This window comes from Triticum dicoccoides, chromosome 7B (genome assembly GCF_002162155.2).
Source record: "Triticum dicoccoides isolate Atlit2015 ecotype Zavitan chromosome 7B, WEW_v2.0, whole genome shotgun sequence".
Lineage (NCBI taxonomy): Eukaryota > Viridiplantae > Streptophyta > Magnoliopsida > Poales > Poaceae > Triticum > Triticum dicoccoides.
Window position 1 is genome coordinate 556,179,124 of NC_041393.1, and position 72,089 is coordinate 556,251,212.

Here is a 72,089-nt window from a genome sequence, read left to right on the forward strand (position 1 = left end):
GCCACTTATCGCCCTGTACACGTCATGTACCTCGGCAACCTTCAAGCGGAAGCCGGGCGAGGGAGTCGGCCACGACCTGACTAACCGAACAAGTCTCTAGTCCAGGTTTATCGCCTATTCGGGTTCCATCCGCAAGGAGATCCGGCCGGGGTGTCGCTTACGGCCCCAAACGATGTGTGCACGGTTCCCAAGCCCACCAACCGGGTGCCACTTGGTACACCGGGCCACTGTGCCTAGTCTGTCCCAAGCCCACCTGTACCGGGTGCCACTTGGTAGACTACTAACACTGCCTACAAACACCAGAAACTAGTTGCAACTCCTGGACAGAGATCAAGTTGATTAATAAGTCGAGAGGGCTTGGAGCGCCCGGAGCCCAATGTGTGGTAGTAACTGATCATGGATCACAAACACAGAACTCAGTTCCTGAGGACGGCTGCAATGAGACAACCCACCATGTACTCCTACATGGCCTCTCACCGCTACCTTTACCAAATCGTGTTCACACACTTAGCTCACACACAGTAGGACATGTTCACACGCCTCTGATTCATCCCCGATGAATCAGACCTGACTCAACTCTAAGCAGTAGCAGGCATGACAAACAAGCATGAATGGGTAGGCACAACAGGGCTCAAACAACTCCTACTCATGCTAGTGGGTTTCATCTATTTACTGTGGCAATGACAGGTCATGCAAAGGATAAAGGGTTCAGCTACCGCAGCAAGTATCAAATATGTCGTTGTTGTCCTAATGCAGTAAAAGAGAGCAGGAGCGAGAGAGTGGGATTTTATCGGAATGAACAAGGGGTTTTTGCTTGCCTGGCACTTCTGAAGATAACATTGAGTCTTCATCAGTGTCAACGATCACATCATCGGTATCACGTCTATCGAGAGGGGACAAATACCGGCAGCACAGAAGGGAACACAATCAATGCAATGCACAATATGATGCATGATCATGACATGGCAAAATGAATGTGTTTTGAGCCAATGCAACTAGCAACAGATTAAATGAAGTTGGTTTGAATACAAGATTCAAATTCAAACTCCATATGTGATTATTTAAATGCCCTTTATTTGTTTTGTGCTAAACAGCATCTATAAGTTGTTCTAACATGCATGGAAATGGTACAGATGGATTCCTTGAATTTTTCTGATAATTTTTCATATACAAATTATTTAATTTGGAGTTACGGTTGAATTTCTATGATTTATTGAAGTTTTAGCTATTTTCTGGAATTTCCTGAATATAATAAAATAAACTAAATTCCAGAAAATGAATATTGCGTCAGCATGACGTTGGCATGACGTCACCAGGTCAACGGGCGCCGTCCAGGTCAAACCTGACGTGTGGGGTCCACACGTCAGTGACACAGGAGCTAATCCCGGTCAAACCCAGCGCTGACTGGGGTTTGACCAGGGGTGGGGCCCACTGTCAGTGGCTGTGGGGGTGTTTAGTGTGGTCATTAGTGCTAATTAGGCGTGCCACATCGGCAGTCGCCGGAGTTTCGCCGGCGGCGACCATTCCGCACGGCGGGGGAACGCCGGACTTGCGCTAGGGGCATCGGATCGACGCGCCAAGGGCACCAGGAGGTAGCCCGCGCCCGTGCGCATCTAGGGGGACCAACGGGAGGTGCGGGGGTGGCCGGGGTTCGCCGGAATGGAGCCCGAGGCGGCGGCCGGAGCTCGGGGTTTCGCGGGACCGGCGCTGCAGTGCACGGGAGGACGAATGGTTAAGTGCTTTGGGTTCCTGAGGTTGCGATGAGCACGCGGGTGGGCTCAGGAGCGAGCTGCGGTGGCTGTGGCCACGGCCACGCCATGGCCGGCGGCGAGGAGCAATCGGCTCCGGTGAAAAGGCGGCTAGGGTACGGGAACGAGTGCGAGGAGGAGGGGGAATGGAAGAGTAGCTCACAGGGGTTGCGACGGTGGCCTCGGGGAGCTCGGGGAGGCACCGGAGCCGACGAATTTGACGAAGATGGCCGGCGGTCCCGAGGTTGAAGAAGACGGCGGTGGCGACGTTGCAGGGGCTCCCGCGGTGCGCTTCTCGGCGAGGAGGAAGAGGTGGTCGAGGCGGATCTCCTGGGTACTTCGGGTGGCAGTGAGGAGCACGGTGGCTACGGCGAACGACGTCGGCGACGACGAGCTCCGCTCGGGCGCGTGCAGGGAGGAAAGCAGAGGAGGGAACGGGGTCCAGGGGAAGAGAGGGGAGGTGCAGGGGGCGAGGGGAAGTGCGTGGCGTGAGGGGGAGGCTCGGGAACGCCTCGGTGGAAGCAGGAGGTGGCCGAGGCGGCATCGGCGCTCGCCACCGAGCTGCTTCGGTGCGAGGGGAGGAAGATGACAAGGGGGAGGAGGTGGGCTGGGCCGCCAGGTGGGGGGAGCTGGGCCGGCTACAGGTAAGTGGCCCAGGTACGGGTCTTTCTCTCTCTCTTTTATAATTCTGTTCTGTTTTATCTTTTCTATTTTCTGCAATTTGTTTTTGATTTGATTTAAAATATCCAATCATTTTATAAAATCCTGGAAACAGTTATGGGTGTTTTCTGAATTATTTCAGTGACCCCTAACAATTTTCCAACATTTATTTGAACATTTAAATTATTTATAGTATTTAAATGCCCAAAGTCAAATACAATATGGTTTAATTCAGTGACCAAATATGCCCTGCAAAAATATAAACCATTTTTGGTAGATGCTTCCACCTCAAACCAGAAATGTTGAACATTTTTAGAGGACATTTTGAGTTCAATGAAAAAGGTTTTATTTTGACCCTAGTTGAATTCATTTGGTGTTAGGGCTTAGTCAATCCCCATCTCAGGTTTAAATGAAATTTAAACATGATGTAACACTCTAATGCATGCACTAGGCATTGTCAGAACTAGGGATGTGACAACTCACCCCCACTAAACAAGAATCTCGTCTCGAGATTCAAGCGTAGGGTAAGGTGAAAGGTAAACGCAACTAGTATAATCTTCACGATCCAGGGTGCACTTCAGTTGAACGTTGATTCATTCACCATTATTATCTTGAAGTCTTGCTCTGAGAAATCCTGCCAACATGACCTGGAGAGAAGAAGGAGACTCTAGAAGGGTCGATCTTCTCGAAGATCGAACAACTCACGGAATAAGACATAGGATCATCTCTCGGGCTGAGAGACGAAGCATACCTCTAGAGGGATGGAGTGGAGCAAGTGACGAGGTTCACTAGGTAGACAATAATTCCACACCTAAGAAGGTGGTAAACGGTTGTCAACGTAGCGAGGAGTTGAATTGCTATGAAACCACGACGAAACATCCTGGAGGAGGGTGATTCATAGATTATTAGCTTAAGTGGCAAAAAGAATTACCTTTGATATAGAGATCATTGAGACTCTCTATATCAGCCTAAGGCAAATCACAGCAATCGATTGGCGGGGTCGGTAGAATGGCATACTCGGACTTGGATGATGTGGATTACCTTGTTGGAGACAACGTAATGGATGAGTTTCCTTATCACCGGAGATGGAAGAGACCCATGGTAGAAAGGCACATTGGCGGTGCAAGCTGGGAACAAAATGCAAATGCTGGGAAAGATTCTAGTAACTGGGGAAGAACCCAACAATAGAGAGTGAATTCACTGTTTGAAAAGGTCATAGCATTGACGAGGGAACTGAGAGCAGACCTAGCTAGTGCCGATGATAACACGTAGCGCTTGTGCGTGCTCTCAAGAACTTGAGCATTTCCACAATCATCAAGATTCCACCAATATCCGTGTCAAGGATTCTGGCAACACAACTTGCTACCATGATGAATGGTGATGGAGGATGCAGATGCAAAGGAAGATAACACCTTCTCAGATTTCACCCTTGACGGGGCCAAGGAAATAAAATCTGGATGATCGACCGAGAGACATTTAGCACTCCGCTTCTAATGTTCTCCTTGATGTGCTAGCGTATCCCATTCATTGAAATGGTTTGGTATCTAGAACATCAAGTAAAGGTCGGACTTCGGGAACACAAAAATCCATAGGGGCAACTAGGGAGTAAATCCTACGAAATCCCTATGGGGAGGTGGCCAACTTCATCAATCAAGATATTATAATAACAGGTCTTCCGGCTGGGTGTGTCGGCCACGACATCCACTTTACCGGTTATCGCGCGACCAATATTATAATTCTTGGGAAATATTCCAACCATCATATCTGCCTGAGATTCAGATCTGGTTGGTGTCAGGATATTCCAGACTCATCGAGTCTAGGAAGAAAAACGGAAGTTTGCAACACAAATCGACGAGATGACGTTGCGGGATTCTCGGGAGATGAACTACGATAGCAAGCTCCAAAACATGAGCTGGTTCTGCTACAAACATGTGAACACGTTGTCCTAGACAAGCATGCCCACATGGTAGTCTTACAATAAAACACTACCGAGTTCTGGTTGGGAACCATCAGCGAGGATATCGAAGTTCTTTCATAAGTCCGGATTAGCTCTTATGAAGATACTCCTTCTCCTTGAACAAATCAGTCAGTGGCTTGGTGTGCTAGGATATACATATGGAATGAAGATGATCAGTCTAACAGACCACAGAATTCTTCGCACGTGCATAACTGACTTGGGATGGTTCCAGAGGAGGTAAAAACATGCTTTCTCGAATTCACGGCGGCAACTTACATCAAATGCACGTGAATCAAAGGAAGTCACTTCTTTCATCCAAACATATACCTCAGAGACGGAACTCGAAGGCATTGTTTACAAAGTTTCCAACACTAGCTTAATGTCCAACAGAATCATGGAGAAGATAAGGATGTTGTCGACGAGCTCAACAACAACTCATCGGAATTCCCATATCACTGGACTTCCACCATCGTGTGAACACGGTGATAGCATTGGTCAGATCCATAAGAATATAATGGTGTATGCTCGAGGAAAACCACGAGTAAGACAACATTACGAATATCGTTGGTTCTGATTTGATTTGACGATAGCCCATACTCAAATCAAAGGATTGATAAGACGATAGGTCCAGCAACTGATCACAGGGACCAATCGATGAAGATATCATCTTTCTTCAACACACACTACACAAGAATATCCCTTTGGAACGAACTAAGTCAGGCAAGCTTTTATCTTCCAACTCTCCAAGTTGTTGTCTAGCTTAACCAACTAGCTCCGGGATATCCAACACAGATTCTTGGAGAAAGGGTGGTTCACAAGAAACCAACTTGATCACGAGCTCAACATAGCGGTCAGGTGACAACCTGGTAATACTTCCGAGAAGATCTTCGGAAATCACGAACCACCGATATGTTACTAAGCTCGAGAACAATCTTGCTTTTCAGGGCAAGATGATATGATCAAATGAGCGAGGACTTGACAAAATCCTAACTCATCAATCAAAGAGTGCACCAGGAAATAAGGACTAGGTAGCACGATCAATCTTAGAATGGTGATTCAATAACCAACATACTGAGAATAGGATTATTGTCCATTAACTACCAAGCAATGGGGTTTCTAGGAGTATTGAGTTCACACATCATGATTCACTTGTCGGTACTCCGGCTGCAACAACACGGAACCGAGGAATGGAAAAGGATGGCGAGAAGTATCACTATGTCAAGAATTCACAAAAGGTGGTGCAATTCTCATGAAATTCCTGTCATAAAGAAGGTAATACTTCAGGGTAGAGCAGACCAGAAGCTAGATTGGCATTTTGATCTGCGGAGCACAACTTCTTTGACCCAATCCTGGATATGGAAGAGGTACTGGAGTTTGTTTCTCCTAGTCATTCTGCGATAGAATGGCTTGACGGACCACAAGAGTAATAGGCATTGATAGACGAACGCACGCATACTCTTGACAATCAATTGATAGACGAGGGTCAGAATGCAACTAAAGAGAGACAACTCAAAAGAACATATAACTTTCTGGGTTGTGGATACATGGGTTGGTATGCCGAACAAAGTTCAACATAATTCTTCCGGATAACCCATGCAGAAAGGTTGAGCTGGCAGAGTCACAATATAGCATGGAGAACTCATAGAGGGCCTGTTGTGATCTTTTGATCCAACAAACTTCTGCCATAATGGTTCATGGTATTTGGAAGAACGATATACCACGGACCTCGAGGACTATCGCAAAGGTTACTGATATACTAAAGGAACTAGCAACACTATCAACATGATGTAAGTAGGGTGAATATCGGGTTTAAGAACCCAGGAATAGAATACCTACTACTAAGTAGCATCACGGGATGCTTTCGAGAATGATGGCCAGAATCATCACACTGGGAACACAAATCATGGCTAAATTACTAGATGATCCCCTAAGACACCTAGGGTCATAATAATATCTCCAACATATATGTCAAGGCAACGGAGTACCTCAACTCACTGATTAGTGTGGTTAATCTGGCCCATGGGTACATTGAAACGGGAAGAAAGGATTTGCAATTGCATCAGACTACTTAGAAACCTGGGATGACTCGGACAGCATAACGGCTGTAAATGCTCAGAAAGATTTGAGACATTCACAAAAATGGTGGCATAACCACTCAGAAGCACAATGTCAAGGTTTCGAGATTAACAATTAACGTACGGAAGTAGTAGAAACTGAACTCAAGCTTAAATCCAACAATCTATAAGTCTACGGATTAGTAACACGTGATCCTGATAGAAAGAAGAGAAAGCCTAGTTCTTAATCCCCGTAGAAGAGAAGATGATGACTCAGATCAGAAGGCCATGAGGTATAAGGAGTAAAAATAGCCTTACGTTCCATCCCACAATCAATTCCCTTATATAACTAAAGAATTTCTAGACTCAACTTCGACCAGTTTGGCTTGGTAATCCTACAGGCAGTCAAGCTCTGATACCAACGCTGTCAGGACCCCGACTCGATGTCACATCGATCTAGCCGGTAACACCTCATATCACTTTGCGGCCTCACGCACGGTATCCCCACGGGTGTCGCCTTACCTTTGCCCGGGACCGTTTGCGCCTTTTGGCTCACGTATATGATAGTGTCGCTAGCATCCATATGATAAGGAGCCCGGGCTGACATGACTAGTCGTAAACCCAAAGTGGCACAGACTTACAGGGACAGGCATTCATGACCCAGCTTCGAACGTGCTGGTCATCAGCAAGTGGGTCCGGGCTGTAGCACTGGGCTAGCAGGACTCCGGTAAACCGGGCTGTAGCGGGCTAACAGGACTCCGGTACTCAAAGCGTGACATTTCCCCGAAGGGACAGACACAGGAACGAAGAAGGACACATGCCGGCCAGCCTAAGTGTTCCAGAGCAGTAGCAAGCTACCATGGCTCAGCGGTAACACTAGGAGACATTTCCCGGTAAGAGAGGCTACTAAAGATAAACAACTAGATAGTCAGATCCCACACATACCAAGCATTTCAATAACATACACACAATATGCTCGATATGTGCAATACAACATGGCATCACAAAATGACTCTACGACTCAAGTAGTTTATCCAATAGGCTCCGAGGAGCGAGACATTACAAACATGGGTCTCATGACCCAACAATCAGAGCATACAAGTCAAGGCACAAGCGGAAGCTATCATGTCTGAGTACAGACATCTATAAATGAAAAGGGCTGAGAAGCCTGACTATCTACCAGATCCTGCCGAGGGCACAAGATCGTAGCTGAGGTATCAAGCTAAACGTCGAAGTCCAAGCGGAACTACTAGTGAGACTGAAGTCTCTCTGCAAAAACATAAAATAGGCAAACGTGAGTACAAATGTACCCAGCAAGACTTACATCAGATCTATCTACACATGCATCATTATCAACAAGGGGGGGGTGGTGGAGTTTAACTGCAGCAAGCCAGCTTTGACTCGGTGGCTATCCTGAACTACGACTGCAAGTAACTCTTTTGAGGTGGCGCACACGAGTCCACATATTCACCATATCAATACACCACTATGGATCCGCTCCCGTCTCCCTACGAGAACGCCATCCATAGCACTCACGCTTATCTTGCGTATTTTAGAGTATCCACTTTCACTTGTCTATGAACTATGCAATGGGGTCCAAGTTTCCATATCCGAGGAATCCGGCTATTCGAATAGATGATGTTAACCCTGCAGGGGTGTACTTCTTCACACACGCTTTCGCCACTTATCGCCCTGTACACGTCATGTACCTCGGCAACCTTCAAGCGGAAGCCGGGCGAGGGAGTCGGCCACGACCTGACTAACCGAACAAGTCTCTAGTCCAGGTTTATCGCCTATTCGGGTTCCATCCGCAAGGAGATCCGGCTGGGGTGTCGCTTACGGCCCCAAACGATGTGTGCAGGGTTCCCAAGCCCACCAACCGGGTGCCACTTGGTACACCGGGCCACTGTGCCTAGTCTGTCCCAAGCCCACCTGTACCGGGTGCCACTTGGTAGACTACTAACACTGCCTACAAACACCAGAAACTAGTTGCAACTCCTGGACAGAGATCAAGTTGATTAATAAGTCGAGAGGGCTTGGAGCGCCCGGAGCCCAATGTGTGGTAGTAACTGATCATGGATCACAAACACAGAACTCGGTTCCTGAGGACGGCTGCAATGAGACAACCCACCATGTACTCCTACATGGCCTCTCACCGCTACCTTTACCAAATCGTGTTCACACACTTAGCTCACACACAGTAGGACATGTTCACACGCCTCTGATTCATCCCCGATGAATCAGACCTGACTCAACTCTAAGCAGTAGCAGGCATGACAAACAAGCATGAATGAGTAGGCACAACAGGGCTCAAACAACTCCTACTCATGCTAGTGGGTTTCATCTATTTACTGTGGCAATGACAGGTCATGCAAAGGATAAAGGGTTCAGCTACCGCAGCAAGTATCAAATATGTCGTTGTTGTCCTAATGCAGTAAAAGAGAGCAGGAGCGAGAGAGTGGGATTTTATCGGAATGAACAAGGGGGTTTTGCTTGCCTGGCACTTCTGAAGATAACATTGAGTCTTCATCAGTGTCAACGATCACATCATCGGTATCACGTCTATCGAGAGGGGACAAATACCGGCAAATACAGAAAACACGATCAATGCAATGCCCAATATGATGCATGCTATGACATGGCAATATGAATGTGTTTTGGGCTAATGCACCTAAAACCAGATTAAATGAAGTTGGTTTGAATCTAAAATTCAAATTCAAACTCCATATGTGATTAATTAAATGCCCTTTATATGATTTGTGCTAAACAGTAGTGATAAGTTGTTCTAACATGCATGAAAATGGTACAGATGGATTCCTTGAATTTTTCTGATAATTTTTCATATATAAATTATTTAATTTGGAGTTACGGTTAATTTTTTATGAATTTTAGAAGTTTTAGCTATTTTCTGGAATTTCCTGAATATAATAAAATAAACTAAATTCCAGAAAATGAATATTGCGTCAGCATGACGTTGGCATGACGTCAGCAGGTCAACGGGCGCCGTCCAGGTCAAACCTGACGTGTGGGGTCCACACGTCAGTGACACAGGAGCTAATCCCGGTCAAACCCAGCGCTGACTGGGGTTTGACCAGGGGTGGGGCCCACTGTCAGTGGCTGTGGGGGTGTTTAGTGTGGTCATTAGTGCTAATTAGGCGTGCCACATCGGCAGTCGCCGGAGTTTCGCCGGCGGCGACCATTCCGCACGGCGGGGGAACGCCGGACTTGCGCTAGGGGCATCGGATCGACGCGCCAAGGGCACCAGGAGGTAGCCCGCGCCCGTGCGCATCTAGGGGGACCAACGGGAGGTGCGGGGGTGGCCGGGGTTCGCCGGAATGGAGCCCGAGGCGGCGGCCGGAGCTCGGGGTTTCGCGGGACTGGCGCTGCAGTGCACGGGAGGACGAATGGTTAAGTGCTTTGGGTTCCTGAGGTTGCGGTGAGCACGCGGGTGGGCTCAGGAGCGAGCTGCGGTGGCTGTGGCCACGGCCACGCCATGGCCGGCGGTGAGGAGCAATCGGCTCCGGTGAAAAGGTGGCTAGGGTACGGGAATGAGCGCGAGGAGGAGGGGGAATGGAAGAGTAGCTCACGGGCGTTGCGACGGTGGCCTCGGGGAGCTCGGGGAGGCACCGGAGCCGACGAATTTGACGAAGATGGCCGGCGGTCCCGAGGTTGAAGAAGACGGCGGTGGCGACGTTGCAGGGGCTCCCGCGGTGCGCTTCTCGGCGAGGAGGAAGAGGTGGTCGAGGCGGATCTCCTGGGTACTTCGGGTGGCAGTGAGGAGCACGGTGGCTACGGCGAACGACGTCGGCGACGACGAGCTCCGCTCGGGCGCGTGCAGGGAGGAAAGCAGAGGAGGGAACGGGGTCCAGGGGAAGAGAGGGGAGGTGCAGGGGGCGAGGGGAAGTGCGTGGCGTGAGGGGGAGGCTCGGGAACGCCTCGGTGGAAGCAGGAGGTGGCCGAGGCGGCATCGGCGCTCGCCACCGAGCTGCTTCGGTGCGAGGGGAGGAAGATGACAAGGGGGAGGAGGTGGGCTGGGCCGCCAGGTGGGGGAGCTGGGCCGGCTACAGGTAAGTGGCCCAGGTACGGTCTTTCTCTCTCTCTTTTATAATTCTGTTCTGTTTTATCTTTTCTATTTTCTGCAATTTGTTTTTGATTTGATTTAAAATATCAAATCATTTTATAAAATCCTGGAAACAGTTATGGGTGTTTTCTGAATTATTTCAGTGACCCCTAACAATTTTCCAACATTTATTTGAACATTTAAATTATTTATAGTATTTAAATGCCCAAAGTCAAATACAATATGGTTTAATTCAGTGACCAAATATGCCCTGCAAAAATATAAACCATTTTTGGTAGATGCTTCCACCTCAAACCAGAAATGTTGAACATTTTTAGAGGACATTTTGAGTTCAATGAAAAAGGTTTTATTTTGACCCTAGTTGAATTCATTTGGTGTTAGGGCTTAGTCAATCCCCATCTCAGGTTTAAATGAAATTTAAACATGATGTAACACTCTAATGCATGCACTAGGCATTGTCAGAACTAGGGATGTGACAAGAGTGAACTGCAGGAGCTGCACGCAAGGGTACGGAAGCTAAAGGAACGAGATGCAGTTCAAAGCAAGCGACCTGCCGAAGCTACCCAGCCATCTCAGTGGAAAAGCAGCATGGCTTCCACCGAGCTACTTCAGCTGGAGCCTGTCTTCACGGCTCCTGCTAGCTACCCCGTGGATGCTATCACGGAGTCTCAACATTGCCACCTTATGACGCAATGGCAGAATTACAAAGTCAAGGCGGCTGTCGGCTCTATTTGACCTCCTGAACCCGGCGCAACTTTTCACTGCCGTCCAATTCCAGAAGGATATGCTAGGGTGACGGTGGATGAAATAATAGAGGGATTTGAGGAGCTTGTGCTTGACCACCCTACTGTTGAAGGGGAGACTCGGCTGGGTTCTGCTCTGAAGACTCCATGCCTATGGCGGAAGGACCTCATCAACCTTCCGAACTGGACGCCTCCGCCTCCTCCTCCTGCTCCTCCGGTGAGTCAGGGAACTCCGCCTCCTGCTCCGCCTGCTCCTCCGGCGAGTGATCAGGGCACTCCACCTCCTTCTCGGCGCGTGGCGGCACTCCGCCTCCTTCTCCGCCTGCACCGGCGTGCCCGACCAGCCAGCCTCCTCCTTCTCCACCTCCTCAGCAAGGGCAGAAGAGACCCGCTGCCGCTCTGGCTGCTCCGACGCATTGTAGTCCTTCTCCTCCGCCTCGTAAGCAACGAAAGAAGACAGCCGCAACCGCTCGGCCTGCTCCCGCGTCTAGCAGTACAGCTAGAGGCGGGAGGCAATACAGATTCGGACCATCTCTCAAGACTCCAGAGAAGTTACCATACGAGATGACCGAACAGGAAAATGAGGAGATCTGTCAAGCCCAAGTGAAGGACTACTTCGAAACGCAAAGAGCTAAGAGACATCCATGGAGTGTGAAAGAATGGTGGAAAAAAGAATAAACTTTATTTTCTGTTTGGGAACTACCTATGATATATCCAGCATTGAAAGTGTTGGGAATTACTTAGTCATTTTCGTTGATGGGAAAAGTATGCCTCTTAGAAAAAATTATCTCTCAATTTAAGCTTTGAGCTTTGGCACCTCTACAAATCTCTACTTCCCTCTACGAAGGGCCTATCTATTTACTTTATGCAAGTTTTTATTTCAGACATCTATTTACTTTGGCACCTCTACAACCGATCGTACTTGAGCATTGGATGTAGCAAATATGCGAGTGTGTTTCATGAATGGATCAATGATTGAGCATGATGGGCTAGGGATAACTTTCTTTAGTGTTGATATTTTTAAAGACATGGTTGCTTGTTAATATGCTTGAGTATTGAAATCTTCATGTCAAAACTAGACTATTGCTTTGAACCATATAAAAGTCCAAATTTCCATGCTACAAAAGAAAAGAATATGTGATGAACATGTTAGGCAGCATTCCACATCAAAAATTCTGTTTTTATCATTTACCTACTCGAGGACGAGTAGGAATTAAGCTTGGGGATGCCGATACGTCTCCAATGTATCTATAATTTTTGATGTTCCATGCTGTTATATTATCAATATTGGATGTTTTACAATCATTTTATAACAACTTTATATCTTTTTGGGGGACTAACCTATTGACATAGTTCCCAGTGCCCGTTGTTGTTTTTTGCTTGTTTTTTACTTCGCAGAAAATCAATACCAAAAGGAGTCCAAATGCAGCAAAACTTTTTGCAGATTTTTTTGGACCAGAAGACATCCAGTGGGCCAAAGAAGTACCAGAGGGGGGCTTCGAGGGGAGCACAACCCACCAGGGCATCCTAGGAGCCCAGGCGCGCCCAGGTGGGTTGTGCCCACCTCAGTAGCCTCCCGCACCGCCTCTTCGCCCTATAAATTCCCAAATATTCGAAAAACCTTAGGGGAGTCGATAGGTCAGAAGTTCTGCCGCCGCAAGCCTCTGTAGCCATGAAAAACCAATCTAGACCCCGTTCCAGCACCCTGCTGGAGAGGGAAATCATCACCGGTGGCCATCTTCATCATCCCAGCGACCACCCTGATGAGGAGGGAGTAGTCCACCCTCGAGGCTGAGGGCTGTAACAGTAGCTATGTGTTTAATCTTTCTCTCTCTCGTGTTCTTGATATGGCACGATCTTGATGTATCGTGGGTTTTGTTAATATAGTTGGATCATATGGTGTTTTCCCCTCTCTATGTATTTGTGATTAATTGAGTTTTCCCTTTGAGATTTCGTTCTTATCGGATTGAATACTTTTATGGATTTGAGAACACTTGATGTATGTCTTGCTATGAATACCCGTGTGACAATGGGGTATCATTTGATTCACTTGATATGTGTTTTGGCACTCAACTCACGGATTCCTGAGGTGACATTAGGGTAATCTATGCATAGCACTTGATGCACGTTCTCGTCTTTGTTTCTCCGGTAGAAATCTTGGGGCACTCTTTGAGGTTCTTTGTGTTGGATTGAGTATTATGCATCTGAAATTGTTTGATGTGTATCGTATAATTAACTCATGGATATTTGTGGTGACATTGGAGTATCTAGGTGACATTAGAGTTGGTTGATGCGTATGATATGGTGTTATTTTAGTATAAACTCTTGGATAGATCGAACAGAAAGAATAACTTTGCATTATTTTAGTATAAACTCTTGAATAGATCAAACGGAAAGAACAACTTTAAGGTGGTTTCGTACCCTGCAAATAATTTCTTCTTATGTTCTCCGCTAGATAAGAACTTTGGAGTGATTCTTCATCGCACGTTGAGGAATGGTTATATGATCCAATTAGATTAGCATTGTTGATATATTAGACTAGCAAAAGTACGACCCTAGGCCTCATGTTCAAGCATTGCAATAACGTTTGTGCTCAATTTTGTTACTTGCTACCTTGCTAATTTTTTATTGTTCCTATTACAAAAATCAATATCTACTATCATTACTACACTTGTATCACCATCTCTTCGCCAAACTAGTGCACCTATACAATTTACCATTGTATTTGTTGTGTTGGGGACACAAGAGACTCTTTGTTATTTGGTTGCAGGATTGTTTGAGAGAGACCATCTTCATCCTACGCCTCTCACGGATTGATAAACCTTAGGCCATCCACTTGAGGGCAAATTGCTATTGTCCTACAAAACTCTGCGCTTGGAGGCCCAACACGAGTCTACAAGAATAAAGTTGCATAGTAGACGTCAACATCTTCAAGCATCTTGTAGCATTTAGAAAAGTACAAAATAGCATTTATAATTATCAAGAAGGTTGTAGCATTAATGCCCAGAGATCCTTTCTCGACTCCCTGCAAGAAAGCAATCCCGGAGCCATCATATCCAATCCACATCTCAGTATCCAGTTCTAATTGTAAAGGTTGGGATACAACTCCAAGTCATCCTGTTACCATGGACACGACTATTCGAATAGATAAACTTCCCTGCAGGGGTGCACCACATTACCCAACATGCTCGATCACTCTGGTCGAACACATTTTCCTGGGTCATGCCCGGCCTCGGAAGATCAACACGTCATAGCCCTACCTAGTCTCAATAGAGAGGCCAGCACGCAGGTCTACATCCTAAGCGCACAGGGTTCTTGGGCACATCGCCCTTTGCACTCCTATATGTTGCGAGGGCAGCCGGTGTCAGTCCTAGCAACCTTCTTATACAAGGAAGATGCTTACACGGGCCACCCAGGCGCGCGCCACTCAGTCGCTGGCGTTTGGAGAGCTTCGTCCGATACATACGACGCTGAGTGCCCATATTTGTTCCCGCGTGGTGGTTAGTGCGTATAGGCTAGTGGCCAACTCAGAACAAATACCCAATCTGTTAGTGTCTTGGGAGCGTGCGGTAACAAGCAGAGACTCACGATCATGTAACCCCGTCTCCTCGTCTTGTGGACTTACGGCAAGGGCCCGGAATACCCGGCCGTGCCACGTAGAAATGTCGCGGGTACCCTCCATGTCAACTCGGCTACACATCAACTCGTGGGTACCTCTCAGGGTCGACCCGACTTCAACATGGTTCTGTGGGTAAAGTCAAAGTAACCGTGTGTCCAGAACAGCAAGGGGAAACCCAAGGAATCACCCTCAATGGATTCCCACTGGATGTAACCGTCAAGGTGGACTTGGAGGAATCACCATCGATAATCCACACTTGAGGGTTGCACGACAGAGTCGTTATCGGGAGTGGTGAAGGAGGAATCGCCCTTGAAGACCGTGACCAATTAGCTACACTACAGAGTTAACATCAGAAGGGTTATACGAGGTATCACCCTCGGCACTCGATAGTAGATCTGTAGAGTCGTACAACTAAGCGGGGTGTGATGTGATGTGTCAGGCCGTGGACGGTGATCATGTTGATCGAGTCATCGAACATAAAGTGGGGGAAAATAGGGACAAGGTGAGGGGCAACTGATGGAACACTAACCAACCTATACTAAACAGTTTAGGATAAGCAGGTAAGGTACAAGAGCAGGTTACAACAGTAGGCTATGCATCAGAAAAGGAGCAATCAAGTACAGTAGCAAAATCTAATGCAAGCATGAGAGAGAATGGAATGGGCAATATCGGAATGATCAAGGGGGTTTTGCCTGCCTGGAAGCTCTGCTGAAAAGCATGAAGGGTCATCGGTGACGTAGTCAATCCCAGGGGCATCGGCAGCAGTCGCAGGGTCTATCGAAGAGGAAAGAGGAGGGAGAAACAAATAAATAACAGGCAAACAAATGTACACAAAGCATTACACGGCAATACGCGGTGCTAGAGGTGACCTAACGCAATGCTACACGTTGTAGGCGAAGCGGGCAAATATCCGGGAATATTTTCCGCGCTCCGGGCATTTACCGGTCCGACGATCCGGAGGGGAAGGTTCCATGTTTGCGCTGCTGGAGGCATGTAACAGGTAAGTGGGTGGCGCAATCGGATTCGTCATATTTTTCTGATCAATTTTCATATATAAATTATTTTCATCTGAGTTAAGGTTTATTTTATATGATTTTCCGAAGTTTAAACAATATTCTGAAATTTCTGGAATTAAATTAAATTCAAAATAAAAACAGAATACTTATGTCACCTAGTAATACATTAGCCATAATCTATTACATGTGGGGCCAGAGGGATGCTGACTCATCAGTCAACAGTCAAAGTGTTGACTGTTGACTAGTCAAAACTGGGCAGTGGGCCCAGGTGTCATAGTGACATAATTTTATGAGAGTTTTCCTAGTTTAAATATTTAGGGGGGGTCCACCAGTCATTGTCAGGGGTAATGACTTAGTCTAATTGCACTAGGCCTAATGTCCTTATGCCCACGGGTCAATGTGGGTTAGTGGGGGTTAGTGGGGAGGGTTATGGCCCTGATCTAACAGGGTCGGCCTCTCTGGCGGAGAGCCAGCTAGCAGGGCACGCCCGCGTGCGTGCGCTCGGCGCGCAGAGGCTACGGCCAGGCAGCACGGGCGGCCGGCGAGGAGGGGCTGTTGGGCACGGCAGTCGGTAGAGGCAGCAGCTAGCGGCGAACGGAGCAGCAGGCTGGGCGAGCAGCCGGGCGGAGCGGAGCAACCGAGTGAAGGCGGCGATGGACAGCGGCGCAAGCGGGCGCTGGGAGCGGAGCTCCGGCGGGCGTTGTGGGAAGCGTCGATGAGTTCGGCGGACTTGGCGTGCGTGACTTGCACCTCACCGGGATATCCCTGCGCTGCCGCTAGCTTTGGCTCAAAGCCACCGACCCCTCACGACCCTGTCATCATCTCCAGCTCCCAATGCACAATGTGACGTCTCACTTCTTCCGCACCTCCACATCCTGGCACCTTGGAGACGGGATAACCTGCCTCTTTTGGAGCGACCACTAGCTTGACGGCCAAGCCGTCTCCGAGCTCGCCCCCGCCTTTTCTCTCTCGTGCCGAATCGGCGCAGGCGGCGCACCTTGGTATGTGAGGGCCTCGAGCAGCATGCATGGATTTGCGACATCCACGGCGCGCTTGGGATCCCGGAGGTCCTCGAGTACATCAACCTTTGGCGCAAGCTCCAAGGCGTGACCCTAACCCCCACGCCTGACAAGATATCCTGGCGTTGGACGACAAACGGCATTTACTCGGCTAAGTCTTGCTATCACGCTCTCTTTCACGGATCAACTACACCGCCCTCCTAGAAGCTTCTTTAGAAGAGCTGGGCCCCTCTTAACAACAAGATTTTCCTCTGGCTTGCCTCTCTGGACCGGTGCTGGACGGCCGAGCGCCGCGCACGCCACGGCCTCACGCACGACACCGTTTGCATCCTCTACCATCAGGAGATGGAATCCATAGACCACCTCTTAGCTGGATGCGTTTTCGCCCGGGTCACCTGGCATGAAATCCTGGCCTGGTGTCGGCTCATCACTCCGCCCATGGATGGCGCGATGACCTTCTTCGCTTGGTGGGCGCTCGCGTCCGACATCTCGCCGAGCGGCCTGTGCAAAGGGCTCAACTCCATCGTCACTCTCACCGCTTGGGCCATTTGGAAGCATCGCAGCGCCATCATCTTCGACGGCCTGCACCCCTCCACCGATGATCTTGTGCTTTCCATCCAGGATGACGCTCGCCTATGGGCTAAGGCCGCGCCAAGGGACTAGCCGTTGTTATTCCTGTAATCTGATCACTTGTAGCGAGGCTGAGCATCCTCCTTCCCCTACTTGTTGCATCCCTCCAAATGCCTTCTAGTGTACGTCTGCATGGATGCCACTTGTACTTGTACCAACTTCTTTCCCCCTCTATCAATGAAATGATACGCTGCTAAGCGTATTCACCAAAAAAAAGCGTCGGCGAGCGACGGGGAGGTGCGGCGAGGCAGGGAGCGGGCTGGGTGGTAGGCAGCGGGGCAGCGAGGACGGCGCGTACAGGGGCGAGCGCGGAGGCACAGGCGAGCAGCGGCGAGGGGGAGCAGGTGCGGGGGACGACTGACGCGATGCAGACGCAAGGGCACGGGCGCAGTCAGGGACATGCGGAGCACGCGGTCACGGGCAAGGGGCACGCGAGGGCGCGGCCATAGCGCGAGGAGCCAGGCACGGCAGTAGGCAGTCGAGCTCGTGGGGCTACGGCAGACAGGCGCGGAAGGGCGTCTGCCACGACGGTTCTTGACCAGAGGAAGAGCGGGGTGCGGAGCTCATCGGGAAAGCCGGAGAAGAGGTCGGGGAAGCCAGAGATTGCGGGGATGGGGCAGATCAACGGCGGTGTTCGTGGTCGGAGCATGATAAGGCAACGGCGATGTCGATCTGCAGGGACGGTCCGGCTCATCACAGTGCTCGGAGAGGACAACAGCAAGTGCGGCGATCCTCCAGGACGTCCCTTGGCAGTGCGGGAGGGCTCCTGGGCACGCTATCGACGGCGGCGAGCTTGAGGAGGAAGAAATGAAGGGGGAGAGGGGAATCCGGCGCGCGCTAGGGTTTCGTCAAGTGGGCTCGGGACATCTCATCTACGTCGTGGCACAGCCGAGTGGTCGACGCGTGGCCAGGCGTGGCCATGGTGCCCACAGATGCCTGCCACGACCCATGTGTGTTGTAGGCTTGTAGCAGGAGGTGGATGAAGGTGGGGGTGGGCTGGCAAGGTGTAGTGGGCCAAAGCCCAGTGGGACAGGGGGTGGGTTGTTTCCCTTTTCTTTTCTCTTATTTTTGTTTTCTTTTTATTTCAACTTCTGTTTAGTTTCGAAGTCATTTTAATTCCATTAAGTACAAAACTTGCTCCAAAATTAGTATAGTATTTTAGACTACTGCCACAAAAGTTTGGGGGCAAATAAAATAGTTCGGATATTTCTACAATTTTGAAAAGGCATTTTAATAAATATTTGGCCCCCGATTAATTATTTTAGGTCACTTAAATACTTTATAAAAAGTTGATCTCACCATGGCAATTACTCTTTGATTATCTGTAGTACAATGTTTTTATTTTGGTGTCTGAATAAATATTATTTTTACTTTATTTTAAATTTGAGTTTGATTTGAGTTTTGATCAAGTGAAAAATGGATTAGTGAAAAGGTGATGACATGGCACCATTAGAGGGAGATTACTGCAGCATCACACTGGGGTATTACATGAACGATGATGATGTGTAGGGGAACAATGAGCCAACAACGGTGTCTCGAGAAGAAGAGTGTGTCCGGCGGATTTCGCATGTTCGTGGAACGTCCTTTGCGGCTCCGCTAGGTTCTATGCCTGCAGGTTCAGCTGCGGGTTGTTACGATGAGATGATGCATCATTCAATGATGGAGGGATGAGAATGGGGAAGTTTGGGTTGGAGGATGTACACAGTTACGGAAGGCGGGTTACTTGTCGCATACTTGTCTGGCTGATCTAGAGGGTGGGCAATGGTGATGTGCGTGGGAAGAGTGCCAAAAGGAGGAGTGGTGGTAACGGAGGTAAGGCAGTAGGGTGCGTGGCATGGGACATTGACCCTCTATCCGTGGAAGGGCAATGTTCCACTAGAGTTTTGGTGCAGAACCTTTCATCCGCCTACTGCATGGTCCGCCTTATTTTAAGCGTGCCTTAGACTAATCTTAGGAGTTATGTTTTAACAGGGCCTGATCGTGTACGTTAAATGGGGTGTATCTAAGAATGAAAATGTTTGCTCTTTTATAAGTATTCTCTTTTATGAGTACTCTCTCCGTCATAGTGTCAAAAACGCTCTTATATTATGGGAGGTACTAGAGATAATTCAGCATCCCCATGTTGTCCCCTTGGAGACTAGGGTGGCTTCGCTGCCACCGCCGCTCCAGGCCCCCCACCTCGCCTCCTGCCAGTTTTAAATCCGGCGTATCTCGTAGTAGGGGTCCTAAGCTAGGCTTCTTGGAGCGATGGTAACATGGACATAGGATTTTACCCAGGTTCGGGTCCTCTTGATGGAGGTAAAACCCTACATTCTGTTTTTGATTATATTGATATGGGTGTAGTAAAGGGTACATGTATCTACCACGAGATTGTTCTAATGAATATGAGATGATCTATTGACTAGCCTGGCCTTGGTTTATATAACACATCGGAGGCCTAGGGTTTAGGAGAGTCCTTGGCTTGGGCGCCAAGTCTTGTGGAAACCTCCTTGTATGCGGCATGGGCTACCCGAAGTGGCCCATGAGTGAACCACCATGGGGGTCCTCGGCCCGATCCAGTTGGTCGGGAGACGACATGGTGAGTACTCCCTAGTCCAGGACACCATCAGTAGCCCCCTGAACTGGTCTTGGGATGCTCCTCGATTCCTCTGAACCGTTCTTCATCTTCGGTCGTCGGTCTTGAAAACCGGTTCAACAAATAATCCCATCTTTGATCTTGAAAATTGCCAAGCTAAATCCGAAGAGTTCACACGTCAGGTATCTGAGGAGCCCTTTAAGTCTTCGGCCTTCATGAATGCCTTTTTTACGCCACACTTCGTGTTCGAAGTGTTTCCCGTGCGGCGGTGTCCTCTTGCATCCAAGCTCCAACGCCGGACTGCATCCAAGGTGTATTTTTGCAGCCGAGCTCCAACGCCGGGCTGCATCCAAGCTCCAACGGCGGACTGTATCCGAGCTCCAACGCTGGACTATATCTGAGGTGTCATAGATCACCTTGGCTCAAAAATTTGAAGGAGTTTACCGAGCTTAATACCAGAAATGCCCTCTATGGTGACAACCATTTGTATCCGAGCTTTATGCCGGACTACTTCCGAGGTGATATGCCATCTCGGTTTTGGGCTGATTTTTTGTGGATATATTTTCTCCATTGGTGCAATTTATTCTCTGCTGAGATATATAGCCCTTTGAGAGAGGGTTTTGAGAAGTCGCCGTAATATATTAGCTTGATGCCGGATAAGTCCCAGATGGTACCTATTGTTGTTCGAAGACGCGTTCGTCCATAGCTCGGTCAAGCCAAACACTAAGCACTTTGAATTTTCTGCATTGAATAGGCAAAGCAGTAGCCCCTGGTCGGATGGCAACACCAGATCAGGGGATCAATGTGCCCCTTTAATATTTGTAAATGATAAACCCAAAGCATAGTAGCTCCCGAGCCTTAATGTGGGCATGGGTGGCCGAATTAAGGATCGATATCCGGAGAAAAATCACAAATTATGTGTAATGATTCTATGTATCCAAGTACTCTACATCATTAATGCTCGGATCCCCATTGTACAAAACTTTGTTGGCCGATCATCGGCTTCAACCTCCTAAGCCAGTAGCCGAGGAGTGTTTGTCCTACTTTATAAAGCCTTCATAAGGGCAAAGATTTACGGCAAACAAGACAATCCGGACATATGGTTTTATAAACAAAGGTACACAGAGAGATATGTTATATTACTATTAACATAAGAAACCTCTTCCAAAGAAAATAGTCCTGCTATCGGTTCCTTTCTTTGGGTTCTCATGCTGACCATAATCATAAAACCTCACCTCCGATCAATGTGGGAGGAAAATATTGAGGATTTAGTTTGGGGAAAGTTCCCGAACTATGTGCTCTTTAGTGAATCTAAATTTTCACTTCCGTCGTTGCCGACCAATTATATTCTTTAAGATGACTAGCTTTCGGCTTCACCCAGTCTGAGGTACTAGCTCGGATGACCCGATAGTAACAATCATAGAGGTGCTCCCTTTACCGCCTAGCCGAATGATCGGGAATGTAGGGGTAAGCACAGGAGCCAAGCAATCCAGCTTAGCCAAAATCTTAAGTCAAATTGATGCATATTTATGGCTTTATAACGGTAAAAACGGAAGGCGGCGTTCGTATATTGAATACAAACACTGATGAAACATGTTTATTTTGACTCCGTTGCGACCGTTTATCATTTGAAAGTGGCCCATCGTCGGCTTCTACCCCTTTGTAGATGCTACGCGGGGTGTTTCCGCAATAACAAGACAATCCTTAGCCGACGTATCAGAACCTGGAGGCGGTTGTGTTAGCGGAAACAAGGCAATCAAATATGCGGGCTTTATGACTTTCACTTAGTCATAGGAGCTTAAAGTTGGGGGCAATCACTAGCCCCCGGTTAGTGTTCAGCGTCAGTCGGGGACAAGCCAGTAACACTTCGGCCAATGTTATGAAAGGCCCGTCGTTCAATACGGGGTGACCTCCATTGATCTATAGTTTAACACAGTCATCGTATCATCAGCCAGTTTACGCTTATTGTGACAATCAATTTTCGGCTTTCTCCACTAAGGCACTTGACCAGTTGAATCCGGAATCACAATCGCAGTGGTTCTCCTTTTACCCTTAGCCGAAGAATCAGGAATGTAAGGGTAAGCATGGGAGCCGGGCAACCCAACTATTGACCAAACACACAATTCAAAACCGATGCATATAAAAGCAATATCCGAGAACATGTTGCCGAGGACTCCATGGAGTACCTCAAATTTTAATGATCGGGCTCTAGTCGCAGCCCCCTGATAATATTGTCGATGCTTTAAAGGCGTTCAACATTGCGCTTCTCGGGAACTAGTCCATATATGGTTTGTGTTTTGACAATGCCGAGCTGCGGGTCGGAAAGGATTTCCCGTGCTGAATTATTATGCCGGGCACCTTGGTCATGAGGATGTCACGCCTCCTAAAAGAAAAACACATAGATAGCTTGAAAGTTCCAGAAGCTTGAAAAGCCAAAAAAAAAACTTATGTAAAAACTAGATGTCCGAACTACATCAGGTTTTTGGTGCCAATCCTAAAAATTGGTCTTAAAATAAACTTTTCCTTCCGTCGTGCTTTATCATGACACCTCGGATCTCTAAACTGCAAGTATGTCAGCCTTCGGCTTCAACCTCCATATCCCGAAGGCGGAGTGCTCCTCATAGGCCAATTTAGAGAACTAAATCGAGCGGCTTTGGAGAGAAACTAGGTTATCCGTCTATTGACTGTACACACGAGTCAAAAAAGGAGTAGTAGAAAAAGACTGTGCAACGGCTTAGGAGAAAACAATTAATATAGAACGGCTCCTATAAATCTAAGAGCCCCCAGTTAACTTGGGCAAGAGAAGTGTTTTTAACAAATAACATTTTTAACAAACTAAATTTTTTGTTTAACACAAATATAAAGTTTGGTCAAACCGAACAAGAATAAAAAAAACTAAGCACGGAAGCGACTTAGCTGGTTAATGTGCTCGATGTCGATGTGCGGCCTTAGCTTACGGCTGGACGAGGTCCCAGCCTCAAAGCCGGTCTCAAGGTGGCGGAGCGAAGAGCTCGGCACTCCAAAGTGGCGACATAGCACGGCCGATGTGGCGAGGTGAAACCCCCCAGTCCGACCAAGGCGACGGAGTAGACCGGCAGTGTGACGCCGAAGTCCCCGGCGTGGGCTAATGAAGTGATGATGAAGCCCCTGGTCCAGCCGAGGTGCCATGGTAGGTCGGTAAGGTGACGGCAGAACCCCCACGTCAGCACATTGGTACGCCGAGGTGATAGCGCTGCCCAACCCGAATCATTTACCTGTGCACAGAAAATAGTGCAATCCGAAGATAATAATAATAATAAATTTAAAAAATCGTTGCATAATTAATAATTTATGCAAAGTTAATAATAAAATAAATATGGCCCGTGTGCCGGACACCCGACGAGGTAGAGCTCTCTCGGCGATGCCGAAAACCCTGAGGCAACCGAAAATGTTGGTATGGCAATTCAACCAACAAGGTGATCACACCAGCGGATTTACGCCGATTGGGACGCCGACGTGACGCAGACGAAGTAGATTTCCTGCTCACATGGAAATAGTGCAAACTAAAAATAATAACAATTAAAAATCTGTATAATTTATTTATGTGAAGTTGATCATTCAAGGAATATAGCCTGGGCGTTGAGGTCGAATCAGCAATGCGGTGACGCCGATGTAGGTCGGAGCTTGAGGGACGACGGTTTCGAGGCATTGTGCCGATGCAGTGACGAAGTTTCAACATACGACGTAGACCGTGTCGCGCCGGCAGTGTCCGTCTATCTGCTGATAAGAATCCAGGCTCCAAATTGTGAACTAATTAGCACACTTTTGATCATACCCATGCTAGTAGGTGAGGGGTGTAGACCATTAATTGTGATACATGAAAAGTAGATGGAAAAGCAAACCACTAGTCCAAAGCGCAGACTATTTCCATGTATAATTAAATAATGAATAAAGCAAAGAAAAAGGATCGGATCTCCCTGTGTGCTGCCATAGATCCGAATTCTGGTTGGCCCCTGTGCATTGTTCAGCATGGGCAGTACTAGCGCTGCGCAGTCTCCTTGCTGGATTACCACGGGTCGAATTTCCTTTTCTGGCAGGTGAGTTCCTATCCAGCCAGCGTATGAGTCTGGCCCTAATCGGGTAGGCTCGACACATGTCCCCAACTTTGGGACAGAGCTCGGTCGCCAGGCCTCTTGCCGCCTTGATAGCTTGCATGGGTCACCAGTGTCTGGCGCCGAAGTCGATGTTGACGCTGGGCGCCGGCGTCACGCGGTGAAGGCGTGAAAAAGCCCGAATTCACAGGGAGATTCGACTTTTCGATGTTGCTTTCATCGGATCGCGGATAGGACTGCACCATTATATAGGCCATACTGCAATATGGTGCAACAATAGCGGATGTTGTAGCAATTAGTCATTAGGTTAAAATCAATACGGCGCAGGAAATCTTAGCATCTCATGCGGAGGTTAGCAAGTAGTGGTAGTATAGTACTACTCCTCACGCGGGGGTCAAGCCAATCCCCGTATGTGAAATATGCATGGGACAAACCACTAGCGCAAATACGTCATTAAATAATATAAAAAGAAAAGGAAGGAGGGAATCTCCCTGTGTGTTTCCGCATAGATGAGTTCACGCCGGCCTGGTGTATTGCCACACGCCAGAAGTACTGTGTGTGTGACCAGCGCCGCTGACCGAATCGCCTCCGCAGCACGGGGCATAGATCGCCTTTGGGTGTGCTGCCAGTAGCATCACACCCCGGATCTGACGTACTGGCAGGTAGTGGACAAGACCGTCGCCGCTAGAAAATTTCTTGATCTCGTTCTGCAAATAAAGTAGCATGACGCGGAACCAACGATTTTGCAAAAAAAGATAATTTACATGGAATAGATCTAACTGAAAAAATATCACCTGATCATCACATCGATCCGTGTCAATCACCTGGCAGACTCTCAATGAAAACATCAATGTCAGTTCTAAATCCGGCGTATCCTGTAGTAGGGGTCCTAAGCTAGGCGTCTTGGAGCGATGGTAACAAGGACACATGATTTAACCCAGGTTCGGGCCCTCTTGATGGAGGTAAAACCATACATCCTGCTTTTGATTATATTGATATGGGTGTAGTACAGGGTACATGTATCTATCACGAGATTGTTCTAATGAATATGAGATGATCTATTGACTAGTCTGGCATCGGTTTATATAACACACCGGAGGCCTAGGGTTTAGGAGAGTCCTTGGCTTGGGCGCCTAGTTTTGTGGAAACCTCCTTGTATGCGGCATGGGCTGCCCGAAGTGGCCCATGAGTGAACCGCCATGGGGGTCCTTGGCCCGATCCAGTTGGTCGGGATTCAACGTGGTGAGTATCCCCTAGTCCAGGACACTGTCACCTCCCTTCCCTTGCCGCCGCCAGCCGGTGCCACCCGGCAAATCCCTGATCAATCGTTGGCGGCGGCGTGATATTCTGCATGCCCTCCCATGCTCCTGCTTAGCCCTGCCCCTAGGATGATCTCACCTCGCCGCACTCGACATGAGTTGCCTGCCGGCTCGGGTTGCGGGACTCCTCACCATGGGATGTTAGGCGCCTCGGCTTGCGCCCTAGGTGTTGTTGCCGACGGAAGTATGTGTCTCCGCTGCAACCTCGGTCCATCGCTGGTGTGCACCCTCCTGGCGGCACTTCCGTTTGTGGTATGACTAGATCTGGTTCCCCGGCGTGGATCTTGGTCCGCCGTAGTTCGAATGCACTCGGGCGTGAATCCACCCTCCGTTGTAAATCCGCCCATCCATGTTATGGTCTACTGGGCCAACGTGATTGGGCAGGGCTTTATTCGGTGACGTGGTGATGGTGTGCTCTATCATTAGTGTTGGTACCACTCTGGCCTGTGGAGGCAACTTCACCGCGGATTGTAGTGACCATTGAAAAGTCTTCGTGAGGATTTTCCCTCTTCAGATCTGGTGGTTGCCTTCGGTGGTGAGATGCCATCTATGGATGACGACTTGACGCATGGAAATGGTTGCGCAGCGGCGGTGGTCACACATCGCATGTAGTTGTTCGGATCGTGGAAAAGTGGTGGAGACAATGCATGAGTGACTTCAATGATGGTGCTATTCGAGCACCCGGTCTCAGGCTCTAGGGGTGAAAACCTAGGCGTGACCTGAGTTGGTTATACCTGGCAATGACAATGTTGTTGCATCGTTACCTTGTTGAAGACATTTTTCGGATATGCTTAAAATGGTTCTTCAAGGTAAAAACCTAAAATCTGGCCATTGGTGGTTCGATTCGGTGACTGCGACGCTTGAGAGTCGCTTTCTTCCTGAAGGTGTTGCTGTTGAAGAATCTCGTCGTCCGTGTGATGTGATGAGAAAGTTGATGCGGATAAGGTCATTGTTGTAGTTGTCGTTTGATCGCTTTAGGTATTTTTTTTTTCTCACATAGGAATAGCTTTGGTCTTAAATGATTTTGCTATCTGCCAGCTTATTTTTTTTTTTGTGAACGTTAGTGTTGGCTTTGTGCGTTCTAACAACTTCTTGTGTTTGTATAGCATCAATCCATCTTTTGTTGAACGTCCTTGGATCTCTTTGTTACGGTTCATACAAACTGCAAACCATTGTAGTTTTTTGTTTTGTTTGTGTCGTGTAATGGCTAAACGGGCTGCGTGCATGTTTTCCTCTTCTCTTTTGGGGCCACTTCTCTCTGGGCTTTCTAATACTCTTATCCCTTTTTATTTTTCACGTATTTGAGTCGGATATATGAGCTTATTTTCGGGTTTTCCTATTTGACGCATTCTGCGTCAAAGCGACGGGGCGCCGACACGGGCGATCAAAGCGATGGACAAGGATGGGGCGGCCCTTTTAGAAGCGAGGTGTGCGTTCCACCTACCTTCCGAAAGGTTCAAGCTGGGTTTCCCGGTTTTGGATACCTTCTAGAAGGTTCCCGAACTGGTTTTTCTGTCTCTTCTACGTTTTCTTCTTTCCTTTTTTGTTTTCTCTCCTGTTTTCTTTTTTCGTTTTTCATTCTCTTTTCTTTTTCTGTTTCTCCCTTTCTTTTCTTTCCTTTTTATTTTCCTTCTCAATTTTATTTTTATTTTTCAAAAAAAATCCATAATTTTTAAAAATGCTTGCATATAAAGTATTTGTTCACAAATTCTTAGATTTTTTGGGAATTTTAAAAATTGTTACCATTTTCAAAATTTTGTTCACCAATTTTAAAATTGTTAATGTTTTGAAAATTTGATCATAAATTGGAAAAAAATATTTAGAAACTTCAAAAAATGTTCCCAATTTCTCAAAAAATTCATGAATTTGAAAACTGTTCATGTTTGGAATATGAAATTCGAAAAAAAATTAATAAGTTCTTTGGTTGTCTCCCCATCAACCATTGTAAAGACTATGTTACTCTCTGTTTGTTATGAAATTTGAAAACTGTTCATGTTTGGAATATTTGTACTTTAATAAGTTCTTTGGTTGTCCGCAATTTTATTTTTTTTAAATGACACACAGAAAGGCAATTGCCTTACTGTTTTATGGTAAAGAAAATTCTAAAAAAATTCCGGGGATTTAAAAAATGTTCGCAATTTTATTTTTTGTTCACAAATTTAAAAAATGTTTTGGTATTTCAAATAATGTTCTAGCTGTTCAAATTTGTTCAAAAATTCAAAAAGCGTCCTTGTTTTCAAATTTTGTTCGCAAATTTAATAAATGTTCAGGGAATTGTGAAGAATGTTCGAGTTTTGAAATTTTTGTTCATTAATTTGAGAAATGTCCTAATTTTTAAATTTTTGTTTCTAGTTTTTCATAAAATGTTTGCGCTTTTTAGAAAATTGTTCGTAATTTCGAAAAAAATCTCGTTTGCAATTTCATTCCTTTTTTACAAGAAAATGGCTTAGAATCGCAAATAATATTCATGTTTTAATGAAATGTTAGTGGTTTGAAAATTATGTTCACAATTTAAAAAAATTCTCATTACACAAAATAATTACTTTATGAAAAAATCATGTTCGAAATTTCAAAAAACAAAAAAATTGGTTGCATCTCATAGTTCATATAAATCGGGCTGCAATTTTAGAGACAAATTCCCAGGAAGTATAGTGGCTAGCGACCTGTTTCCCTAGCAGGAGGTGCTTGTTTCGATCCCGCAGTGGGACTTTAGCTTTAATTTTTGGTAAATTTTAGCAAACGTTAAGTTTATCGCTGTCCTTTGGTTATTTAGTGTTCCGATGCACAGACCCCGCAAAAAAAGGTGTTCCGATGCACATGAGCACGATAGCTAGTTCGTCACAACGGATGGCACATCGTGTGTAACACTGTAACTCCACATATAAGATTTGTTTTAAGTCAAACTTCTAATGTTTGACCAACTTTATACAAAAATATATTAACATTCATAATACAAAATTAATATCACAAAAAATATGTGTTGTGAATTTAATTTTCATATTGTATGACTTTAGTATTGTAGATGGTAATGATCAAACTTTATAAAATTTGATCTCGGACAAATCTTATATGCAGAGTAAAAAGGATCGAAGGGAGTATTACAATCCAAACAAAATCAAGGTATTCAACACCATTTTTGGCGCTGTTGCCAGGGAAATTTTACGGTACCATTGGTAAGGTCACTTGAGTTCCTATTTTTTTAATCATTTTTTGTAAGTCACGGGTTCGAAACCCAGCGCTAGCAAGTTCGTTTTTCACGCCTTTTAATCTCGCGAAAGCCAAATGAGCCGGCCCAGGTGTGCCACCCCTATGTGAAACATCGACTCTTCGATGCAACGAGCGTCCCATAGGAGCTCTCCTTATTTTCCCAGGAAATCTTTGGACAGGGCATTACTAGCGGCAGCTCTCCTTTTCCTTCACATTTCTCTTTTATTCTCATTTACATTACTCTATTTTTGGAACATTTTTTCATTTATTCTTTGTATGTCTTTGATTTTCCTTCGCTTCTGTATCTTTCTTATTTATTGTGCATGTACCATGTATCTTTTAGTTTGATTTCTTATTATATTATATTTTCAGTTTCTCCAACGCACTATTTGGGATGAATTTTGATCTTATAACACACACACACACACACACACACACACACACACACACACACACACACACACATGATACCCCGCGCGTTGTTGCGGGATAATATAGTTCATTTGATATGTGAAAAAAGAAGCTTCAATGCAACATTATTAAATAAAACTAACGAATTCCCAATGGGAAGAAATAAGGTAGTATAATTTTAAATGAGGCCATAAGGAAGAAACCAAAGATCCAACTTTCTTGTATTGATGTGTAACAAAGGAAGGATGGAAGCAATGTATGTAAGCATCATCAGTTTTATTCGTAACATTTCGGTAAACAATACACACCTTGAAGGTTCGCAAATAAAACGATTTCGCTTTGAAGACATGCCAACACTGGACATAAATGATAAAACATAAGCTCCATTGTTTTTCCAAACACGCAAACACAAAAGAGGTGTGTGAAAGCACAATCTTTTTATTACTGGAAAATATTAGAAAAAAACTTGATCATCCGGAAGGACCGAAATGCCGGCTTCATTGTCCACGGTGGCGCAATTGCAAAGTTAGTGAGGGACCCTTTGTGTGAGAACCAAGGTTGTAGCCTTACACCTAGAGGACTTACCGCCATGCTAGAAGCACGTCCTTCAAAATACTGAAAAGAGTATAAGATTCGAAAGGAAGTGAAGCTCCTACTTCAAAATTTAACAAACGAATATAATCAATTCATCCCTGGGGAATCAAAGGCATATTTTACAGTTAACAGAGGGGAAGATAGCTTGTCAGACAACTAAAGAAAATGCAGTGGTTGTCAATCCCGTAAGTGACACACAATTAAATTTCCGCAAAGCAAACTAAGAAAATGACTCTGTACAATAAAGTGTTAGGTTCAAACCAAACATGGAAACCGTACCTGCTTCATTGTTTAATTATTTGGTAACACTTGTGGTCTTCATCATTGTACAATTTTCAGCGGTTCCCAGTAGTGTTGAAGGAACATGACCTGAAAATTACCTTTGAACAAATAATTACTTCATGAAAAGTAAGTACAGGCATTAGAAGTAATGTAAGAATACACATATGATATCCATACATTTCGATAGAGCTCCCATTAGATAGGCATTTGAAAGTTTTTTTTTGTGCATATTCAGAAAGCACCAATTACTTGAAACAAAAGCAACCGAATCATAATAGAACTTCATTGTTCGTGTGTTTACAACTTTTGCGTGATTTAACTATTGGTTACAAAATAAAATATTCTCATACAAATAATGTCAAACAAAGAATTGAGGGTTGAATATTCAGTTATTATTCAGCAAGGCGGGATCGCAATATGATCGATCTGGAAGGTTTAACAATAGTTCACCTTGGTGCCCATGTAAATCATAATGATACACGAAAAAACATAAAATTAAGAGAGAGAAAAACGCTATGCTTTTGTAGCACGACGAATATGAGCAATGCATGAACCATCACTGTAAAAGGGGATTGCAAAATAATTGTAGCTTCCGCAAGACTTAAATTGATTTAATAAATATAATCAGTTTTAAATGTAGGGAAATAATGAATATCCATGCTAGTTTTTTTTCATCTGATCCTTTTTCCTTTTCTTTTCATCTGATTTTTTTTCTCTGGTCAAATGAATGAACGGCTGGCATTTTTCTCAAAAATCTAAGAAATAACTGAATGTTTATATCCGTCGTATGGACCGATGCAAAAATCTCCTGCATCAAAAGGGTGAGATCGAAAACATGGAAGAATAGCGTTACTCCCGTCCATTGCCCGTCAGGCCGCTGGTAAACATGCCGCGGCCACATCGCACGTGTCGCCGTTATATATAGCTGCAACGCAGGAATACATGCATATAGATCGGCTTGCCGATGGATCAAAGTTGGATGAAACTAATAGTACTGTAAGAACAATATATACCTGTAGATTAAGGTCGAGTTTGCCTGTTGGACCGGACAGGCGAGATTGATCGATCGAGAAGACGTTGTCTTATCGATTAGCCTACTTTGATCCCCGTTGGTGCGACCTCCTTCCAAATCGATTGTCTTGCGATCCTAAATACTCCCAAGCAGTGGGAGGGTCAGTGCTAGATACCGTTGCTTGTGGCGTACAACATCAAAAGCTGCAGTCTGAATCTGAATTTAATAATGAAACATACATACTTTCTCTAACTTGGGAACTGCTAATCCCAGACTTAATCAACAACATCAATTTACATGCGTGGGACAGGATGAGATCATGGAGCATAACCTTTGGTGAGAAGAATAATTTCATGATGCGGGGACAGGGCCACCATGATCTAAGACAATAACGCCATGGGACTTTCGTTGCTGGCCAATCACTCAGAATCCAAGGTAGCCCTGGATGGCATCGGTAGGTGAAGAAGACACGCCGACCTTGAGAGGAACCCAAGGTGAGGAAGAGGATGCCCAAGGCGAGGAGTAAAAGCGAGGGAGGGTTGGGGATGCGGGGCGGATGTTACTGATGGAGGGAGGGGGAGAGGCGGGGGTGGAGAGGCGGAAGGAGTTATTGTTTCTGGATATCACAAAGGGAGGAGCCAGACTGACGATTCGTTGGAAAAAATAAGAAAAATAATTACTTAGTTGGCAGATGTTATGACGTGGAGTCTGCATGTTAGATGTGATAGGTTGCTGATGTGGATAGCTTAAATGTTAAGAGAAATAGGATAGTGGGGATGAACTATTTAGGTATTATAGATAATAAAATACTGGCTAATTTTTTGCTATGCAATGAATATTTCTTTTTGTAAATACAAGACTACCATTTTTAGGTATACAACGAACATTTTCTAAATTACCCGCCAAACTTTTTTTGGAAATATATGATAAATATTTCATAAAAACACGATGAATTATTTTATATAGATGTTGAACATTGTTACACAATGAACATATTTAAATGTATGGCGAATATTGCTTGAAGTATCAGAACATATTTTAGATACACAATGGACATTGTTAGAAAATACACACTAAACTTCTTTTGTTATGTGATGATTTTTTAGCAGAGATTGAATATTTTTTTAAACACATGGTGAACAATTATAAATACATGAGATAAAATATTTTTAACGCATGATTTACATTTTGTAATACATGATGGATATTATTTAAATACACGATGAGTATTATTTAAATACATGATGGATATTTTTCAGACAGATGTTGAACATTTTGCAATAAATGTGAATATTGTTTAAATACCCAATTACCTTTTCTGTATGCACGATATTAAAAATAAGCGATGAACCTTTTAAAAAACACAACAACAAAAAAGAATAGAAGAAAAAAAGAACAAAAATGGAAAATATGAAAGATGAAAAAATGTAAAATAAAAAAAGTATAGGCCCCCTAGAAGTACCGAAACCATCAGATTACTATTACGAGTATGTAAAACCATGTAAAAACGGGCGGGCGAAACAGAAGGCATAAAACAACTACCCTTGCCCTTCGTACTAGTTGGCTGGCCCAGACTGGGTGCTTTGTAGGCAGGGGCGTAGTCAGGCCCAGGGCTGCCCAGGCCATGGTCCGGGGCATGGAGGATAAACACTACGTGTACTATCCTCAAAAAAAAAAAAACACTACGTGTACTGTAGCTATTGTAGAGTACTATAGCTACAGTACGTACTATACTACCAAGGCTAGCTCGGGGCATACCCATATCCTGGCTACGATACTATCTATAGACTCTGCGGTAGCATATGAGCTTCATTTCCTAAGAAACTTTTGGGCAGGGTGTTACTTGAGACCCTGCGTAGTACATGAGCTTCATTTCCCAAGATAGATAGTTACCATCGATTGGTACTTTTATCTTACAAAGATACAATATGTGGATAGACTTTTCTTTTGGAATAGGTTAGTGATAACTTCCTTTTAGTATTCATTTGACCTGAGGTGAGGTTGGAACAAGAATTTCATAAAAAGCCACCCTAAAACTGACCCACGACACGGTGCGCGGTCATTTCGCGCGGGGAAGGCAACATAGTCCATTTTGAACAAAAATTAACATGGCTTTCTTAAGAACAAAACCATCCAAGATTGTTCGGCTTGGTGTTTCGGATATATTCATGAATGCCATAAACCTAAAAAGAAATTCATTACATTCAAGGTTGATTTTTGAAAGGAATTTGATAAAATGGAAGATAGTGATATACTTTTCATGTTATCACATATGATTTGGTGAAAATGGATTAGATGGATCAAGATGGTTTTATCCATTGCTTCCACATCATTTGTTGATAATGGCATTGTTATACAAAGGTGATCCTAAAAAGGGTGTTATACAAGGTGACACCCACATTACTTTTTGACATGGCTACTGAATTACTCCAACTAGTAATCAATGATGCATGGAATAATAGACATATCTACCTCCCTATTTGGAAATCCTTTGGATTGATTTATCGTGTAATCCAATATGTCAATTACACTTCAATTGTCCTGCCTGCTAACCCCCAACAATTTATGAATTTAAAAAGCATACTACAGAAACTCAGTGATTCCACTTGGCCATAGGTTAACTATATAAATAATCTCGAGTACCCATTAACATTATCAATGATAGATCTAACGAACATGCCAATATTTCGAATTAGAAGGAAAGTATGCCCTTCACATATCTTGGATTACCAAGGCTTGAGAGCGATACCAACTTGTAAGGTTAGTGTTTGTAAACTCTATTAGTACTTCGGCCCAAAGATCACGATCTGCTTAGTCATTTATCTTATTGTGGCAAACTTTGGTAATATTATATGGTTTTCTTTTGTATGATCTCTATGTATGGTTGTAATCCATCTCTCTTGTCTGAGTAATTTCCCTAGGCGTTGGAGATGTAGGAGATTGGTGAAATTCATTTGTGTCTAATCCTATTGATGATATATTTTGTGGGACTACTATTGTGATAGATTACTAGGTTGGTTATCCACGTCGAGTGTAATGCTTGTTGTCCAATTTAAGGGCTCAGACAACAAGATCTAAATACCTACACAGGTAAGAACTTATTATCTAGTGAATATGTGACCTCCAGAACATAGTTGTTAGTGTCAATGAGGAGAGAAGACAATACAAGGAGAAAGGGAAGCCACGATGCTTAAAGTATTTGTCCATTCTAGTGACCTTAATTGTTGAGTTGATGATAATGGAACCCAACAGGAGGAGTTGTTATTCAAGAGTGACTTGCCTACAAAACATACAATGCAAAGGGTAATATCACATAAACAGACTTGCCTACAAAACATACAATGCAAAGGGTAATATCACATAAATAGATAAATTCACATTACGGCTGCACCCAGCACTCGTTATTCACCATGAACTGAATCACTAGGTGCTTAACCTCTCCATTGCTGAAAAATGCCATTTATTCTCTGTTCTTTGATTTTACGTTGTTTACTTACAATTTTAATTTTAGCTCATGTATTTTACTCCGCGGTTACTCTTCCACCATTACAACCATAATTCTTGCAGATACCAAGCTAGTCAATTCACACGGGACTTGTGGCACTTCATGTGTGACTGAAATGCTCGTATAACACTCTCGTGTGATCTTTGTTAGAAATGATATTAAACTAAGATTATACTTCTTGGAAGTGCTTCAACCAGCCATGTGCACTTGCATGACATAGTTGCCTCAAGGTTTATCACAACTAGTTGGGAATCAACTTTGTGGTTATATCTCAAGGAGAAGCACTTGAGCCTTTGCGCTGTTGGCTGAGTCTTGGTGGTTCTCCCTCCTCCCCAGTGGTAATTATCTCCCCTCCAAGGGAGTAACCATTGAGATGCATCTTTCTCTCCACTGTCTTCAGTTAGCGTACTTGTGTTCTTTCCTTTGGTCTACTGAACTTCCAAGCATCATATAGGTTGTCGTCTCATCGTAGCATATTTAGGCACACACTTTATATTTCACAAGGCCTAAATTTGCTAATAAGTGAAGAAAATTTTGTACTTGTACCTATTCACCACCTCTAGGTCCATATAGATCCTTTCAGGTGCATAATGACAGTGACGCTAATCGACAATGTGAATGGTAAATATAATTTAAGGTCATTTTACTAAACAAGATTTTACTTTGTCTTCCAAAAAATGGATAGCCCATACATTGGTCAATGATAGAAGAAAACAATGGTAATATGGTAAAGAACGTGCACATATTTCGTCATTTTAAAGGCTTGACATTTTTGTTGTTAATACTTCAACAAAAAACTTAGTTTGCTGCATGTATTCTTCCAATTAAATTAAATAATTATGATCATGATAAATCTATTTAAACAAAATAGGATGAGTCTTCTTCTCAAAGAAAAAACACAATCAATCTTCATAACTATATATCTAAACAGACCGATGTTGATATCTCATAGTAACTACTTTTGACATTCATTTGTATCTAGATAATATCATCTATCCTATTTAAATTCAAGTGTAGATGTTTCAAATTTAGTCATGAAAGTACGTGTTTCTGCCCAATCAATAGGTAAATATTTATCCCAAGACATAGCATAGTCATAAGATATTTACCATTATTATAATGGAAAAAAATGAAAACAAGTAGAACAGATTAATGGTTTTACTCGTATTAACGCAATAGAGCTTATTTGGTCCTCACTCAATGCAATATGACCTTTGATAAATATAATATTGTCATATTTGTTGTCGGTAATATAGGCAGGAAATTAGTCGAATATGATATCCCCTGGGTAGGTACATAATAGTGATAGCAACGCAGGGCGACGTTTGGGCAGGGCAGATGACGTCGCTTCTTCGTCGAGTTGGTCTTCGGGCTCCGATCCTTCTCGAGTTCGCCCATCAGGACGGAATCGACAGAGCTCCGGCGTAGATTCCTGCCGTCTCCTTAGGCGGTGAGGCTAGAGTTTCTCGTCTTGTGTGTGCAGCGGCGAGTATATGAGGGTGTATGTGTGAGACAACTCCCGGGTGCACAAATTTGATGTCCTCTAAATAAAAAAAGTTAGACAATAAATTTCTTTTTTTGCAGATATTAGACAATTATTTCACCCCCACATAATGTCCACCCCTTATGAACATGACTATATATGTGTATGAAGTGTACATGGTTATTTAAATAATTTTGAAAAACATGTAATGCCTGCTCTAGTGATGAAACTGAAATAAAACAAATTAAGATAACAAAGTGCTTTGTTCGTGGGCCACTCTGCTAGTCGGATGAAAAAGTAAATATATTCACCCCCATGACATATTGTTCCTTTGAATAGATTTTAAATATATGATGAGCATTTTTCGAATGCACATGAACATTCGTAAACTACGTGATGGACCTTTTATAAAACACGGTAGAAAAATAGAAAAAAATGGATAAAAAAAGAAAAAATGAAATACGAAAAAGAAATGGAAAAGAATTAAAGCTATAGAAACGTAAAAAACCAGAAAGTATACTTAAGCACTTGGTTGTTGTTCCCGAGTAAAACCATGGAGAAAAACAACGGGGAAAAGCAAAAGGTGGGAAAAAACAGCCCCTAGCCTCGTCATAACTAAGCCATATGACTCTGTAGCCGAGGGAGCCATATATATCTCGCACTAGGAGAGATATAGACTGTGTGTTTTACATGAGCTTCTTTTCCTAAGAAACCTTTGAGCAGGATGTTACTCGAGGTAGCTCTCTTTTACTTTCTCCTTTACCTTTGTCTGTTTTTCTTATTGTCATTTACTCTTTTTTGAAGCATTTTCATGATTTTATGTCTTTGATTTCCTTTGTTTCTCTTTGTTGTTTTGTCCTATATTTTTTTATTATCTGTGTTTGTCCCATTTATGCTTTAGTTTTGTTTTTCCTTCTCCTTTTTATTTTCTTTTCTCATGCCTATAACACCCTTATCTGGAATGAAATGTTGGGGAGGTGTTGGAGATGCTCTTATATCCCATTACGAGATGGAGCTTTTTTTGAGAGAGAATACGCGATGGAGTTGGGCTGAATTGTTAGACACAAGCAGCATGGAATCAAAGTAGTAAAGGTGGTCCAGAAATAACCAGTGGACATCAACCCGTTTTAACCGCCAACCACAACCTGAAAATAGCAAATGAGCATGATTGGACAGATATCTGGACAGGGATTTACGACAGTTGTCGTTTATTTCAGCCACTTCTGTCTGGGCTTCCTAATACACTTATCCCCTTTTGTTTTTCATGTATTTGAGCTTATTTTCCCGGGAAATGTTTGGACAAGGCGTTACGGCAGCTGCGTTTATTTTCCTTAACCTTGTATTTCTCATTTCCAATTACTCCATTTTTGGAACCATTTTTCATATAATCTTTGTATGTCTTTGAATGTCCTTCATTTTTATGTCTTTTTTTATAAATTGTGCTTGCAACATTTACCTTTTAGTTTTATTTCTTATTTTTCTTCTTGTTTTCAATTTCCCATACACACTATTTGGGACGAATATTTATCTTATAACACACAAAAAATTCAAAAATAATAAATTATGTATAATCTTTTTGCTATGCGATGAATAATTTTTAATACTCAATGAATATTTTTAAATTACATGATTTTTTATAACACAAGATAAATGTTTTTAATAACAGATGAACTTTTTGAAATATATTATAAACTTTTATGAAGACAAGATTAACATTTTTGAGATATACAATGAATAATTTAAAAATTACCCGATGAGCTTTTTTGAAAATATACAATAAACTTTTCATAAGTGCATGATGGACTATTAATATAGATGTTTAACATTCTTAAATATACAATGAACATATTTTAAATATATGAGTATTGTTTGAAGTACCGGCTCATTTTTAAAATACACAGTGAAGACTGTTAAGAAATTCAAGCTAAACTTGTTTTGTTATGTAATGAATATTTTTAATATAGAATAAATATTTTCAACCGCACGATGAACATTTAGGAATACAGAAGATAAAATATTTTTATGCACGATTTACATTTTGTAGTACATGATGGATATTATTTAAATACATGTTGGATATTATGTAATTCATGATGAATATTTTTCAAATAATGTTGAAAATTTAGGATACCTGTGAATGATTAAGTACATGATTACCTTTTTTGTAGGTGAACCTTTTTAAAAACACAACTACAATTTTTTTTTCCTTTTTTTCTCTTTGTTGTTTTGTATCTTTTTTATTATATGTGATTGTCCCATTTATGTTTTAGTTTAGTTTTTTCTTCTCCTTTTTATTTTCATTTTCCCATTCCTACAACACCTTATTTGGGATGAAATATTGCGGAGGTGTTATATCCCATGTACGAGATGTAGCTTTTTTTGAGAGAGAATACGAGATGGAGCTGGGCTTGAATTTTCACACACAAGCAACATGGAATCGAAGTAGTAAAGGTGATCCAAAAATAACCAGTGGACAGCAACCCGGTTTAGCCGGCAACCACAACCTCAAAAATAGCAAATGCGCATGCATGCCATGAGCATAACGAATAATTAAGACGAACACTTGTCCCCCCCTGAACCGATGTGTATATAAGGTTGGGCTTTGAAGCTCCTGGCCTGAAAGGATCAAGGATCGAGGAGATTCCACAGCCAAAATGGCGTTGAGGAACATTGCGATGAGAGTCTTATTGCTCCTGGCGGTGGTGAGCGCGGCATATGCCGCCAAAGGCAAGGCGGAAAAGAAGGAGAGCGCAGATGGTCCGGCGGCGTCCGGTCCGGCGGCGTCCGGTGAGGGCGGGGAGTACGACATCACCAAGCTCGGCGCCAAGGCCGACGGCACAACGGACTGCACCGAGGTACGTAGGTGCTGAAGGAGAGAGAATATAAGAATGATGATGGATCGATGGATCATGTGGTGGATTGCATTGCAATTGCATGCAGGCGGTGGAGGAGGCATGGGCCTCGGCATGCGGTAGCACCGGGAACCCGACCATCATCATCCCCAAGGGTGATTTCCTGACTGGAGCTCTGAATTTCACGGGGCCGTGCAAGGGCGACGGACTCAACATCAAGCTGGAAGGCAACCTGCTAGCTTCCAACGACCTGGCCAAGTTCAAGTCTAACTGGATCGAGATCATGCGCGTGAAGAAGCTCTCCATCACCGGCAAAGGCAACATCGACGGTCAGGGCAAGGCCGTCTGGACAAAAAACAGCTGCCAAAAGAACTACAACTGCAAGATATTGCCAAACGTACGTACGCGTGCATAACATTATACAGTAATAATTAATTGTAGATATGCGTATTCGTGCGCGCATTCTGCTTAGTATCAATGCAAGGAAATGCTATTCGTATGTACGTAAATGTGCATGCATACATGTACCATGCAGTCGTTGGTGCTGGACTTCTGCGACGACGCACTCATCGAAGGCATCTCTATCATCAATTCCAAGTTCTTCCACATGAACATCTTCCAGTGCAAGGGCGTGACCGTCAAGGACGTGAAGGTGAACGCGCCCGGGGACAGCCCCAACACCGACGGCATCCACATGGGCGACTCGTCCAATGTCAGCATCATCGACACCACCATCGGCGTTGGCGACGACTGCATCTCCATTGGCCCCGGTTCCACACAAGTCAACATCAGCGGCGTGACCTGCGGCCCAGGCCATGGTATCAGCATTGGCAGCCTCGGGAGGTACAAGGACGAGAAGGACGTGACCGACATCAGCGTCAAGAACTGCGTGCTCAAGGGCTCCACCAATGGCCTCCGCATCAAGTCGTACGAGGACGCCAAGTCGCCCCTCGTAGCATCCAAGATCCACTACGAGAACATCGAGATGGACGACTCGGGCTACCCCATCATCATCGACCAGAAGTACTGCCCCAACAAACTTTGCACCTCTAAGGGCGACGCCGACAGGGTCACCGTCAAGGACGTTACCTTCAAAAACATCACCGGCACCTCCGCCACCCCCGAGGCCGTCAGCCTGCTCTGCTCCGAAAAGAAGCCCTGCGAAGGCGTCACAATGTCCGACGTCAAGATCGAGTACTCCGGCAAGAACAACAAGACCATGGCTGTCTGCACCCACGTCAAGGTCACCGCCACGGAAGTCGACAAGGCCAACACATGCGACGCCTGAACCATTGCTCCCACGGTAGAAGAGATAACAACACCGTGAGAGGCACTCTCCTTCCATCTTGCGCGGCATGATTTCTTTTCTCGGTATGTAGATTTTCGAATCCGCGCTAGGAGATCGTCCTTTACTTTTCTTCCTAGGTTGACCGCTTACCTTTATACTCAAATATATGTACGTGCCAGCTCAGAGCCACTTGATCCATATACTTTTGATGATTTTGGCGTTTATTTGTCTTTTGATTTTGGGCAACGATCTGCGCCGGTGCGCCGGCCCAACTGTTGGGCCGGTCGCACCGCGATCGTTGGATCTGAGCGCGTGGGCCGTTGGATCCGGCTGAAGAAAACGATTCGCCCTATCATTTTCTACCTCGCGCCGCGGCGTCGCGCCTCCTACTCCCCCTGCTGCTCCAAGCGTTGTGCAGCCCCTCCCCCCTCCCCTCCCCCGCCCCCGGTCGTCCTCATCTTTGTGCTCGTCGCTGCCGGTCGCCGTAGGCGCTCGTCGTCGCTGCTGCAGCAAAAAATGCTTCGGATGCATCAAAAAAATGGGGCCGTTGGTTCCAGCAATGGCAGGGGCGCTTCTAGCACACACAAAATGCGTTCCTCGCCATTGCCACGGTGTTGTGCTCGAAGCATCACCAGTAGCCAGCAGCTGCAAACAAAAAATAGCACTGATTTCCAGCAAATCTAATGGCTGGTTCCAGCAAAAATTCTGCGGATGTCACCGTTTGAAGCAAAAAAATCCGCCGGTTCCAGCAAAAAAAATGAAGCCCCTTCCAGCAGAAAAATTCAGTGCGGTTGTAGCAAAAACGCGTCGCCGTCGTCGTCACTGGTTGTAGCTCGCCGTGAAGGGTCGCAACAAAGTGAGTCGCTGGTTGTAGCAAACGATGCCGCTGGTTCCAGCAAAAATGACATTGTCGCATGTTCCCACATTTTGGTTGAAGCTTTCTCGATCTCTTGTAGAAGCTTTTTCATCTGCGGGATGAAGCTTTTTTTTAAACGGTTGCAACTTTTGTAGTATTTGGTTGAAGATTTTCAATCTCTGGGTTAAAACTTTTTCATCTGCGGGATGAAGCTTTTGTTAAAACGGTTGCAGCTCTTCATGTGTTCCGAGTCTGGTTTGAAGCTTTTTTATTTACTAGATGTAGCTTTTTGCATTCATGGTTGTAGCACGAGCATTGCCGTTTGCAGCTACAGTACCAGTACGTCCGTGCGGCCGCCGTTACTGGTTCCAGCAAAACCAGTACGCGATTGCAGCTCCCTCCCCAGCCGGTTGTAGCATCTGTGTGCTCCACCGCCATGGCTGCCGGTCGAGGTAGTAGCTCGTCCCGTTGATTTTCGCTGTCGGCGCTCTGAGTAGTTGGAAAAACAGTGGTGGATGGGGTTGAGACCCAACGGTGGCGGCGCCCTCCGGCGACCGGCCGGCGGGGTGCGGGGCGACGGAGCTCGAGGGCGTGGCTCGCGCAGCCCTCCAGCGACCGGCCAGCGAGGCGGCGGGGCGCGGGGCGACGGAGCTCGGGGGCGCGGCTCGCAGGCGCGCGCAGACTACGTGGGCACGACCGGGGGAGGGGATGGATAAAGATGCACGGGCCCACATCAGGAGAGAAGTTGCTATATATGCGTGTGTGTTGTGCGTGACGAGGCAGGAACCGGCCGAAACTTCGGCCAGTGCGCCGGATCTAAACATTTCCCTTTGATTTTTGTGCCGCTAAGACCGGTTATATTTGTACCAACAAAGCTTTTTTAATGATCTTGAGATTTATTGAGAATCTGGTTTTCAAGTGTTGCCACTATTTAGCCTTTAGTTGCAAAGTCGCTACTCAAAAGTGTTCTGCTCAAATTCAACGGTATGGCCTCATTGGCCTTCTCATTTTTTTTATTTTTTTGCGGGGAGTAGTACAAAGAACATAAGAAATAAAAATTACATCTAGATTTATAGACCACCTAGCGACGACTACAAGCACTGGAGCGAATCGAGGACACATCGCCGCTATCGCTCTTCTATCACTGAAGCTAGGCAAACCTTGTTGTAGTAGACAGTCGGGAAGTCGTCGCGCTAAGGCCCCAGAGGACCAACACACCAGGACATCAACCGCCACCAATGAAGAGAAACATAGACTGAAAGAATCCAACATGTAGACACACGAACATAAACGAACGAAGACTGGATGAAAGTAGATCAACTGAAGACAAAAATGCTGACCGAATACCACGGTATCCGCCGGAGACAAACCTCCACACGCCCTCCGATGACGCTAGAAGCACCACCGGAACGCGGGCTAGATGTGGAGAATCTTATTCCATCTTCAGAAGTTCACCGCCGTCATGCCTTCGTGAGCAGGACACAAACCCTACCAAAACTATATAAAAAAACTAAAAGCAAAGTCCTCCTGCCGGTAAGGGCCGGGATCCACCGTGCCTTCATGGCCCTAAGGCCACCAGAGACGAGGTAGGCTGGCGGCTATGCGGCGGGAGATAGTGGAAATCCTAGCGTGCGCAGGAGCGAAGGGGTATCCGATAGTGCCATTGGCCTTCTCATTTACCTTTAAGGTTTGCAGAAATAGGCATGAATTGAGTGGAGGCGGTGGCATCAAAATTAGTAATTGTTCCTTATGAGATAATTCATAGATTGGATTAAGAGATAATGAGTTTGTCCCCAAGACAGATTCGTCAAAGCCTAGGACAAAATTAAGTGCAAAATTCTCTATGAACAATGCGCATGCAAGGCTTCTCCTTAAAAAAGTAGACTTGGATTCAAAATTTTCTGAAAGTAGAACATGTTAATGTGAAAGGAACAATGATGCTGCAAAAGTCTTCCACACTCGTAAGTAGTTGAGACAGGGTGGTATCAGGGACGAAGCTAGAAAAAAAGTTTAATGGGGTCATATGCCTATGACAGTGGGGTCATGTTCAATAAATGTATAGTGATTAGTACTTAGTGAAGGTTTTGCTAATTTCACAGGGGTCAAATGACCCCAGTGCTAACAAGGTAGCTACGTCCCTGGGTGGTATGTTGTCTCGTTGTTGTTTAACATCTTGGTGGATATGCTTGCAGTAATTACTAAGTGAGCTAAGGAGTGTGGGGCAAGATTCATGGGGTCATACCCCATTTGATTTATGATGGCTTTTTGGTTCCCTAATATGCAGATGATATTGTGGTCATTTTGGGTTAAAATAAAAATCAATAGTTAAAATGAAAATGATAGATATGACTGACTCATCATCAATCAAAGCATGTCTAACAAGGTATGATGCCTTCCTCCTGACAAACCGTTTCTCCGCGGTGTACCCGTAGGAGTGAGTTCTGGAACTATCCAAATGATCGTATAACTCTTGACAGAGATCCGACACCCACCTCCATGATATGATCACATAAGTTTGACTGTCTTACCGATTTGATTCTACTTCATTCTATTCCTTGAACTTTTCAAAAGTTTATGACTTATGCTTCTTCAAGTAGATATATACATATCTACTCAAGTCATCGGTGAAAGTCACGAAGTAATGGTAACCACTTCTAACAGTCGTTCTCATTGGTCCACACACATCGGTATGTATGAGTTTCAACACGCCTGATGCCCGCTTGCAACTCTTTACAAAATGTGCTATATTGTTCACTCCCTCGTAAAAATATCATTCAAAATCATTAAAACATTATTAGGGAGTGGTGCACATTTTCAACCTTGCACAAGAAACAACCCAACAGAAAATGTGAAGAAACTAGCAGAAAATCCGCAGGAGAGGATAGAAATCTTGCATCAATGTAAGAAAGAGTAGTAGGAATGGGCCGACCCATATCGCTAGCAGGCGTGCATTATAGCGACAATCTGTCGCGACATGCATAGAGTAGGAAATTCCCCATGTCAAATAGTGCGAGCCCTCCTATTTGCCGCTCAATGTTGCGAAGAGGCACCTAATGCCGGGCCACCCCTTGCGGAGTGCATAAGAGAGTGCACGCAGGGTAGCCCCACTGTGACCAAGTATCATGTCGCCGTCAGCATCGTTAGGATGGTCCAACCCAATAATATTGCTTACATTAGCTTCTATGTACAGTAGCCACCAACTTTGGGAACCTCCCACACGGTTTTGGTAAGGTTTTAACCGGTTTTATTCTTTTCCTCTTATCTTGTATTTTCCTGTAACAAATTTAATTATTATTATTATTATTTTGTATTTTCATTTATATATTTTTTACATTTTTTTTACTTTTATTTTCTGTCCTTTCTTTCCTTTTCTGTTTGCTTTTTAATATTTCCAAACACATCAACTTATTTGAATACACGTTGAACGGTTTTTAGATACACGTTGAATATTTTTTTAAATACTTGTCAAACTTGTATTCGACTAGATGGTGAAACATTTGCCAAATCCACACTGAACAGTTTTTTACACAAATTAAACAATTTTTAGATACATGTTGAAAATTTTCCAAATACATGCTGAACATTTTTTTGAATACATTTGAATTTTTTAAAATGTGCATTTAGTTTTTTATAAACACATTGATATTTTTAAATGTCACTAACATTTTATGTAAAACCTGCAAATGTCTTCTGTGCTTATGACCATATTTGTAAATGGCACAACAAATTTATTCAATTTTATGATTTAAAAAATGGTGTGAGGAAAAATTCGCATTGTGCGAACCTTTTTAAAATGTAACAAACATATTTGTTAAACTTAGGAATATTATTTTAATGCGATGAACACTTTGTTGAAATGAACTTAGGAAATTCTTGCTTGCAATTATAGAAATGATCTTAAGAAATTATTAGCTAAATGGAAGCAATAGTCTCTTAATGCTAGAATGAAACCCGATCCTGCTTTTGCTACTTCACCTATCTGTGTTACTGATAAGGATTATGAATTCTCTGTTGATCCTGATATTATTACTTTAGTTGAATCTGATCCTTTTTATGACCTTGAATCTGAAACTGTTGTGGCACATCTTACCAAGTTGAATGATATAGCCACCCTATTTACTCATGATGAGAAGTATCACTATTTATATATACTTAAGATATTTCCGTTCTCATTAAAGGGTGATGCTAAGACTTGGTATAATTCTCTTGCTCCTGGTTGTGTGCGTAGTCCCCAGGATATGATTTATTACTTCTCTGCTAAATATTTCCCTGCTCGTAAGAAACAAGCTGCCTTGCGGAAAATATATAATTTTGTGCAAATCAAAGGAGAGAGTCTCCCACAAGCTTGGGGGAGGCTCCTCCGGTTACTTAATGCTTTGCCTGATCATCCTCTTAAGAAAAATGAAATACTTGATATCTTTCATAATGGACTAACCGATGCTTCCAAGGACTACTTGGATAGTTGTGCTGGTTGTATTTTTAGGGAAAGAACAGTCGACGAAGCTGAAATACTATTGAATAATATGTTGACTAATGAAAATAATTGGACTCTTCCTGAGCCAGTTCCTGAAGTGATTCCTGAACCAATTGAGCCAACTCCTGAGCCTATTCCTAAACCCACTCCGAAGAAGAGAGGTGTTTTATTTCTCAGTCCTGAAGATATGTAAGAGGCAAAGAAATCAATGAAAGAAAAATGTATTAAAGCTAAAGATGTTAAGAATTTACCTCCTATTGAAGAAATACATGGTCTTAATTTACTGCCTGAAGAACCACATTGTCTTGATAACCCGACACAGGTAGTAAAGGTAAATTCTCTCTATAGATATGATAAAGTTGAAATACCCTCTACTAAATTCCATAGCCCATGCTTAGATGAATTTGATGACTCTATGGATAGACAAGAAAGTTTTAATGCTTATGTTGGTAGAGAGTTAAAGAATAATGCTTTCGAGATAGGACGTGTCGGTGATAATCTGGCTAGAGTTAAAGATGAACTTCACCGCGTTAGCAAATATGCTTCTATGGTTGCTACTCAAGCTGAGCAAGTACTTAAAGCTCAAAATGATTTGCTTCAGGAATTAAATAATAAAAATGACTTTGTTGTTAGAGTGGCTACTAGAACTAGTAGAATGACTCAGGAACCTTTGTATCCTGAAGGCCACCCTAAGAGAATCGAGCAAGATTCTCAGAGAAATAATTTAGAGGCACATAGTTCTTCTAAAAAGAAGAAGAAGAAAACAATAGAACTTTGCATGCTTCTAGTGAACCTACTGTAGACACACCTGAGCATCCCAATGATATTTTTATTTCTAATGCTGAAACTCAATCAGGTGATGAACATGAACCTAGTGATAATGTTAATGATAATGTTCATGTTGATGCTCAACCTAGCAAAGACAATGATGTAGAGATTGAACATGTTGTTGATCTTGATAACCCACAATCAAAGAATCAACGTTATGATAAGAGAGATTTTGTTGCTAGGAAGCACGGTAAAGAAAGAGAACCATGGGTTCAGAAACCCATGCCCTTTCCTCCCAAACCATCCAAGTCAAAGGATGATGAGGATTTTGAGCGCTTTGCTGAAATGATTAGACCTATTTTCTTACGTATGCGCTTAATTGATATGCTTAAAGTAAATCCTTATGCTATGTATATGAAGGATATCATCACAAATAAAAGAAAGATACCGGAAGCTGAAATTTCCACCATGCTTGCTAATTACACTTTTAAGGGTGGAATACCAAAGAAACTTGGAGATCCGGGTGTCCCAACTATACCATGCTCCATTAAAAGAAATTATGTTAGAACTGCTTTTTGTGATCTTGGAGCCGGTGTTAGTGTTATGCCTCTCTCTTTATATCGTAGACTTGAATTGAATAAGTTGACACCTACTGAAATATCTTTGCAAATGGCCGATAAATCAACTGCTATACTTGTCGGTATTTGTGAGGATGTGCCTGTTGTGGTTGCAAATGTCACTATCTTAACGGACTTTGTTATTCTTCATATTCCTGAGGACGATAGTATGTCTATTATCCTTGGTAGACCTTTCCTTAATACAGCAGGGGTTGTTATTGATTGCAACAAAGGCAATGTCACTTCTCATGTTAATGGTAATGAGCACACGGTACACTTTCCGAAGAAACAATCTCAAGTTCATAGCATCAATTCTATTGAAAAAGTTCCAACTATCATTTTTGGAGGTTTTGAATTTCCTCTCCCTACTGTCAAGAAAAAGTATGATATTCTTATTGTTGGGGATTTTCATATCCCCGTTGAGGTAACTTAGTGTTATTCGAAATTTCTCCGGTTCCGTGTTATTCGAAATGAGTTTGTTAACAAGACTTGATCAACCTTGTTAGTGGGTTCATTTTGATGATCACGAGATGGATGAAACTAGAAGGCACAACCTTCTGTACCCTCTTTTACTTTCTGTTATTTAGAATAAATAAAGCAAAAATAGTATTATCGGTCTGTTTTCTGAATTATCCGTGCATTAAAAAATAGTCCGAAAATAAAAGTGCTCCAAATGCCCTGCAAATTTAGTATGATTTTTTCTGGAATATTTGAGGATTTTAGGCACTGAAAACACTACAAAAGGGGCAAGCACTAGGCCACGAGAGAGGAGGGCGCCCCCCCTGTAGGGCGCGCCCCCTGTCTCGTGGGCCCTTGGTGGGTCCCCTCCACTTATGCCAGCACCCACAGACTCCATCTTCTACCCAAAAAAATCCCCAACCAGCTCAAGCCCGAGTTCTAGCTCGTTTTGCAGCGATTTTCGATCTCTTAGCTCAAAGCTCCATTCGCAAAACTGCTTTGGGAGATTGTTGCTTGGTATGTGACTCCTCCATTGGTCCAATTAGTTTTTGTTCTAGTGCTTTGTTCATTGCAAATTTTTGCCGCATAGGTGACCATGTTCTTGATCTTGCATGTTAAATTTTTGAGGTCCCAAGCAATTCCAATGCATGATATAGGCTCTAGGCACTTGTAGGAGTAGTTGCTATCAATCTTGTTTAGTTTTATTCACTTTTATTTTGAAGTTACTAAAATTTTAGAAATTTTCAGAAAATGTTAAGGAACCTTTTGAGGGGCTCTTCTAGCCAAAGCTCTCAGGAAAAAACCAGCCAAAGAGAAGGAAAAAGCCAAGTATAATCTTCCTCGCTTAGCGGAAGTACGGACGTGTGAATGGCCATGTGAGGATTTCTTGAAATAAGCTGGAATTCATGAAGATTTTTCTACTTTAATCGAGACTGCAGGCCTCACCGATTTCATCAACGACCGAATCGATCAGTATCTCTTACTCACCAATACTTTCGTGCAAAACTTTTATTATTATCCTAAGATGTCACCGCCTGCAGTATCATTTCATTTATATGATGAATTCAGAGAAATGTCTTTACGTAATTTTTGCGCGGTGTGTAGCATACCTTATGAGCGAGAATTAGAAGAACCCCATCGTGAAGATGTGGGTGGCTTTGTTAACACTATAGCTCTAGAGGAGCCAAAGAAGGGCTCCGAGGCAAAATTCTCTAGCTTACACTATCCTGTTTTACACTACTTTGCCATATTTTCTAGTAGATGCTTGATTGGTCGTGGAAATAGTGGAAACTTGAGCGTTCCTGATATTATCATTCTTCAACATGCTTTGCTTGGAGACAGTACTTTTAGTATGGGTGCCGTTGTTGCTAAATGGCTAGCCCTGAATCGTACAAAAGGCCCCATATTTGGGGGTATCTATGCTGCACGTCTTGCTGAACATTTTCAGATACCCATTAGGCACCTTGAGGAGGAGGAGACAAAATTACCTCCTCACATTTTAGATTACAAGAGCATGGTAGCACACAAGTTTATTATTGACAATGAAGAGAAGATGCTCTTTTATAAACTTAGATTCAATAAGAAACACTTTGAGTATATTATTTTGCCTGCGCCTCTGTTGTTTGATTTGCTTGCAGAAAGTCGTCTTGTCACACCGGATGCCGTGAACAATCATTTAGCCCAAGCTTTTACTCCGGAACCTGAACCTCAGCCGGAACCTGAATTGGACCCTTATCATGCATCATTTGTCCAGTGGGATCCGGAGATGACCAGCCAGTGGTATCCTGATTACACCTCCCACTACACCGGGGAGAGTAGCGGCGGTCCTTGGTATTAGACCAACTTAGGCCAAAAGCCTAAGCTTGGGGGAGTACGTATTTCTCTCCGACTTTACAGTCATGTTCACACACTAGTCGTCGGTGCTCACACTCTTTCATTGTATTATCCATGTTAGTTTAAATTTCTTTTTCTAGTTTTCTTCTTGTGTGTTTGTTAAACCTTAAGAAAAACCAAAAAAATTAGTTAGTTTAATTTCCTTGCTTGTAGCAGAAATTAAAATGAAAAACCCAAAAAGATTTCTTGTTCTTCTTTTACTTGTTGGGAGCTTTCCCGTGTAAATAGTTTTATTTTCTTTTCTTTCTTTTGGGGGTCGAGAAGACTATATTGAAAATGCTTAGTGGCTCTTATATGCATGATTGCTTATTTAATTTAGAGCCCATATTACTTGTCTTCTCTCTTGAGTTGAATGCTTGCAGATTCTAGCTTAGTCCAATGCACGTACACTCTTATTATTATACACATCGTTCGGTCGTGCAAGTGAAAGGCAATAATGACGATATATGATGGACTTATTGGGATGAGAAAAGCTGGTATGAACTCGACCTCTCTTGTTTTTGTAAATATGATGATTCATCGTTTCTGGGTCAGCTATTATGAAGTAAACATATTTGCAATGACATTTAGAGATTATAGTTGCTTGTGTCGTGCTTGATTTGCTATGAGTTATAATGGTTTACCTTGCGTGGCAACATGCTATTAGAATGATTATGATGTGGTATGATGGGATGGTATCCTCCTTTATATGAATTGAGTGACTCGACTTGGCACATGTTCACGCATGTAGTTGAATCAAATCAACATAGCCTTCATGATATTTATGTTCATGGTAGATTATATCCTACTCATGCTTGTACTCGGTGTAAATTAATTTTAATGCATGTTTATGACTGTTGTCGCTCTCTCAGTTGGTCGCTTCCCAGTCTTTTGCTAGCCTTCACCTGTACTAAGCGGGAATACTGCTTGTGCATCCAAACTCCTTAAACCCCAAAGTTGTTCCATATGAGTCCACTATACCTTCCTATATGCGGTATTTACCTGCCGTTCCAAGTAAATTTGTATGTGCCAAACTCCAAACCTTCAAATGAAATTCTGTTTTGTATGCTCGAGCAGCTCATGTTTCAACTAGGGTTGCCTATATCTTCCATGCTAGGTGGGTTATTCTCAAGAGGAGTGGACTCCGTTCGTCATTCACGAGAAAGGGCCGGTAACCGGGATGCCCAGTCCCATGATCCAAAACGATCAAAGCAAATCAAAATAACTAAACAAACCTCCCCCAGGGTTGTTGTATGTTGGAGGCACTCGTTGTTTCGAGCAAGCGACGGATTGATGCTTGTTGGTGGTTGGGGGAGTATAAACCTTTACCATTCTGTTTGGGAACTGCCTATAATGCATGTAGTATGGAAGATACAGCCATCTCATAGTTGTTGCGTTGACAGCGAAAGTATGCCGCCCAAAATGTTATTCAATCTCTATTTTAAAAATCTTGCTCTGGCACCTCTACAAATCCATGCTTCCCTCTGCGAAGGGCCTATCTATTTACTTTTATGTTGAGTCATCACCCTTCTTATTAAAAAGCACCCGCTGGAGAGCACACTGTCGTTTGCATTCATTATTATTGATTTATATTGGGTATGGCTTGACTGGATCTCTTTTACCATGAATTACAATGCTTAGTCAGTCCTTGATCTTTAAAGGTGCTCTGCATTTATGTTTTGCGATCTCAGAAAGGGCTAGCGAGATACAATTTTGTTATATCATGTTATGATTATTTTGAGAAAGTGTTGTCATCTGAGTTTTATTATTATAGCTTGCTAGCTGATTATGTTATTGATATGAGTAATTGTGAGACCTATGTTTTATTGTTAGTATGGTTAGTTCATGATATTTGCTGAAACTTGAATGCTGGCTTTTCATGTTACAACAACAAGAGCAAACAGAGTTTGTAAAAGTTTTTCTTTATCACTTTCAGTTTATCAACTGAATTGCTTGAGGACAAGCAAAGGTTTAAGCTTGGGGAGTTGATACGTCTCCAACGTATCTAATTTTCCAAACACTTTTGCCCTTGTTTTGGACTCTATCTTGCATGATTTGAATGAAACTAACCCAGACTGACGCTGTTTTCAGCAGAACTGCCATGATGTTGTTTTATGTGTAGAAAAGAAAAGTTCTCGGAATGTCCTGGAAATCCACGGAGGCACTTTTCAGAATTAATAAGAACTTTTGGCGAAAGAATGAAGGCCAGGGGCCCACAGGCTGTCCACGAGACAGGGGGGCGCGCCCCCCCTACGGCGCGGCGTCCTATCTCGTGGGCCCCCTGGACTCCTCCCGACCTCAACTCCAACTCCATATATACCATCTCGGGGAGAAAAAAATCAAGGAGAAAGTTTCATCGCGTTTTACGACACGGAGCCGCCGCCAAGCCATAATCTCTCTCGGGAGGGCTGATCTGGAGTCCGTTCGGGGCTCTGGAGAGGGGGATTCGTCGCCGTTGTCATCATCAACCATCCTCCATCACCAATTTCATGATGCTCACCGCCGTGCATGAGTAATTCCATCGTAGGCTTGCTGGACGGTGATGGGTTGGATGAGATTTACCATGTAATCAAGTTAGTTTTGTTAGGGTTTGATCCCTAGTATCCACTATGTTCTGAGATTGATGTTGCTATGACTTTGCTATGCTTAATGCTTGTCACTAGGTCCCGAGTGCCATGATTTCAGATCTAAACCTATTATGTTTTCATGAATATATGTGTGTTCTTGATCCTATCTTGCAAGTCTATAGTCACCTATTATGTGTTATGATCCGACAACCCCGAAGTGACAATAATTGGGATACTTCTCGGTGATGACCTTAGTTTGAGGAGTTCATGTATTCACTATGTGCTAATGCTTTGTTCTGGTTCTCTATTGAAAGGAGGCCTTAATATCCCTTAGTTTCCGCTAGGACCCCGCTGCCACGGGAGGGTAGGACAAAAGATGTCATGCAAGTTCTTTTCCATAAGCACGTATGACCATTTACGGAATACATGCCTACATTACATTGATGAATTGGAGCTAGTTCTATATCACCCTATGTTATAACTATTGCATGAGGAATCGCATCCGGCATAATTATCCATCATTGATCCATTGCCTACGAGCTTTTCATATATTGTTCTTCGCTTATTTACTTTACCGTTTCTACTGTTACAACTACTACAAAAACCCAAAAATATTTATCTTTACTTTTGCTACCGCTACTATTATTATCATACCACTTTTGTTACTAAACACTTTGCTGCAGATACTAAGTTATCCAGGTGTGGTTGAATTGACAACTCAACTGCTAATACTCGAGGATATTCTTTGGCTCCCCTAGTGTCGAATCAATAAATTTGGGTTGAATACCCTACCCTCGAAAGCTGTTGCGATCCCCTACTTGTGGGTTATCAAGTCGCAAGTCGATGGAGAGGTTGTCAATGCGGTCGCTCATTGCTTGTTGTTCTTCATACAAAGCTCTTTGTGCACTGAAGAGGTGGCTCTTGGTGACATAGGATGACATGTCATCGTCTTGCTCAAGAGTGGGTTGGTAGAAGAACTTGGCCTATCCATCATTCCAAGCAAATATGTGAGTGGGAGAAAGAGAAGAACTTATACCAAATTTACCTTGACCGATGTTGAAGATGGATCAATGATCACTCAAATATATGTAACAAGGAAATAGCACAATTGGTACCAATTCTTATCGGTTCTCACACCTACACAAGTAAAATCTTATGGTGGAGCTCGGTTAGGATGGTGGCACAAAATTTGATGCAATTGTTAGTGAGCTTCAAAAATGTTGGAAAAGATTCGCAAATTTGCAAATGCAACAAGTAGACCAATAGCAAGATATGGTACACGGAAACACATGCACGAATAGATAAATGGGGTCGTGCAACCAAGGAATGAGCCAAAATGTGGAATCCACAAAAATGCTCTTGTTGCACAACACTAGAGAGATGCCAGCACGATTGCGCAATAGGCGGATACGAAACTTGTGCACAACCTACTAAGCAAAAATGCAATGACTTCTATCCCAAGTATGCTATATGTTTGGTATTCCGATGGTATGATCCAAGATGATCGAGTATGACAATCTTAATTTAGTAAGATGCTATGGTTCTTGCTTATAAGCTCTTTGCTTATATTTCCCTTTTTCTTAAAAGATTATTTGGCTCTTTCTCTCTTGAGCTCTTTCTCATGCAAATCACGAACCAAGATAGCAAATGTGTATGCGATGAAAACTTTGTGACACAAGAGATGATACCAAGATATGTACTAAGATGATATGGTATGTATGCTATGGAAAGTATGATCACTAATGTGCACAAGCCACGTTGCGTCAATACTCAAAGGCTAGTCTTGATAGGCAAGGTACGCAAAATTTGGGCTATGGTGGTTATCAATGCAATGGAAAGGAGTAGACAAAGATATCATCGAGGTTACCGTCCGTGCTTATGGTTGAAGGTGTCAAAATTGTCGAATGGTTTTTGTCGATGATGAGTCCACGGCGAAGATGAGCAGTGGTGATGTTGATGTCGAACCATACCTATATAGCCGAAACACAATAGGACACGGGAACCACATCTCAAATTGTCAAAACAAAACATGTCAAAATTGTCGGAGTTGATTGCGGGTAAGCGATGGTGGTGCTTACGAAAAGCGGTGGTGGTATACGGAAGTGGACGTGGGCACCGGAACAAAATTTGGCGAAAGTTAGGCGGAAAACGGAGCGGTGGATGGAAATGATGTTGTTAGTGGACGGATGTCTGGGCTTGGTGGCCGGATGTCCGGGGTGGCTGGATGTCCGGGGGTCACGGGCCAGATGTCCGGGCACGGGATCCATGGATGAACTCCATGAACTCTGCGTGGAAAGGTCAAATCTGGGGGAAAAATCGGGAGATTTTGTGGATGGAAATTGGGGAAAAGAGGGGGAAAAGCTAGATCTACTTGCAAGACACGAAATACGCGAATCTAATCCAACAAAACTTCATCACACCAACAAATCACAAAAAAATTGGGGGGCTATTTTTGTGGGGAATATTTGAATTTGGGACAAAATCAACAAAACAAGGCTAGAAAACAAAGAGGGGAGGCTCCGAAATCGTGATTAACGTGGCTCATGATAGCAAGATGATGTAGGGTAGAGCCCTAGATGCCCGATCTTTCACGAAAGGAGCGGATCGCAATGAGGAACACGAATAACACGAGGGGAAACATGAGGGAAAACACGAGAGAATCACCCAAACCAACAAGATTCGGTCACACATATGCTAGGTCCTCCAAACACAAAGGGTGATACACGATTCAAGGTCAACAAAGGACGATACAAAAGGTCTTCTCTGTGAGGAGGTTGACAGAGTCCTAGATTAAGGGGTCCTTGGACAGCCGGACTATATACTTTGGCCGGACTATTGGACTATGAAGATACAAGATTGAAGACTTCGTCCCGTGTCCGGATGGGACTCTCCTTTGCGTGGAAGGCAAGCTTGGATATTCGGATATGTAGATTTCCTTCTCTATAACCGACTCTGTGTAACCCTATCCCCCTCTGGTGTCTATATAAACCGGAGGGTTTAGTCCGTAGGATAAATACAATCATAATCATAGCCTAGCTTCTAGGGTTTAGCCTCTACGATCTCATGGTAGATCAACTCTTGTAATACTCATATCATCAAGATCAATCAAGCAGGAAGTAGGGTATTACCTCCATCGAGAGGGCCCGAACCTGGGTAAAACATCGTGTCCCCTGCCTCCTGTTACCATTAGCCTTAGACACACAGTTCGGGACCCCCTACCCGAGATCCGCCAGTTTTGACACCAACATTGGTGCTTTCATTGAGAGTTCCACTGTGCCGTCACTGTAAGGCTTGATGGCCCCTTCGATCATCTTCAACGATGCGGTCTAGGAGGAGGTTTTCCTCCCCAGACAGATCTTCATATTCGGCGGCTTCGTACTACGGGCCAACTCGCTTGGCCATCTGGAGCAGATCGATAGCTACGCCCCTGGCCATCAGGTCAGGTTTGGAAGCTTGAACTATACTGCTGACATCCGCGGAGACTTGATCTTCGAAGGATTCGAGCCCATGCCAGGCACGCCAAACGGTCACGACGGGCAGGACTTTGATCTGCCATCGGATAGTATTCGAGAGATCGCGCCTGCGGTGGCACCGGGAATCAATCCAGAGCAGATCGTGCCTTCCGAAGGCGGGTGGATGGACCCCGCCACGGAAGCCGCACACTCATCGGCGTTGGAGCCGAACACTGATCCCACCTCCTGTGAAAGTGGCGTCATCGGACCCTCGGACTCGTCTCCGGCTACAGGATCCGAACCGCGTGCGTCCGTGCCTGTCGAATCTAATTGGGCACTAGTCATGGAGTTCACTGCCGTGGATATTTTTTGGCACTCGCCCTTAGGTGATGTGCTGAACTCATTAAGGTCTCTTTCCTTCTCAAGATATTCCTGGCCGAACTATGTTCGGCTCGAGTGGGAAGCAGACGACGAAGAAATTCGTTCGCCACCCGCCACCCACTTCATAGCCACCGTCAATGACTTAACCGACATGCTCGATTTCGACTCCGAAGACGTGGACGGTATTTATGACGACGCAGGAGAAGAACAGGAACCACCGCCCACTGGGCGCTGGACTGCCACCTCATCATACGATATATACATGGTGGACACACCAAAAGAAGGCGATGGTGATGATACAATGAAGGATAATCCCCTCGATAAGCCACCAAAGCGGCGCCATAGACGCCGCTCTAAATCACGCCACAGTAAAAACAACGACAACAGCGCAAGAAATAAAAATACCCCAGTTGACTCCAAAGGAAACGACGACCCCATGGACCCAGCGATGGAGCAGGGTGAGCCAGGGGATGGTGAAAACAGTCCGGAGCCGACGTAAGATAACGCTGATCCCGAGGGTAAAATTCGACAACCTGTCTCCGAAGAGGAGAACAGCTCGAAAGATGATGCACTCATCATCCCAGAGAAACTCTTGGAACAAGAGAACCTCCACAGAAGGCTTATCACCACCGCGAGGAGCCTAAAGAAGCAGAAGCAAAGGCTTAAGGCCGCGCAGGATACGCTCAACCGCAGGTGGAACAAAGTGCTCGACACAGAAGAAAAATATGGCGACGATCGCCACACAAAGAGCTATCAAAGCGCAAGCTGCTGCCCGAATTCGACGACGAGGCCATAGAGCCCACTCAGCCGAAAACGACCGATCCGCCAGACCAACCTCCCCGTGGCCGTGACAAGACGGCTAATGATGCCACCCACAAGTCAGCACACGATTTACGTGAGCTCCTGGACAGAAAGTACGGTATGGCCAGATCCATCTACGGATCTAGGAAGCGCGCTCTGACACAGGATCAGAGCTACTGAAAAGATCACATTGATCGAACACCATCTTGGAATCGGAACCAAACACAACAACCGTCGACAGCATGCCACGACACAACCAAATACAGGGGTGCCGCACACCCCCTGTGCTTCACCGATGAGGTACTGGATCATGAATTTCCGGAAGGATTTAAACCCGTGAATATAGAGGTATATGACGGAACTACAGACCCCGGGGTCTGGATTGAGGACTTTATCCTTCATATCCACATGGCTCGCAGAGACGATCTCCACACCGTTAAATACCTACCCCTCAAATTAAAGGGACCAGCTCGGCACTGGCTGAAAAGCCTTCCTAAAAACTCAATTAGAAGTTGGGAAGAGCTCGAGGATGCTTTCAGGGCCAATTTTCAAGGGACCTATGTCCGACCTCCGGACGCAGACGACCTAAGTCATATAATTCAACAGCCCGGAGAGTCAGCCCGAAAGCTCTGGAACAGATTTCTTATTAAGAAGAATCAAATAGTCGATTGCCCGGACGCCGAAGCCTTAGCGGATTTCAAACACAGTATCCGGGACGAATGGCTTGCCAGACACCTCGGCCAAGAAAAGCCGAGGATGATGGCAGCCTTAACAAGCCTTATGACCCGCTTTTGCGCGGGCCAGGACAGCTGGCTGGCCCGTAGCGGCACCAGCGACCCAAGCACATCCGAAGTCGAGGATGGCAACGGGAAGCTGCGACGCAACAAAAACAAGCGTCGAAACAATCATGACAGCTCAGAGAACACGACAATCAATGCCGGATTCAGGGGCTCTCGACCCAGTCAACGGAAGAAGCCATTTAAAGGCAGCAGAGATGAACCGTCCAGCCTAAACAAGATTCTAGAAAAATTATGTCAAATTCACGGCACCCCCGAAAAACCTGCAAACCACACCCACAGAGAGTGTTGGGTTTTCAAACAGGCCGACAAACTGAATGCCGAACAAAAGGGGAGGGAGATGCCAAGTGAAGATGAGGACGAGCCTCGTCAGCCGAGCACTGGAGGACAGAAGAAATTCCCACCAGAAGTCAAAACAGTCAATATGATTTACGTAACTCACATTCCAAAGAGAACGCGCAAGCATGCACTCCAAGACGTATACGCTGTTGAGCCCGTCGGCCCTAAATTTAATCCCTGGTCAGCCTGCCCAATCACCTTTGACCGCAGGGATCATCCGACTAGTATCCGGCACGATGGATTGGCTGCCTTGGTGCTCGACCCAATAATTGACGGATACCATCTCACACGAGTCCTTATGGACGGCGGCAGCAGTCTAAACCTGATATATCAGGACACTGTCTGCAAAATGGGGATAGACCCTTCAAGGATCAGCCTAATTAACACTACCTTTAAGGGAGTAATACCAAGCGTTGAGGCCCACTGTACGGGCTCTCTGGTACTAGAGGTTGTATTCGGTTCTCCCGACAACTTCACAAGCGAGGAATTAATCTTCGACATCGCTCCATTCCGAAGTGGCTATCACGCACTACTTGGAAGAATGGCCTTCGCTTGTTTTAGTGCAGTACTGCATTACGCCTACCTCAAACTTAAGATGCCCGGTCCACGCGGCGTCATCACAGTTAGCGGAAATACAGAGTGTTCCTTACGCGCGGAAGAATACGTGGCGGCTCTAGCAGCCGAACACTGAGAGGTCCCTCCAACCAGGACAAGTGGCCGGTCGTCAAGACCACGAACACGGTTAGACGAGTCCGGCGCTCCACACAATATAACAGCCCAGTTGGGATTTCCCCATAAAAGATGCTAGGGGCTGCTCGCAAAAAGAGCCCATAGTTTGGCTCGGCCCTATCAATACAATAGCATATTGCATTTTCATGGTTCAGTCAGATTAACGAACAGCTCGCACGAAGTCTTTCACCTAGGTTTTATCTTTTTACAGATGATCATCATGCTACACCCTTCCAGGATACGACACAACATAGATAAAGGCGCAGACGTGCAGCAGGGCCCCGCTCAAAGGTTTCTTTTTAGATTAAGAACCTACGTAAACCTTTTTAATATCTCTTGTTGCTTCTTCCCCTCCGGAAATTTTATACAATTGGGAGGGATACTGGCGTTTTTGGCATTTTTGTCACACCAGACTACTGCTCATACCTGGAAACTCAGGGCTTATTGTCAAGGGCGTTATTCAGCCCCGTACACATTATAAAGTCCGAATACCTTAGGGAGTGTTCGGCGTCGCGAGTTTGGCCTTATATGCATCAGCTCCGAATCATGTCTTTGGTCAAATGTTGGGTTTGCCCGGCTCCCGTGTTTTGCTACCTTACGTTCCGTTCTATCGGCTAAGGTGGCACCGAGAGAACTACTGCGATTGTGCCCCGGTTCATCCGGCGAGCACCTCAGTAGAGAAAGCCGAAAACTGACTGTCATGATACAGCGCGAGACTGGTCAACCACTCAATAACCCAGCGGAATCTTCGTGATTCCTCCGCATTAAAGAAGGACCGGTTTCCTGGTCACGTACGTACGTGCACCATATCCGACTGAACGCGAAAGTACCAGGGCTATATAGTAGCCCCACCGTCAAACTCCAATGGCTAAGTGAAAGTGTTAAAGCTATATAGTCTGATTGTCTGGTTCGCCGCGCTATCACCTCCTTAACGGACCAAGACGTTGGATCAAGTGTGCCTACATGTTCTCTCAAACACCCCCGCATTATATGCGTGGGGGCTGAAGCCGATGACTGCAAACATTCAGGTTATATATACATAAACGGCCGCACAGGAGGCATTATAATACTTTCAGGCAAAAGTATAAAAACAGCCTTCATAATCAAAATAGCATTGTCTTTACAATCGCGACACATGTCATTCGAACATGGCACTCTTCGAGCACTGAGCCTCTATTAAACAGGCGCCTTCTAAAACTTCTTCAAAATAGTGCTCGGTCGGGTCCTGGCCATCCGCCGTACTCCGGGTTGCAATAGCGATGGCTTCCATCCTAGCCCAGTATATTTTAACACGGGCAAGAGCCATCCGCACGCCCTCTATGCACGACGACCTCTTCACAGCATCGATATGCAACACAGCACCAAGGAATTGTTGCACCAATCCAAAATAGTTGTCCGGCCTTGGTCCTTGTGGTCAAAGATGATCCACGACAGACCTCATAGCAAGCCCGGACAACCTGTAGAGTTCGGCCCATGCGGCCATCTTTTCATTCAGTGGCAGCGGACGCGTCGGGGCACTGAACTGCGTCCAGAATAACCTCTCATCCTTATGGTCTTTCCGATCGTTATAAAACTCAGACGCATCAGCAGCACTCTTCGCCAGGTCCGCATATGCGTCCGCCGCACTCCACAACTGATCCAGAGGGGCATACTTCGGATCTCCGAATTTCATCCGCAACAGATAGGGCTCTCCAGCCACGATATCTCCGGCTTCGCGATGCTCGTCCCTCACCCACCTCATTTCAGAACGGGTTTCCTTGGCTGCCTCCAGGGCCTTCTTCAAGTCAGCCGCTTTCGCTTGATTTTCCCTTTCAAGGAGCTCGTGGCGGTTGGCGGCATCTTCCAGCTCGGTAGCCATCTCGGCTATCTTTTCTTCGCTCCGGAGATGAGGAGCCTGTTCGGCTCTTAACTCCTCGACCGCCTTCAGAGCGGCCGCATCACTTATCCGGGCTTGCTCCTTGGCTCGGGAAAGCTCCGCCCGAAGGGTCTCCATGGCAGCAGCTCCATCTGTAATCACAGCATGTTATAGATACTAGCATCATGCTCCTCTTAAACAATTGCTGACAAGCCGAATATACATACCCTGGGCCTCGTCCAGCTGCTTGTTAACAAGCGCGATGTCGGCATCGGCCACATCCAGCTGCCGCTTTAGTTCGGCAAAATCGGCAGATCCATCGGCCGCCGGACCCTCAGCGACCTGCACATAAAGCAGCGCGCTTATTACCAGAGATTACGATCCTCTGTTCACCACATTGATGGCAACCAGAGTCTCAGGGGCTACTATCTATATAGAGCACACTTAGCATGTGCGGAACCATCAAAAATACATTTTTTGCGTACCTCAAAGCCTCTCAGTAGACTCGTAAAAGCTTCATTCAAACTGCTTTTCACGGATGAAATCCTCTCAACCACCATGCTCATTAAGGCACGATGTGTCTCTGAGAGGGCCGCTCGCTCCAGAAGGCCCATCAGTGTGTCCGGCTATGTGCCGGACAATCCCAGACTCCTCCTAAAGCTCTCTTTGAGAGCCGGATATTCCAGACTCCGGGCAGCCGAAGTGTCAACTTCAGGCCTTGGTGGATCAGGAGAAATCCTCCGTGACGACACCTCAGGGTCGTCCGCCCCATGTGACGGGGAGGCAGGGAAAGGCGTCTCGCTCTCCATCATCTCCGGAGGAAGATCTCCCAAGGACGAACTCTATGGAGAAGAGCTGCGAGTCGGACTGCAACAAATATGTTTTGGTCATTACCCTTAGAGACAAAACGGGGTATGTCTACCAAAGTACTCTTTCACTTACGGCTCGGTGGAGGGACAGCCCCCTTGCGAGGTTTTCTTCCCTCGTTTGGAAGCCTCCGTTTCCAAGTCTTCAGAGGCGGTCCTTTTCTTACCTTGAGGAGAGGGCATTTTGGATTCCCCTCCCCGATTATCCTCCTTCGCGGAGGCACCTACTCCTCCGATCTGGATGTGTAAAAAATGAGGCCCATCTGTGGCTTCTCTATTCCTCCCCTCGTCCTCTCCTGATGGCACCTGATACGACGCATGGTCAAGCATCCTGGTCAACAAAGGATTCGGCGAGCCTTCGGGAAGAGGGGCCGGACACCTAATCCTCTCCGCCTTCTTCAGCCAGTCCTGGCAGAGAACAATTTTTTAGAATGATGTTACAATAAACATAAAGGATGGTGTGTTCGATAGCGGAATTACTTACTTGGGTATCCGGGCGGTTGCAATTGAGACCCGCGTCGTCGGTGGTGTCTGGACACTTTATTCGTGAACCGAAGAATGATTCGTACATGTCTTTGAGCGTCAGGCCGAAGAATTGTTGAACGGTTCGTGGTCCTTCCGGGTTGAACTCCCACATACGGAGAGGACGATGTTGGCAGGGCAGGACTCGATAAACCAGCATCACTTGCATTATCTTGACAAGACTAACATCCCTCTTGAGAAGATCTCGGATGCGGCTTTGCAATGTCAGCACGTCGTTAACCGGCCCCCAGTCCAGCCCCTTGTTGACCCATGACGCCAGTTGTGGTGGAGGGCCCGGGCGAAACGCTGGAGCGGCCACCCGCTTTGTACCTCGGGGGGCGGTGATGTAAAACCACTCCCGCTGCCATAAATCATAAGTCTCCACGAAAGAACAATTTGACCATGGGACGTCGGCGCCTTTGCTTATTATAGAGCCTCCGCACTCCGCGTGACGCCCGTCGATCACCCTCGGCCATACATTGAAGGTCTTGAGCCATAGGCCAAAGTGGGGGGTGATGCGGAGGAAGGCTTCACACACGACGATAAACGACGAGATGTGAAGGACGAAATCCGAAGCTAGATCGTGTAAATCTAGTCCGTAGTAGAACATGAGCCCTCTTACGAAGGGATCAATGCTAAAACCTAGCCCTCGGAGAAAGTGGGAGATAAAAACGACACTCTCGTTGGGTTCGGGAGTGGGGACGACCTGCCCTTGAGCAGGTAGCCTGTGCGGAATCTCGGCGGTGAGATACCTGGCCTCCCTAAGCTTCCGGATGTCCTCCTCTGTGACGGAGGAGGCCATCCACCGGTCTCGAAGATTGGATCCGGACATGGTCAGAGGACCGAAGTGCTTTTAGCTTGAGCCTTGGGTGTTGGAACTCGAGGTACGGGAGGGGAAGGATCGAGCGTGGAAAGAAAAGGACAGGCCTTGGCCCCCTTTATAAAGAGGACGAATATCAAGCGTCCCCCGCGTGACCGTTTGGGACTTGCCTAAAATCGAGGAGTCATACTAAACAAACACGGTTGGGTTACCCACACCTGTATTGATGAGAATCCTGCAATAAGGGGGACACGATCTTTGCTTCGACAAGACGTGCCAATAAAACCGCCTCGCAGCGCGTGTAGTGGCTGGTTATGAAAATGGTTCGAATAAAAACTGGACCATGGCGTGATGTCGTAAAAGATGTCAGCAGATTAGATTTGTGGAATATTATACTCTCTATGGTGGAATGTGGAATTTGTTTTGTAGAGCCAGACACGATCCTTGTGTCCTAAATCTTCTATGGAGTATTCGGAGAAGGAACCCGCCTTGCAATGCCGAAGACAATTTGCGTGCCGGACTCATCGTCATTGAAGCCTGGTTCAGGGGCTACCGAGGGAGTCCTGGATTAAGGGGTCCTCAGACAGCCGGACTATATACTTTGGCCGGACTGTTGGACTATGAAGATACAAGATTGAAGACTTCGTCCCGTGTCCAGATGGGACTCTCCTTTGCGTGGAAGGCAAGCTTGGATATTCGGATATGTAGATTTCCTTCTCTATAACCGACTCTGTGTAACCCTAGCCCCCTCCGGTGTCTATATAAACTGGAGGGTTTAGTCCGTAGGACAACAACAATCATAATCATAGGCTAGCTTCTAGAGTTTAGCCTCTACGATCTCGTGGTAGATCAACTATTGTAATACTCATATCATCAAGATCAATCAAGCAAGAAGTAGGGTATTACCTCCATCGAGAGGGCCCGAATCTAGTTAAAACATCATGTCCCCTACCTCCTGTTACCATTAGCCTTAGACGCACAGTTTGGGACCCCCTACCCGAGATCCGCCGGTTTTGACACCGACAGAGGTCTTGAAGTGTCTTCCCGTGATGGGGTCTTGAATCCGCTTGTGGTATCTTCTCCGAAGAGGTCGTGAGCTCCAAGGAGAAGTAACCAAGTGGATGAGCAAAGCTCTATCTCAAATATGAGCTAAACCAGTGCTAACCCTAGAAAGAGGGAGGAGGAGGAGTATATATAGTCTAGGTGGGCGAAGGGGTACATGGGCCTTGGCCCTTACACTGTACACAGACAAGGGAGGCCGGACGTCCGGGCGTCGGGCCGGATGTCCGGGCGTTCACGAGACGCCGGATGTCCGGGCTGTCGTGCCGGATGCCCGGGCTGGCCTAGTGCCGTCATGATGCTCACTAGATAGGGCTGGTCCGGATGTCCGGGCGTCGCGCCGGATGTCTGAGACTTCGCAAGGGGCCGGATGTCCGGGGTCGAGGCCGGATGTCCGGGCTAATGGGGCTGGTTCTGTTGCTTTCGAGATGACTTGTCCGGATATCCGGGCTGGGAGCCGGAATTCTAGGGCGTCGGGCTGGATGTCCTGGCTGGCCGCCGGATGTCCGGGCCCTGTAGACTTGGCCACTGATCCTTTGCTGCAGGCGACACCTCCAGGGGCCAGATGTCTGGGGTCATGGCCGGATGTCCGGGTCCTGGGAGCTGTTCTTGACTGTTGCCGTTGGTTCTCTTCATCCGTGAACTTGGGGACTTGTCCTTCTTCACATGCATTCTCGGGAGGGTCCTCTTGGTACCTAATCATGCACAACATTCCAGACTTAGGTAGTAGCCATGTCTCGAGTGTACCATATGTGATATCACTAAGGAAAGAAGTACCTCGTTCTTGAGAGCTCTAACTCGTTCTCGTGTCATAGGTCCTCTTGGCACTTGGTGAGACGATGGTAGGTCCATGGGGATGACCTCGGGATGCTCCACATCACAATCTCATCAGTCTCTTACAGTTATTGTTAACAAAAAGTTTGTCCACCCTTTGGTGCATTTATGTTGAAGGAGAGATCAGCAACAAAACATTGGAAATGTTGTGATTCCTGTAGATCCATGGGGAAATTCGGTTGAGATGCCATGCAGATCTAACTTTCTATTCATCTGTGGGATCCGGGCGGTGGGGGGGAGCACCATCGCTCCCATGTTTCATGGGAGGATGAAAATCCACTCGGGGCTTTGTTTTCGCGGAAGCATGAGGCAATGTATTGGTTAGGCGAACAAGATTTTCCATGCACTCGTACTTCCTCTTGAGGGAGAAACAGTAACGATAATTTTAGACCAAAAACATTTCTGAATCTAGTGGTATCAAATATGATAAGAGATTTTCTACATCTGAAAACAATCCAATTTGAATCACAATCTGGTCGATAGGATGCGATATAGGATATACTAGTACTACAAATATACGATGATGTAGGATAATTTGTCCTGGCCAGATATTATGTCCTTCTAAGTATTAATTAACTAGCACTATATAAATGTTCTTTTTGCCTATGAGATGAAAAATGTGCTTGTTAGTGGTCTATTTGGATTACTATAGCTTTATGCCTGCTTAGATTTATAAAGTATTAATGATTGCTTATTGTTTATATATAATTTTAATTTGGAGTATGTATATATTCCTCGTGTATGAGTGTGCTATATGAATGTTTTGAATAAATCGAACATGTTCCATTCAGGTATCATGTCTGAATCTGACATAATCTAGTATTTGTTTTGGCATCCACACCACAACCATCTTTCCAGCTTCTGAATAAAACATATTATCTCTACCTAATAATAAAGCGACTAGTGCTTATGCCCGTCCATTGATCATTTTACGAAAACCCCCTTATGTTTTCCCAAAATCAACCCGCAGTCCAAACATAAGTGATAAAACAAATCATTTTTTATTTTTTGGAAACCCCCTCTTGTTTACGTGAAATAAACCCATAGTCCGGACTTAAGTAAAAAAGGAATCGTTTTCCATATTTTTTAACGAAAACCCCTGTCATTTTTATTAATTAATCAACAGTTCAACTATAAGTGACAAATGCTTTAAGAAATGATACCTGTTAAACCCTAACTGTAATTTTAAATTGTTATATATGAAATTTGATTAGAAAAATGTGTAGAATCTGAATATGATGTTATTTTACCTATTTGAATTTTTAAAATTCTATTTAATGATGTAATTTTAATCAATAGTGATGCGTGCAATCTGAATATGATGTTATTTTATCCATTTAATATTTTTAAAATTTAATTTATGGTGTAATTTTTAAGCAATAGCGCATAATCCATCCTTTTTCCGTATCAAGGCTGATCCGTGTCGCCAATGAACACCTCATCAAAATCGGATTGAAGACAAAAGAAACAACCAATAACCACACATGCGTGCCTCGGCAAAACATCACATGCAAAAAAGAAAGTTGATGTTCATCATATGCCGAGAGAGAGAGAGAGACATAGATGGGATGCTATGTTTAAATAAGGACGCCGATATCCACCACACGTGTGACATAATAGGTATTCGCCCACACGGGCTATGTGTGGGCGAACAGTAGAATTGTCCACATGTGTGGGTGCAGCTACTTCGTGCCACACGCGCAATAAATACTACTCATCCCCATCCCGCGCGTTTGGCACGAAGCAAATATGCCCACATGTCCTGGCACAACTACAAAAGGTACCCGCGGGATGACAATTTAGTTGCCATCCGTAATGGCAGAGGTAGTTATTCGAGATGGCAAATATGGTTGTAAAAGCATGACAACTCTCTTTGTTTTGGTTAACTATAGTTGCCATATCCAATTTATGGTAGTTGCCGCATGTAATCAAATCATAGTTGTCGTGTGTGATTAACTACTTACCACATATGGTCAAATAATACTTGCCATGTGTGTTTACCTAGTTGCCACATGTGGTTAATCACAGTTGCCATGTATGTTTACCTGATTGCCACTTACGTGCAACTGCAGTTGCCGTCTAGCAAACGAATCATAGTTGCCATGTGTGCTTACCTAGTTGCCATGTACGCGCAACTGCAGTTGTCATCCAACAACGTACGACTGTCGTGTGGGCGAAAAGCAGTTCGCCCACACACGCGTGGACTAGGTGGTGGGTGACCTCGTGTTGTGGGGCGTGTGGGTGACCTCTCCAACGCCCACACACCGGCCTTGTCCTACGTGGCACGCGAAAACTATCTCGGCGTGTCAAGATTCGTGCAAACTTAACTGGACGGTGATCCAGGCGTGTGGGCGAGTTGCAATGTTGCCACATGTGTGGGTGTTAGAGTTTTCGTTAAATAAATGACATGGATCTATTGGGGTCTTGAGTCATGATTATTGGGTTAGTGGCATGTCGTATTGTTTCCTCCCGTACAACACACGGGCTCTTTTACTAGTAAAATATGATACGAGCATTATCTGTCAACCCAAAACTTGTCCTATCCTCTGGGAAAAAGTACATAGCTGAAACACTTCCTCGGGAGGAACCATGACAGCTTGATCACAACTGGGCATCCTCGTACATGCTCTCGGATGTCTGCTATTTTTCTCGAAAGGAAGGATAACCCCATGCTCTCTGCATCATTTGATGGACACAATCGTGTACTACTATTATGAAGCAAATTCCAGCCACCGAACAAATTCGACCCAAAAAACCTGATGCGACACGTGCCTCGCGACAGTAGCTCTACCAAACAACCACTAACCCTATGGTAAAAGATAAGGGTCGCGCTAACTGCCATACGTGTGGCAGGAAGAGAAACGCACCACACGTCTCTAATGTAAACAGATTGTCACGTCATCGCATGCATGCATGCTGGAATCTTTTTGGATTTCCAGTTTTTAAAATGTTTTATCTCTTAAACGAAAAATCCAATTGAAAATCCGTTTTCACCATTAAATCCCTCGCGATGAGATCTTCGAAACTAGATCCCATGTTGACATGTTTTGATGAAATTTTTTTGGATTAAAAGTTGCCATGTCTATTGCATATGAACTGCCATGATGTTTACACTGAAGTTGCCATGATATGTTTCAGCTATTTTCTTCCACATTTAAAAGTAAATTTTGACATTTATAAAACAGGGAATTAAGAAACTAGACTTGCCATGAACCACAAACTAAAATTGCCATGATACATGCACGTTAAATTGCCATGGTTCATACAAAAAATAATTTTCATGGTCAAAGTACTGAGGTTGCCATCATCAAAATACTAAAATTGTCATGATCTACAAACTAAAATTGCCACATGGCAACTTTAGTTTAAGCCCTATGGCAACTGCAGTGTAAACATTGTGGCAACTTCTGGCAAAAAAAAATTCGTCGAAACATATCAACATGGGGTCTAGTTTTGAAGATCTCGTCGAGACGGATTTAATGGTGAAAACGGATTTTTAGTTCACTTTTTTATTTAGGAGATACAACATTTTTAAGCTGAAACCCAAAAAAAAATCTGCTGATGTCATCTATTCATACGTGGCAAAATGAGTGGTGATGGAGGCGTGTGGGCGATCTGCAAATACCCACACGTGTGGGCGTTCACATTTCCGAAAGACAAAAACAAACCGAAAAGTAGAGCATAATTGGTTTGATGCCAAAAATTGGCGTGCCAAATTTTGGCAACTGCTAAATATTGGCTAAACATTGGTTGCTTGCCAATTCTCGTTGCCAATCTCACAAAAAGTTGCCAAATATTGGCAACTTCTGATTTTGCCAAATGTTGGCTTGCCAAATATTAACAATGCCAAATGTTAATAGCAAACCAATTATGCTCTACAACTCCTAGGCTAAGGCTACAAGAAGGAAACCATGCACGGACGCCCATGGTGATGAGTGCAACCATAGATCGGTTTCGGGATTTTCATCCCCAGAGTCAAGATTCGATCCATCACCATCAGCAAGAACAGATGTTGACGCTTGTCGACAGATAGTCTGACCAAAGGTCTTGTGTTTCCTCCGAAGTGCACATACTGTCGTTTCGTCGTTGACCCACAGCTGCTAATGATGCCATAGACAATCTAGCCACGAAACGTGGGCTCATGGCAAGAGCAGCAGCCTAACTAACAGCACCACTTCTTTAGTTCTTTCTTCAGTAATTGCCTAACAAACAACACTACTCAATCATACACTTTCAAGAATACGTTATGGGAATGAGAGCGCCAAGCATAACCGAACGCCCAGGTGCCTTTGCGCCTGCAGCAGTTGCGCGCATCTGATGCTCTCGAGCTCGTACGATTATAAAATGGCGAGACATACATGCTCTGCTTGTGATGCTCATCGCGTGATGAGTTTGTTTCTCCATAGGAGATCGGACATGGCGTTTCCCCTGGTTGCTCTGTTTTTCATGATCTCGGCTAGGTGGTGCCTGGAGATCGCTCATGCCGGACGCCAGGTGTTCGACGTTATGGACTTCGGCGCCATTGCCGACGGAGAGACGGATGACTCAAAGGTAATCGATTGTCGCGGCTTAACCATGCATTCGTGCCACGAGGAATTTGCAAGTCAGGGCTGCCTTCTCTGCAGGCTTTCATAAGGGCGTGGATGAAGGCGTGCGCGTCGCCGGGGAGGCCGGCCGTCGTGGTCCCCAAGGGCGAGTACCGGCTCCAGCCAGTGGTCTTCCGCGGTCCGTGCAAGGGCTACATGCAGGTGCGCCTCGCCGGCGACCTCCGCGCACCGGACGACCTGGCCGCGTTTCGGGGCAGCCACGAGTGGATCAACTTCGCCAGCATCGACGGGCTGCTCGTCACGGGCGGCGGCACATTCGACGGCCGCGGCGCGTCGTCGTGGCACCTCAACCAGTGCCCAACGAATCCGAACTGCAAGCCCCTCCCCGTCGTAAGCCGCGCTAATTTCTCGCTGTCTCACTCTTAAGTCTTAACTGAGCTGCTCGGCCGACATCGTAACATGATAGAACTTCTCCTTAACCATTTCTTCACTCTGCTCCGGCACCCGCAGTCGATAAAGCTCGGGCGCGTGAGGAACGTTACCATCACGGGGGTGACGTCGCTGGACAGCAAGTTCTTCCACGTCATCATCATCGGCAGCCAGGACGTGTCCATCCATCGCGTCACCATCCGGGCGCCGCGGGACAGCCCCAACACGGACGGCGTCCACATCCAGGGCTCCTCCAACGTGCGCATCACCGACACGGCCATCGCCACGGGGGACGACTGCATCTCCGTCGGCCCGGGGACCGCCGACATCACCGTGTCCGGGGTGTCCTGCGGACCCGGCCACGGCATCAGCGTGGGCAGCCTCGGGAGGCACCCAGGCGAGGAGGACGTGCGCGGGCTGCGCGTGTCCAACTGCACCCTCGCCGGCACCGCCAACGGCGTACGCATCAAGACTTGGCGCGGCGGGCTCCGTCCGGGCTCCGTCGTGTCCGGTCTCGTCTTCGAGGACATCGTCATGAGGAAGGTCCGGAACCCCATCATCATCGACCAGGAGTACTGCCCCTACAGCTCCAGCTCCTGCCGCCATGAATCGGTGAGAACCACAGCTGTTAATTTCTTGTCAAATCCAAACACCGATCTTACGGTTTTACCCTAACAGAATTATTCATGCAGGCGCAGCGGCCGTCCGTGGTGAAGATAAGCGATGTAAAGTTCAAGAACATCAGGGGCGTGTCGGCGACCCAGGTCGCGGTGAAGCTGTCGTGCAGCGGCGCGAGCCCGTGCCATGGACTGGAGCTCAGGGACATCGACCTGACGTACGTCAAGCGCGGCGTCGCCACAGAGTCGCGGTGCGAAAACGTCGCCGGTGGTATCGCCGGCGGCATGCTCGTACCTCCCTCATGTATATGAGTGCTGTAGATCGTATCGATCTAGTCACCGATCGGATAGTAGTAGGACTAAAAAGCACGACACGCCAAAGATTTTGCTTCTTTCCTCTGTACGATACTGTTTTTTTTTCATAATGGGTGCATTTCATTGACTCAAAATGATGCATTAAAATGTATATAAACAGACCGAGCAAGCACTTACCTGGCCTTTGTATATATAGGATGCACATAGTCAATATCAATGCACACACACCAAAAAAGCAAGTCGGCAAAGAGCAAAATTATACCAGACCTAAATTATGGCTATGCCAGGAAAAAGAAAAATCAAACACAAACAAACTACATCAACGATCATACCCACATCAACCATATCTTGACCCCACGAAGGCAATAATGGTCTTCATCAGCAACACCTTTAGGAAAGGAACAACGCTCAAACGTCATCGTAACGACCAGAGATCAGATTCTAAGTTCTCACACTGAAGAACAAGTTTGACCATATCTGAGCATTGACTTCAACAAGGTAATGACGTAAAAACATTCTGATTGCCAGGTATAACTCACTCAGGTCAGACCTAGGGTTTTCACCCCCGGAGCTCGAGACCGTGTACTCAATAAGTACCACCAAAATAAAGTCAATCATGTGTTCTCACCACCACTTTTTCACAATCCCATCAGCTACATGCACTGGGATGAAATCTCACTGTCGCTGATGCACAACCGTACCCTCTATGTCAAGCCGCCGTCCATATATAGATTGCCTGTCACCACCGAAGGCAAACTGGTCAGAGTGAGAGCTGCCAAAACCCACAAAGGAGCCTTCCGGCTGCATCACGCAACCTCGCCAGAAAAAGTAGTTGGCAGTAGCCTTCATATTTGTAGAGAGGAACCCTCACGAAGACCCATATCAATGGCCACCATGATCCACAACTCAAGTGAGATAGAACCACCTCAACAAGGAACCGATCTAACTGAAGGAAATATGACTTAGAGGCAATAATAAAGTTGATATTTATATTTTCTTATATCATGATAAATGTATATTATTCATGCTAGAATTGTATTAACCGGAAACTTAGTACATGTGTGAATAGACAAACAGAGTGTCACTAGTATGCCTCTACTTGACTAGCTCGTTGAATCAAAGATGGTTAAGTTTCCTGGCCATAGACATGAGTCATCATTTGATTAACGGGATCACATCATTAAAGAATGATGTGATTGACTTTACCCATCCATTAGCTTAGCACGATGATCGTTTAGTTTGTTGCTATTGCTTTCTCCATGACTTATACATGTTCCTATGACTATGAGATTATGCAACTCCTGAATACCGGAGGAACACTTAGTGTGTTATCAAACGTCACAACGTAACTGGGTGATTATAAAGATGCTCTACAGGTGTCTCCGATGGTGTTTGTTGAGATGGCATATATCGAGATTAGGATTAGTCATTCCAGTTGTCGGAAAGGTATCTCTGGGCCCTCTCGGTAATGCACATCACTATAAGCCTTGCAAGCAGTGTGACTAATGAGTTAGTTGCGGGATGATGCATTACGGAACGAGTAAAGAGACTTGCCGGTAAAGAGATTGAACTAGGTATTGAGATACCGACCATCGAATCTTGGGCAAGTAATATACCGATGACAAAGGAAACAACATATGTTGTTATGCGGTTTGACCGACAAAGATCTTCGTAGAATATGTAGGAACCAATATGAACATCCAGGTTCCGCTATTGGTTATTGACCAGAGACGAGTCTCGGTCATGTATACATAGTTCTCAAACCCGTAGGGTCCGCACGCTTAACGTTCGATGACGATCGGTATTATGAGTTTATGTGTTTTGATGTACCGAAGGTTTTTTAGAGTCCCGGATGTGATCACGGATATGACGAGGAGTCTCGAAATAGTCAAGACATAAAGATCGATATATTGGAAGGCTATGTTTGGACATCGGAATGGTTCTGGGTGAGTTCGGGCATTTACCGT

The 72,089-nt window shown here is 45.0% G+C and overlaps 2 protein-coding genes and 1 long non-coding RNA gene across 3 annotated transcripts; 2 read left to right on the plus strand and 1 right to left on the minus strand.

The window, feature by feature from the left end:
- Window positions 1–29,516: 29,516 nt before the first annotated feature.
- Window positions 29,517–31,140, minus strand: LOC119335700. Its single transcript, XR_005161980.1, has 3 exons — window positions 31,020–31,140; window positions 30,004–30,931; window positions 29,517–29,745 (listed from the first exon to the last, which is right to left on the minus strand). It is a non-coding gene; the product is annotated as an uncharacterized LOC119335700 (long non-coding RNA).
- Window positions 31,141–38,627: 7,487 nt separating this feature from the next.
- Window positions 38,628–40,370, plus strand: LOC119338482 (exopolygalacturonase-like). Its single transcript, XM_037610813.1, has 3 exons — window positions 38,628–38,861; window positions 38,947–39,255; window positions 39,394–40,370. The coding sequence occupies exons 1-3, from the start codon at window positions 38,661–38,663 to the stop codon at window positions 40,144–40,146; spliced, it is 1,263 nt and encodes a 420-aa protein (XP_037466710.1). The 5' UTR covers window positions 38,628–38,660; the 3' UTR covers window positions 40,147–40,370.
- A 28,260-nt stretch (window positions 40,371–68,630) lies between these two features.
- On the plus strand, window positions 68,631–70,248 carry LOC119336327 (exopolygalacturonase-like). The gene is made up of 4 exons (XM_037608323.1): window positions 68,631–68,765; window positions 68,840–69,151; window positions 69,272–69,802; window positions 69,883–70,248. Exons 1-4 carry the CDS (start codon window positions 68,631–68,633, stop codon window positions 70,117–70,119), a joined length of 1,215 nt encoding a protein of 404 aa, XP_037464220.1. The 3' UTR covers window positions 70,120–70,248.
- Window positions 70,249–72,089: the final 1,841 nt, after the last annotated feature.

What these genes read in the sequence shown, in the direction of transcription:
- LOC119338482 (XM_037610813.1), top strand. Translation starts at nt 38,661, where the DNA reads ATGGCGTTGAGGAACATTGCGATGAGAGTCTTATTGCTCCTGGCGGTG. An exon ending in GCACAACGGACTGCACCGAG is followed by an intron (nt 38,862 to 38,946) that starts GTACGTAGGTGC and finishes AATTGCATGCAG; the next exon opens with GCGGTGGAGGAGGCATGGGC. An exon ending in ACTGCAAGATATTGCCAAAC is followed by an intron (nt 39,256 to 39,393) that starts GTACGTACGCGT and finishes TGTACCATGCAG; the next exon opens with TCGTTGGTGCTGGACTTCTG.
- LOC119336327 (XM_037608323.1), top strand. Translation starts at nt 68,631, where the DNA reads ATGGCGTTTCCCCTGGTTGCTCTGTTTTTCATGATCTCGGCTAGGTGG. An exon ending in GAGAGACGGATGACTCAAAG is followed by an intron (nt 68,766 to 68,839) that starts GTAATCGATTGT and finishes CCTTCTCTGCAG; the next exon opens with GCTTTCATAAGGGCGTGGAT. An exon ending in ACTGCAAGCCCCTCCCCGTC is followed by an intron (nt 69,152 to 69,271) that starts GTAAGCCGCGCT and finishes CGGCACCCGCAG; the next exon opens with TCGATAAAGCTCGGGCGCGT.